A 60,948-nucleotide genomic window follows, 5' to 3' on the forward strand; every position below is an offset into this window, starting at 1 on the left:
GCATCAACAACCAAGTAAAATGCAATATCACTTTTGATATACAATAATTAGCCTATTAACTTGTCACAAGACTTGTCGACAACAAATTATATATTGTATTCACATCTCCAACTCAGCCAAAAATAAGTTAAAAAATGGGATTAAGGCAATGGCTCAGATGGAACTATTTAAAGCAGGAGATACATGTCCTTTGAATATTGATATTTGGTTGCATTGTCAATAACTATTCAATATTACTTATGTAATACAGTAAGCCTTAACTTTAGGCTCTTTCGGCCATCTTACAAACTAATGTAACATTGAAACTTAAAATGAGTATCGCATCCATGGTCTCATTTTGATGTAACTTTAACAATACATTTCTTCTTATGTAATCATAAAGCATGCATACTAAAAATATTATGCATAGGTCAATGCAGGTCTGTGGAAATGTACAATTGTTGTAATCTGTGCAGAATCTCAGCATCAATCACTTGCACCATGTATTTTTAACTGGATCGGTGCCCCGAAATCGGGACAAATGTTGCTCAATATGCGATAATGTGACTAGAATGACGGTGTAAACAGCCAACTTCCCAGGACATAGACATGTCTTATGTGGGCAGAAAGCTTAAGTTGCCTGGTTCTGCCTTGCCTGGTTCACCAACTACTTTGCAGACAGAGTTCAGTGTGTCAAATCGGAGGGCATGTTGTCCGGTCCTCTGGCAGTCTCTATGGGGATACCACAGGGTTCAATTCTCGGTCCGAATCTTTTCTCTGTATATATCAATGATGTTGCTCTTGCTGCGGGCGATTCCCTGATCCACTACGCAGACGACACCATTTTGTATACTTCTGGCCCTTCCTTGGACACTGTGCTATCTAACCTCCAAACGAGCTTCAATGCCATACAACACTCCTTCCGTGGCCTCCAACTGCTCTTAAACGCTAGTAAAAGCAAAAAGCATGATTTTCAACCGTTCTGCCTGCACCCGCATGCCCGACTAGCATCACCACCCTGGATGTTTCCGACCTAGAATATGTGGACATCTATAAGTACCTAGGTGTCTGGCTAGACTGCAAACTCTCCTTCCAGACTCATATCAAACATCTCCAATCCAAAATCAAATCTAGAGTCGGCTTTCTATTTCGCAACAAAGCCTCCTTCACTCACGCCGCCAAACTTACCCTAGTAAAACTGACTATCCTACCGATCCTCGACTTCGGCAATGTCATCTACAAAATAGCTTCCAATACTCTACTCAGAAAACTGGATGCAGTTTATCACAGTGCCATCCGTTTTGTTACTAAAGCACCTTATACCACCCACCACTGCGACCTGTATGCTCTAGTCGGCTGGCCCTCGCTACATGTTCGTCGCCAGACCCACTGGCTCCAGGTCATCTACAAGTCTATGCTAGGTAAAGCTCCACCTTATCTCAGTTCACTGGTCACGATGGCAACACCCACCCGTAGCACACGCTCCAGCAAGTGTATCTCACTGATCATCCCTAAAGCCAAAACCTCATTTGGCCGCCTTTCCTTCCAGTTCTCTGCTGCCTGCGACTGGAACGAATTGCAAAAATCTCTTAAGTTGGAGACTTTTATCTCCCTCACCAACTTTAAACATCTGCTATCTGAGCAGCTAACCGATCGCTGCAGCTGTACATAGTCCATCGGTATATAGCCCACCCAATTTACCTACCTCATCCCCATACTGTTTTTATTTTATTTACTTTTCTGCTCTTTTGCACACCATTATCTCTACCTGCACATGTTCATCTGATCATTTATCACTCCATTGTTAATCTACTAAATTGTAATTATTCACTCCTATGGCCTATTTATTGCCTGCCTCCTCACAATGTATATAGATTCTTTTTTTTCCTACTGTGTTATTGACTTGTTTATTGTTTATTGTTTACTGCATGTGTAACTCTGTGTTGTTGTATGTGTCGAACTGCTATGCTTTATCTTGGCCAGGTCGCAGTTGCAAATGAGAACTTGTTCTCAACTAGCCTACCTGGTTAAATAAAGGTTAAATATATATATATTTTTTAAGTATTGTTAACCTAACTGCCGTGTCCAATTTGCAGTAGCTATTACAAGCAAAAGAAAATACCTTGCTATTGTTGGAGGATAGTACACAACAACAAAACACTTATCACGGTAACTGGTTTGATACATTCACCTCTGAAGGTAAATAATGTACTTGCTTTCAGTAATCTTGCTCAAATTTGTCATCCTGAGGGTACCAGAGATAGAAATGTAGCATAGTTTTGTTTGATAAAATTCATTTTTATATTTAAATGTAGGAAGTGGGGTCTACAGTTTGACCCCACTGCTGTCTCTGTCTCCACACCCACCCCGCCTGGCCATCTAGATGTTTGAAGGTTAATGTCTTTTCTTTAGGGAAGGTACTGATCCAACATGTGTTACATTCCTGGGAGTGTGTAAAATGTTTTATTACCATAGCATTTTTGTATGTTCTCTATAGTTATGTACTTGAACATGTATCAATTGACCAATGATGTGATGATGTAATTCTTCAATGGATCAGTCTGAAACTTTGCATACACTGCTGCCATCTTGTGAACTAAATTACACCTAGAATCCTACTTCACTGTCTGGCCTTTCTCTTGCATTTCAAAGATGATGCAACAACAAATAAAAATGTTTTTCTTGGTTTGTATTATCTTTTACCAGATCTAATGTGTTATATTCCTCTACATTAATTTCACATTTCCACAAACTTCAAAGTGTTTCCTTTCAAATAGTATCAAGAATATGCATATCCTTGCTTCAGGTCCTGAGCTTCAGGCAGCTAGATTTGGGAGTCATTTTAGGCGGAATTTGAAAAAAAGGCGCTGATCCTTAAGAGGTTTTTAATGTAATCTCAACTGCAATCCAGGTCATTCGGTTTTGCAATAACAATGTTTCCTAACTCTGGTCCTCAAGAACTCCCAATGCCTGATTCAGCTTGTCAAAGGCTTGATGATTAGCTGACAAGTAGAATCAGGTGTGCTTGTCAGGGGCCCCAACAACAATATGTACTGTTGGGGGTACTCAAGGATGGGAGCTGGGAAGCACTGTGCTATAAAATGAAGCACAGTGATAACACATTCATCTGTATAAGTAAATAAAATATTTGAAGTGATATTCCCATTTGAATTTTGCTGTGCTTTTAAATGGTTGAAAGCGCAATGAGACATTTGGGTGACAACTAAACCAAATATCTGACATAGTTTTTCCATTTGAATTTGGTTTAGATGGTTAAAAGAATAGTTATAACACATCAGAAATTCTACTGACTTTTGGCTGTCTTTTTGAGTGGGTGAATATAGGTTATAATCTCATTGATCAACTTCTCAACCAAATATTACCCAATTATCCACGTTGAAATGACGTGGTGTGCCCAGTGGGATTGTTGTGCAACAACAACAGTAGTTGGTCCCGCTTTAGAAAATGAATCTTTGTGGAAGGATTATTCAAATCCTCTCTTCCCCTGCTCCCTCATACACATGCAGCATATAATCGTGTGGATAAGAGATTCAGTGAAACCAGGAAAATATCAAATTCCCCAAAAGGTCTAAGCTTGTAGACATAACCTTTATAAACAAAGAGACTTAGAATTACAAGATGGCCGTCTTAAAATGCTTTGGAATAATGCAAAAAATCTCTATTTTATGCAATGTGTTGTGTGCGCAATAGTCAAGGGGTACTGTGAGAGACAAAGAGCAAAGTACTCTATGCATCACAAAACATCCCTTGCACCTTACAGGAACATAGGCCTTTGCACTTTGGCGCCATGTTTGTACAAGAAAATTGGTTTGAATGTAAACAAGAGTCTATGCAAAGAGATCTAGTCATTGATAGCCCTATACACAAGCCAAACAGTTTTTTGAGGTGTGCAAGGGACTATGGGGCCATTCTTCAGAGACACTAGTGTATGACAGCCCTCATGATCATAATCATTTTTACAGATTGGAGATTGGAATGTGTCTCTATAGTGCCTGGATGCAGGTTGGGGTGTGAGATATGAGAATATCAGGTGAGGTGCATAGCTCACGCGCAGCTGCGTAATGTGTGTGGCGCCACCAAAGGACTAGGATCGTGGGATCGTGGCATATCTCAAGTCATAATTCAACTTCGGATGATATGGCTTGTATAACATTTGACAAGGACATATTGATAGAAGATTTTATTTGTGAGAAGCAAATGACTTATTGCCCTCTCACTCTCTATCTCCTCTCTCTCTATGTATATAAATCTATCTCACACGCACATGTAGATGCAGTCTCTTACACTCTTTTGTGGTTTGTCTGTCTGTCTGCTTATGGAGACTTTTGGGGAAGTAGGTTTATATTTTTCACAGGAACATAAGCATGTGATTAAATAAAGCATCTGTACAGATAGGACCTTTACTTTCTCATAATGTGAAAAGTTCAGAAGGTGAAAAGTTCAGGCAATCATAACTTCAGCAGTCATGCGTTATATATAGATCGTATGAGGAACAAGGAAGGCTTCCCTTGGGTGAAACTGAAAATGTTTCATGTGGGGGCTTATTGTACTCTTACGTATTCCAAATACATAATAATAACACTCATTTTTTACAAATCATTTAATCCAACTGATGTACAAAATATTGGAACAAACATGGAACATTCACGTGACAAATTCTGCATAAAGTGATAGATGATGACATCATTCCTTTGAGACTGCCCTGCACGTCTGGACAATACATTGACCTGCTGTACAAGTTAAAATGGTACTCAGTTACTGTAAACAGGAAAAAGGCTGCAGACGATATTGAACTGTTCATTGAATTCACTTAGAGCTCACGGTCACCGGTCATGCGTCATGGGTATAGGGCCCTGAGCTGTTCCAGATCACATAGTCAGGGAAAACTCAGGGCCTCGTGGGAAGAAGAAGGAAGAGGGAGAGTTTCAAGGAAGAAAATGCGTTACTGCATTTATTGGTTGAGTTTTGATTGTAATTCAACTTTATTGAGTTAGAAATGCACCTAAAGCTCGATCCAAAATGTTGTCAAACTTTAGCTATGGCAGCAAACATGGGAAGGGTTGACTTCCTATTTGACAGCCAATAAATATACACAATTGATGTCTATAACATGGTAATACACATTTATTTCGTTTTATGATGCATAGAGACAGTTTAGTTTTATATTTGTGTAACCAGTGTCTGCCGCTAAGTGTGTGGCCACACATCACATGATCTGCATGATGTCCCTCTGTACATTGTATCACAGTGTTAAAATTCCACTCTGTCAACAATTCACAGACATGTTCTTATGCAATCGTTTACATGTACTATACCTTCCACCCATAGACCCAACTTTTCTGGTGACCGTATATATAACACACTCTGCACACACCAGCCGGTTGCTTACTATGTGATGTGTATACATTAAAAGGAGAAATTCCACCGGAGCGTAAATGTGTAAAAAAAAAAGAGACACATGCTATGGTCACTTTGAGGTCATTTTGTTTCAGGAATTACCACGGTTATGTGAGCTATATGGATCACTCCAATATATTGGTATCACTCCGCGGCGGAGGGATACATCCGAGGTGAGGATTTACAGATTTTCTCTTGGGTACACCTGTGGTCCACCCCTATATATAGACCCCATGGCCACGACAAATGTTCCCTACATCATTTTTGAGGCGCCTCTAGCACCGTAGAGGATTGGAGTGATCCATATAGCTCACATAACCGTGGTTACACACATAACCTTCGTTATGTTTCACTATATTGGATCACTCCAATATATTGGTATACCCGTACCAGATTTAGTCGGTGCTAGAGGGACCTGGCCAGTCAGCGGCGAACGCTGGACCGAGACGCAGGGGCCGTCAATGTGGAAGGGGGGTTCCGGCACAGTCCCCGGACGGGGAGGCGATGCCCAGGACTTCTGAACCAACCGCCGAGGGGGGTCCACCTGCGCCCTCCCGAACATGTCCCACAGGTGCTGCATCACCTGGGGATGTAGGCTCCAGTCCCAAGGTGGCGGGCCCTCCCTCAAGAGCGTATCCACTGCCACATTCAGGATGCCAGATATGTGCGCTGCGCATAGAGACGCTAGACGTCCCTGAGCCCAGAGAAGGAGCTCCCGTGCCATAAGATGGAGACAGTAGGACCTCAGTCCAGACTGATGGTTGATGTAAGCCACCACTGTGGTGTTTCCATTGTCACCAGGACTTCAGATGTGGAAGGATAGACCGCAGGGCCAGCAGTACAGCTCGGAGCTCTAGTGTATTGATGTGCCTGCCGCTCCAAGGAGGTAGCCAACAGCCGCTGGCCGACCTGCCCTTGGTCACAACCCCCAGCCAATCTGGGAGGCGTCTGTGCTGACTAGCTCCCGGCAACACATCCTCAACATCTCCAGCCCACCTGAGAGAAAGGAGCGACAGCCCCACCTCAACAATGCACTGAGTCACTGTGCGGTCACCTGCAGCTGGCGGTAAAGGTGGTGCTTCGGGTGCAGCCGGTGGGAGTTGAACCACCGTTGAAGAGGCTGGAGATGCAGCAGGCCCAGGGGAATTAGCAACGAGGCCGCCGTCAGCAAGTCAGGGCCGAAAGTCGAGGCAAGATAAGATCACCTGAACCCTTCTGGTGGGCAGGCGTGCTCTGATGAGGACTGAGTCCGGTTCCATGCCAATGAAGGCCACCCTCTGGGTGGGCGTCAGAGGACTCTTCTTGTCATTTACAGTAATGCCCAGCCCGCCGATGTGGGTCAGGAGCATGTCTCCTGTCTGACAGGACCTGGGTCCTGGTTGGGGCACAAATCAGCCAATCATCCAGGTAATTGAGGATCAACAATCCTCGGTATGTGAGAGATGCCAGGACAGCATCCATGCACTTTGTGAAAGTGCGGGGTGCCAAGGAGAGGCCAAAGGGAAGAACCATGAATTCGTAAGCCCTCCCTTCGAATGCAAATCGGAGGTACTGCCAATGTACTGGGTGAACAGTAACATGGAAGCACGCCTCCCTCAGGTCCAGCGTCACAAACCACTGGTCCCTGGACACAGCCTGCAACAATCAGGCTGGGGACAGCATGTGGAACCTCAGTACCTTGAATTACCAATTGAGGTTGCAGAGGTCCAGAATCGGTCAAAAATCTATTTTTGAGACCACAAATTAAGTAGAACCCACCTAGCCGTTCTGATATCTCGATCCTGCAGATGGCACCCTTGTCTTGGAGTGAGGAGATCTCCAACCGCAGGGTTTTCTTCTCCAGAGGGTCAGCCACCGTGGTGACATGATGGCCCCTGAAGTACGGGGGCCGGTACTGGAATTGGAGTCGGTACCCCACGAGCATTGTGGACAACTCCCAGGGGACTTCACACCCTCCTCCCACTGTGTCCTTTGAGACCGGGAGAAGCGGCCGAGGCCGGGGAAGGTTGTGTCAGGGGTCCTGCCGGGGCCCGCCTCTCTTCTGATACCCTGAGCGCCTGGGTCCCCCAGGCACATACCTATGGTGGTGACAGTTGCTCCCCCGCAAGCTGTGCCCCCATCCCCGCTGTCGCCCCTCAGCACGATATCCAGTGCATTGGCTACCCGAGTGAGTAGGCTCCTCATAGCCTCTCGATTCCCTGAGGGCGATGAAGACCTGCTGCGACTTCTGAAGGGCTGTCAGCCTGGTAGCCCTGCTCACGGTGGTGAACAGTGCCAGCATCGTCCCTCAGGAACAGCCTATCACTGGCCAACAGGGAACAGCAGTCGTCGCCATCGAAGTTATCAACCTCCTGACGCAGGGCATGCGCCCTCCGTTCAAGGTGGTCCCAGCGGTCCGACACCTGGCCTCCAATCGCGCCATGCGTTCTGAGAACACCACACAAAACAGGCATCCAGTAGGGCGCTCCACCTCCCTCTCTGCGTGGCTCAAACCCAGGCAGTACACAAGTTATGCACATCCCCAGGGGGGCAGGACACCATCACACCTGTCACAAAGGGAAGCCATAAGCTCAGCCAAGCCAACAAGACCACGGAGCAGGGGTCCAACGCCCTGGGAGAGCTTATGTCGTGACCAGCTTAGAGGAATAGGAACCCAGTGAGGGATAAATTACCCAGTATCTCTGCAAAAAAATGGGGAAGACCCATGTGGGAAAAGCAGGCAGACAAAAAAACAGCAACCAGGTAATGGATTTGTTTATTTGTATTTGTTTCACGCCAACTGCAATATTACCTAGCCGGTTTAATATCCAAGCAGGAAAAACAGCACCATATGATGGAGTAACTCCATTAAGGAACTCCAAAGTTAATGTCTCAACGTAGTGGAAAGCCCACCACAATACTCTTACACTCTGCAGGGGAAAGAACAAGAAAAAACCCTGCAGGGTAATTATCAGAGAACCCGCGTCTACGGTGCAGGGAGCAGTATGTTAAAGCAATTCACAACACACACATAGACCAAGCTAGTGGGCAAGTTGGGTAAGGTAAATTACAGTTTGTGGCAGCAAGAGCCGCCATACTAATGGATGCACAAGGAGTCGTAGTGTAACGCTAATGAAATACAAGTACGACAAACCACGGGCGGAAGGTACAGATCAACCACATGCAGCAAGTGGAACACTCAAGAGGAGGGGCTGGCCATGTGGCCAGCTGCAAACAGCCAGTGAGTATACTTCCACGCAAGATATTACACTTACCAGTGACTTACCAAGCAAACTTCAGAAAGTTTGTACCTCAAACCATATGGACGTCCACAGAGAAAATGAAAGGGAACATGCGGCCATGGGGTCTATATATAGGGGTGGACCCCAGTCGTGAGACAGGTATACACGGGAGTATATCTGTAAATCCTCCCCGCGGATCTATCCCTCCGCCGTGGATTGATACCAATATATTGGAGTGATCCAATATAGTTAAACATAACACAAGTTGCGTGCAAGTAGTTATTTCTCATTAAGCCCCCTCCCAAACGAAATAGTCAGTGAGTTAGTAAACTGTGCTGTGCAGTAGGGTGGGATTGGGTTGGGTTGCCCCCATTCTCCAATCTATGTCTGACCCTTACAGCTGGCACTGTATGGCTTTAGGGATAACTGCAGTGTCTCTCTTATCTCACTCTACAACTCTGCAAAGAAATACAGCTTGGTCATTCCACGAAATGAGTGCCTTTAGCATCCCTTGGATATTTTAAGTAGAAATTGTGTGAAAATATATAGAATTTTAAAACCCTGTTATATTAAATGAAATGCCCTTTAATATAAACCCCATGGAAAATTCAATAAATCTGATTTTTAATATGAATAAAGAAGACTTGCCAAAGTGCATTTTGAATGGTCCCTTTTTGCACCCTGTCTTCTAGGAAGATTTTAACCCTAACATTTCTCCAAGTTGTAACAATCATTGTAAAACCCTATTTATTATGTTGCCTTGACAAAGTCCTTTCTGGCTAATATTATTTATTTAATATGATTAGTGATTCATTTTAAGGTAAAACCCTGTTACATGACATAACTCTCGTTTTAATATGGTGAAACTATTCCTTTAAAAATATATATTTTAAAGAAACATTGAACATCTTATAGTCAAACCCTAGTGTAAAAGCAGGTGAGCTGGTTCTACTCTTTTTGGCAATTTTCTGGTGTTTTGTAGTGGAAAACTGAGTGGGTCTAGCATAACACATAACCCCTGTTATCCATAGAAACTTGCATTCAATTGCCCCTCCCTGTTGCACACAACAAGCTTCCCTTCGCCCTGTCACAAGGGGATTTATGGCTGATTTAAGATGAAATTGTCAACCCTGTTACTTTACTTGGTACTTACTATGATCACTTTTTTATTTAACTACTTGAGATGGGAAAACATGCTTGTTATTAAGTTGACCATGTGCTCTTTATGGCAGAATGTAAAAATGAGGTGAAACAAAATGTTTTTCGTTTTTTGTACCAAATGACACTACTCAAAAGGCACCCACTTGGTGGAGTTCCCCAGTGTCATGTACTGTATGCATATGGACTCATAAATGAACACATGCAAGAGACCATTCAAAGAGAAAATTACGAGTGAACTGAGAAAACCAATGTGTATACTGTATAAAATGAAAAAAATTATAGCAATTATTTTGTCACATCGACAAAGCAAACAAGCATTATTTCAATTCCATAACTATTTATTGAATGTGCCCACTTGAAAACTGACAGGATGTTTTGTGGTGTGTACCAGACAATAAAAATCCCCAATTGTATTCTGCTCTGCTGTAACTCTCCCCTAGGCCCAGAGCTTGTGTACGGGTATTAGGCCTGACAGCTCCACAGTAATTATGACAAATGGCCAGACGTGAGAAAAACACTGGGGTTCAGGGCTTAAGCAGGAGGATGTTGCAGTGCTCGCGCGCTTGTGAGAGTGCATACAGTATGTCTTCTGCTTATCACACTTTTGCATCAATGTGAAAAGGTTAAGAGAAGGGTAAGAGAAAGATAAGAAAATATCATTCGATTTATAGCATACTATCTTTTCTCTCTTACTAAGATGTGCTTCAGAGACACTTGAGACACATTTGAGATGTTTCATAATAATAATAATAATAATAACTTGCTGGATGAGTAAGATGAACTCAACTCTGGGATCACAGCTGCAAAATAGAAAACCCCTCTAGAGAAAGAAATTGTAATATAGTATGTATCTTATTGGTGAATATGAACAAAGTTACAGACAATCCATTTTTGGGGGGATTGCTCATTAAATCCTCACTGAAATATTAATTGGATTAATACATTAAGAACACATTTATATTGGGTGTTTTGTGCTATTTTGGGGGGGATAAAAACTTTTACAAAATTGATCAGCTCTTCTAGTTTATTTTGTATTAACACCTGTTTTCCCATAATCAATCAATCAAATTTATGAAGCTATTTTTAATTCAACAGTCCATCATCAGGCATCAGAAAGCTGCTTGGATTTTCCTTTCTCTGTTATGTTGTCTGTAGAGCCAGACAGCTACTGTACTGTACAGTCTCCAAACCGCATCATAAGCAACTGACCTCAATTCCTGTTTTGACGTATGGTGATTCCGTGCAGAAAATGAGGGAAATCCGTGTAAAACATGGCATGACTTCCTCACAAACAGACCGTCAGCAGACAGTGCATAATGGTGGTGTATATAAAACATTCGATTTGCTTGTTTGAATCAGGTAGCCAACAAGTTTCCAACTTAAAAAACTTAACACACATACGGTGCAGTGAAATAGTATTTGCCCCCTTTCTAATTTTCTCTATTTTTGATACCGAACGTTATCAGATTTTCAACCAAAACCTAATATCAGATAAAGAGAACCTGAGTAAACAAATAACAATTACATACTTATTTAATTTATTTCATAAACAAAGTTATGCAACACCCAATGCCCCTGTGTGAAAAAGTAATTTCCCCCGTAAACTCAATAACTGGTTGTGCCACCTTTAGCTGCAATGACGCCAACCAAACACTTCCTATAGTTGTTGATCAGCCTATCACGTCGCTGTAGAGGAATTTTGGCCCACTCTTCCATGCAGAACTGTTTCAAATCAGCAAAATTTGTGGGTTTTCAAGCATGAACTGTCCAGCCACAACATCACAGGGATTAGGTCTGGACTTTGACTAGGCCATTCCAAAACTTCCAAAAACATTTTTTTCTGCCATTTTCATGTGTTGATTTGGGGATGCTTTGCTGCCTCAGGATCTCGACGACAGGCCTTAACAGAAGGAACCATGAATTCTGCTCTGTATCACAGAATTCACAGGAGAATGTCAGGCCATTCGTCTTTGAGCTGAAGCTGAACGCAGCTGGGTCATTCAGCAAAATAATTATCCAAAATAGACAATCATCTCTACATGAAAATGGCTAAAAAGAAACAAATTTGAAGTTTTGGAATAGTGTTGTCAAAGTCCAGACCTAATCCCAACTGAGATGTTGTGACAGGATTTGAAACAATCACTTCATGCTTGAAAACCTACAAATGTCGCTGAGTTAAAGCAGTTCTGCATGGAAGAATAGGCCAAAATTCCTCAACAGTGATGTGAGAGACTGATCAACAACTACAGGAAGCATTTGATTAGAGTCATTGCAGCTAAAGGTGGCACAACCAGTTAATCAGTGTAAGGGGGCAATTACTTTTTTACACAGGGGCATTGGGTGTTGCATAACTTTGTTTATGAAATAAATTAAACAAGTATGTAATTGTTGTGTTATTTCACTCAGGTTCTCTTCGTTTAATACTAGGCAGTTGTACAAAGTACTTAAGTAAAAATACTTTAAAGTACTACTTATTAAGTAGTTTTCTTTGCTACCTGTACTTTACTATTCATATTTTTACCAACTTATACTTTTACTTCACTACATTCCTAAAGAAAATAATGTACCTTTTACTCCATACATTTTCCCCTGACACCCAAAAGTACTCGTTACATTTGGACAGGAAAATTGTCCAATTCACACTTATCAAGAGACCATCCCTGGTCATCCTACTACCTCTGATCCGGCAGACTCACTAATCACAAATACTTTGTTTGTAAATTATGTCTAAGTGTGGCCCTGGCTATACGTAAATACATTTAAAAAACTAGAAATTGAGCCATCTGGTTTGCTTAATATAAGGAATTTGAAATGATTTATACTTTTACTTTTGATACTTAAGTATATTTTAGCAATTCCATTTACTTTTGATACTTAAGTATATTTAAAACCAAATATTTTTAGACTTTTACTCAGGTATTATTTTACTGGGTGGCTTTCACTTTTACTTGAGTCATTTTCTAGTAAGGTATCTTTACTTTTAGTCAAGTATGACAAATGAGTACTTAGGTTTTAGGATGAAGATCTGATAACTTTCAGTATAAAAAATATGAAAAAACGACAGAAAATTTGAAAGGTGGCAAACACTTTTTCACAACACTGTACATGTAAAAATGAAATCATATCTGCGAAGTTAAGGACAAAAACTAATTTGAACTGTTCATGACCTACCTCTGACCTTCCTAAGTTAGTTGCATGTCTGGACTGCTGAAACAGGCGCCAGATCGGTCCAATTCACCCTGAAAATGTGGCCAAATGTTTCCCTCTGGACACACGTACACACACGCGTACACACACACACACACACACACACACACACACACACACACACACACACACACACACACACACACACACACACACACACACAGAGAACATCTCAGAGCATATCTCAGCATTGTTGGCAAAGCAAACATAAATACCTTTTCCATATGAAGGCAAAACAGACGCTCATAATAAGCCTTTCCGATGGCCATCAGGCTTCCTCCCCAGTGAGCGGGCGGTGCATGGCAGGGCATGAGAGGCCGACAGGGGCCTCCTGAGGCCAATGTTATGTAACCAGTCAGCTTCTGATGAGCATACAGACAATAGCCTGTCTAGCCCCCATTCCCCCAGATAAGCACATGGTGCACACGAGGATGTGTGAAACATACTCCTCAGCCTGAAGTGTCCCCACTTGCGGTAACGAATAGCTAGCTTTTCACGTGGCGCTGAATGGTAAGACCCTTCAGGAGGGCCGTCACGTGTGCTAAAAATCAGAATCAGGAGGAAGTAGTACTCGCTAAGCAAGCAGCGTGATATCCTTAACAGTCCTACCGTGACCTGGATCTACAGTTGCACTCAGCACTAGCTGGAGTCGCTGTTGAGTAAGTTTGAGGGGTGAATGTAGCACATGATGATGTGTGAAACGTACTCCTCAGCCTGAAGTGTCCGCACTTGCGCCGACGAATAGCTAGCTTTTCTTGAGGTGCCGACTGGTAAGACGCTTTAGGACACGGATGATCAAATACTACAAAGTACAGATACAAAATTAAGTTTTGTAATGTATTTAATTAAAATACATTTATTTTGTATTTTAAAATACACAAAAAAAATCTAAGTAGCCGGTCTGAGCAGCAACAACATTCTGAGTAACTTTTTTCTTGCTGACTGTGATGTGTTATTGTGTATATACCTTAGTTGAGCAATTCACTCTCAGTAAGAGCGTCTGCTAAATGACAAATGTGAATGTATAACTGCAAATCACACTGGGTATTATTATTGGCCTTGTTTGTGGGTGGAGTGCATTAGAATAATACTCAGCATGCTTTGCAATTGTTCATTTTTTACATTTAGATTTTTTACATTAAGATTTTAGTAATTTAGCAGACGCTCTTATCCAGAGCGACTTACAATTAGTGCATTCATCTTAAGATACTATAGCTAGGTGAGACAACATATCACAATCATATAAAGTACATTTTCCCTCATTTAAGTATTTATCAACCTTTTTACATATTCAAGTACATTTAGTTAATTTAGCAGACACTTATCTCACCATAGTGCTATCAAACTTCAGATGCCAATACAGGGTGAAAGGGGATCACAAAATGTGAATCAATATAACAAAAGGTATATAAAAGTATTTAGTATTTTGAAAATACAAATTACAGTGTTTAGAATATACACAATACAAAATACATTGGAGTGTAGTTTACACAGTGTAATTCAAATGACAAAATAGAAGTAATTCAAATAAATATTTCAAATATGTGACAGAAAAACTGCCCCTTTCTGCTTCAGGAGTGCGGTCATGTGTGCTATTAGCAAGGCGGAGGTCCTGGGTTTGAGCCGAATTAGTAGGAAATGATACTTGCTAAGCAAGCAGCGTGACGTCCTTTACACACAAATATTTGAAGCGAGGAACTGGTTTTCCAGATAATATAGCCTTTACAAGGATAAGCATCACACATCCAAATGTCTCAAATGTACTGCTGGTTCAGTGGCCCTGAGGGCGTCCACATACATACATTTGGTTTGCTAGTCTGCGCGAAGTGATAGTGCCTTACAATACATTAGCTTGAAGAAAAAAATGGCAATATCAATGTTTGCTCCTTTTGAGACACCGTATCAACAAGATAGCCAGTACACTTCCTCAAAATAGTCAGAATTAATATTTCCTGTTGAGACACTGTATCAACAACATAGCCAGTATTAATCTATGATAATTCAAGAAATCTGTCATTAATTTAGATGTTTTTGCAGAGTAATCTTAGTTGCACAATTTTGCATCTAAGATGTTTGATGCAGTATTTCTCAAGTGAAAAAGTGTGCATGAAAACGAGTTGTCTGTCATTAAATGACAACAAACACTTAATTGAAGAAACCCTACTGTCGACCAATCACTGACGAAGGGATGTAGATTTTGGCTACCGAACTTCGACAAGCCTCAAGGAAAAATTGTGTGTGCTCAATAAGCCGAAAACCCCTTGCTAAATGCTGCTAAACACCAAAACGAACAAAAACGCCACGTGAATGCAGTAATATAGAAGCTTACTGCTCGATTGTACAGCACAGCCCTTTATTGTGCAGTATATCGTGAGAAGAGTTCAGGAGGTTTATTCATTCTCGGCCACGCGAATTAGTTGTGCATTGACAATGAATCTTACCGTCGAGTCATGCTTGTAAGCATCTGAAGTGAGAGTTGACTCGATTACATGACACACCCAAGCAGAGACAATCTGCTCTCAATCAGCTGATGATGGACTGACCTGTACATTTGACATGAAGCCTTCATTGGTAAACTACAGATTGATGCAACCTTTTGCATTTATTCACATGATCATTTAACCTTAACCTGTAAGTAGCAGTGCTTATTTTTTCAATATTAAAGAGGTCAATGACTGGTAAACATTCAAAAGTAAACAGCTGCTTAAACTGCAGTATTCCAAAATAGTTTGGGATTAAATGTCTTTCCGTCTGTTTAAAATGATATTTTGGGCACTGCGGGGGCCGTTTACTGGACATAAAGTCCCATCACACTACACATTCCAATAATACATTTGTATTCTAAAGTATCACATGAGTAGAGATGATTTAGAGATAAAAAATAAATAAAAAATATTTAACTAGGCAAGTCAGTTAAGAGCAAATTCTTATTTTCAATGACGGCCTAGGAAAAGTGGGTCACAACATCACAACATGCCTTGTTCAGTGGCAGAATGACAGATTTTGACCTTGTCAGCTCGGGGATTTGATCTTGCAACCTTGCGGTTACTAGTCCAACACTCTGACCACTAGGCAACCTGCCGCCCCAGATGTTGTTGTTGAGTAAACTGAGTCAGTCTGGGGTTTTCAGCGATTTGACGACAGCTATGCTACTGCACAGTGAATGAAGTGTTGTACAGCCAAAATAGATGGCTACTCAACTTATCTCTATGCTGAATAGACATAAATAAGGGAAAACGTGTTCTTGCAGTGTTCCAATAAAACAACCTTTTGTGGATAATATTTTAAGTCTCAACAAGAACTGAGCTGGATTATAATAGCATACTTATGTACTACCATCTCCATAAAATGATTACACAGGAACAAAGGTCTGCATTTATTGCTGTTTAAGATTGGTGTAATTGTTTTAATCCACCAGTACTTTGCACCTGAGGCTTAGTTATGCTTCAGAGACACAAACATTAGAACGAGGAAGTCGCATAAATCCCGAACAGCCAGTCTTTTTAATTGTAATTCTGAAACAATGTAAACCATTATGAGAAGTGCTGAGTTGGTAAAGGCCTCTGCCATCACATTAATGGGTCAAGGTTACAGGTCTCAGGGCCAGTCGTTAGAAAGTAGATCTCATTATCTTAAAAATAGAACACAACGCTTTAATCGTCTTAGTGAAATCCAAAAGTATTACCACACACCCAAGCATTCACTATCGCAATTCCGTGTATCTGCCTAGTCACAGACTCGTTGACATTGTTAGACAGGGTTACTAGGATTTCAGATTTCACATACTGTAAGGTGGAACCAGTGCAGACCACAGAATCTCTTGAGAATGTGTTCACCCAAGCATTGTTTCTTCCTACCCTATTGACCCCTGAACTTGACTTATACATGCACTAATTGTTCAAAGAATGTCGATACAACTTCTTCGATACCTCTCCATTTTATCCTGTGATGAAAGACCTCTGTGAAGTCTGTTGAAAAGGGGGTGCTTTCCCCTGTGTAAATATAAGGTCTAATTGCATTTCCTTATGTAGAAGTCTCCATTGCGAGGTATTTCCTGTATAAACTGTATACTGGGGGTCTACAATCCAGCGAGACCAACTTCATGCAATTAGAGTGATCATGCGAATGATAAGATAAACTGCATGCATGGCCCTCTGGAAGTCACGTCCCATAACGGAGCAAACGGTATACGAAGGTCAAACGTTCAAATAACCCCCAAGTCCACTTTGTGTTGGACAAACAAGATCCTCCAGTCTTGCCATGCTTTGATGTATGATGTTTATTGTCAAAACAGGCTTGGTCAAAACAGTGATCTAGACAAAACAAGATCTTATGGTTTCATTGCAGTGAAACACGTAGATTATCCTGAATTTCAATTTTGAGATTGGGTTCAACTCAAATTTTGGTTAAGTTTAAGGTCAGGATATTCCACACGTTTACAGCACTACTATGGTAATTGCATGTGGTCATAAATGTCCTTCTTCAATTATTCATGTTTTTTATGTTCTGATGCATTACCATATTTGATTGATGATTTCCATACCCATCTGTCATGTATTTGACATGTATTTGGCAGGGTAGCCTAGTGGTTAGAGTGTTGGACTAGTGACCGGAAGGTTGCAAGTTCAAACTCCTGAGCTGACAAGGTACAAATCTGTCGTTCTGCCCCTGAACAGGCAGTTAACCCACTGTTCCTAGGCCGTCATTGAAAATAAGAATTTGTTTTTAACTGACTTGCCTGGTTAAATAAAGGTAAATTAAAAAATATATATTTTACCTTTTTCCCCTGTAGGATAACAGGTGCTGCTAATTTCCCTAATAAATCTACAGTGAGATTCTCCCACAATCCTGCATGTTCTCAAAGCCCCATGGGTATCCCCCCTTGTCTTACTGGTCCCTGGCTCACTGGAGCTGGCTTTGGTTCTGCTTCCTCCTGAGGGGGGAGGGGAGTGGGCGGAGGGGGGACACTGTGCCAAGTATAATGTATGTGGGACGCAGATCAGGGTAAGCCATGGGCATGGAAATAACAAGGCAAAGCTACTCACTGTTTGTATGTGCCCGATCCTGACAGAATAGGAACAAGAGGAATGCCTGCAGTGACATACATAATTTCCTCCAGTTTACACCCAAATACATGGCTACTGTTTTCTAGAGCGGTTTTTATACAATAGTCGCAGCCAGGGTGCGTTTTATTAAGAAATTCGGAGTTCCGACCATCCTCCCTAGTGTTGCCAGACAATCCTCCCAAGTGTTGTTCAGGTTTGCCAACAATGCATCACAGACAAAGGCTAGAATACAAAAGGTAGTTTTTGGCTTTCGGACCACACATTCAATGGTCTCAAACTAGTCTTTTCACGATTCAATGGTGCTTTAGTTTAGAGGAGACCTTGTGCATAGATAGGAACCATGGCCAACTGTAATCTCATTCCATTCTGTGGTTCATAGGTTTTGGTAGCCATGACAACGTGTTAATCTCTTATTATGGATTGGTGTCAAAAAATAAATAAATAAGCCAACCAACCAGGATCAGTGTTGGTTCTGTAAACAGAAACGGTTGGGCTTTGAGGGTAAGGGTGGTTTTTCTGATGGCAATACATGTGATGTACGCAAACATTCAAAGAAAGTTGGCAGGAGATTCAGACTGTGGTACATTGGTATTTAATATTCTTTTTCGGCCCCCCTTTTTCTTGGGGGCCAAACTCAGTGTGTGCTCACTTCATTACAGCCAATAGAAAAACAGGAGAAAATAGACAGGGAACATTGGATATTTTCCAAAAGCCCATGTCCATCCCCTTTTAGCTGGCTGGATCAGGGGAGAGCATAGGATCAACATACTGATTTTTCATCACTTCTAGCCTAGTACATCTGTCAAATGCAATTGAGAGTGCTTCCTTGATTGTAAAAGTGGTGGCACAACATCAGTTATATTTGCTTGAAACAAGTGTAACAAGAAAACATTCTCAGCAGTGTCGTAGCATTTTCTAGTTACTCAACTGTGGGCCTTTTCTAGTTATTCAATTGTTACAAAAGTTACCCTTGGGACAAACTCACAAGGACATGAATGGAATATCAATAGTTTACGGTTGGACAGTTTTCCGCTGTGGGCCCAAATGTTCTATGGACAGCTCGAAACCTGTTGGAACGGTTTTCATTCAGATGCCAATGAAGCTTGAAATTGCAGCCTCTCTCTCCCTCAGACTCTTATTGAGAGTCTGTCTTTCTTTGACAAAGCCACTTTCACTCTGAATTTTCTGCAGTCCATTCAACTTTTGCTTGAGAATGTGGGATGAATAGTAAAAAGTTCCTGAAGTTCATCTCCAAGTGACTGTTACAAAACCATAGACGCAGGATTTGTCCAAAAGGGATGCTGAAAGTAATTTCAAGACTAGAGACATTTGTTATGTGTGTGAATAGATTCAAATCACTTTGATCTCACTGCTGGAAAACACGCAGTAGATACTGCATTGAGACGGTATCAGATAATTACATTTTGGTTTGTCGTAGTTGCTTGTGTGAAGAACCCTAATAAGCAGTGAGCCTGTTTATTACATCAGCAACAGATATTACGTTGTTGATTCTATTGACCTGTGACCTGAAAGTCAACTCCTTTTACTGTGTGTGTGTGTGTGTGTGTGTGCTTGCAATACAGTAGGCTGGAGCATCAGTTCATTTTACATTCTCTACTCGTCTGCTGTGCACAAGTTTGGAATGTGGTGCAGTGTTTTACATACCGCATAGATGTACTGTACCATTTGACCTTATCTGTATGTGGCTTTATTGGTCCCAATGCTGTGGACAACTATGGCAGAGTTCCCAGATTTATAAAGATTTTTCACCCCTGTTCAGCTCTACGGATAACCAAGGACATCAGTCTACCACTTCCTGCAGTACCAACTTTATATTGCTCAATGTTAAATGATCTTTTAGCACTTGACAAAAAATATGCTTGGTGAAAAAGGTAATAATAATGTAATCTACCAGCTATCCATTTACAAAACTTGAATATATTCAAGAGTAAACACATCAAAGTACATTTTTTTTCCATTTTTTTTTTGTAGATTCTAATCCATTATTTAATCAGACCTGAAATCTAGATTGAATACAAAATGGGATTATGTGGCTCTTTACATAATGAAATACCTAAAGGAGGGTAAAGCCAATATCAAAGCTGCACCCTGCTGTAGAACAAAAGGGCATCATCTGCCTATGTGGCCCATTTCCTGTTGAAACTCAGGAGGAGATGTGCTGTACTGTACTGTGCTGAATACCCTATACAACATTCAATGCACGCCAGAAGGGACATCTGCATACCTTCATGCTTTAAACAGCTTTCCAGAAAATGTGTACAATTCTCTATATGTCCACTAGGTTCTTTACTTGACCTCTATTTGCTGGAATATTGTAGTATTAGGGGTCATATGTAGATGAAAGGTACTGTAGCTGCGTCTATTCAAATCAACAAAATAAAAATACAACTCCTGTATCATGAGCCAGCACTGAGTAAATGTAAATCTATCAACTGATACAACCAAGGTTGGAATAATAACAAATGTTCTTACCAAATATGGTTTGATATAAGAGATGTGTGCTACAAAATCAATTTGGTGGATGAATCCATCCCACTCTGATTATGTAAAAAGGTCATGAATCAATTACTGCCAAATGTATTGTCTGTGCTCAGTTTGGGTATTTTTTGGAACCCCGTCTGTACAAAAGCCTGTCAGGCAGAGAGGAGAGCAAGCACAGAAAAGATCTGTGTGTTTTCCTATTGGAGCAGGGAAATGTCTTATTATTTACCCTCCAAATGGCTCCCTTCATTTTTTTCAGGCCACTGGTCCATGACTAACTTCCAGTGCCCCCAGTCCAAACTGGCTGTCTCTCTGTGCTCTCTGTCTGCCTTATTTGTGAATTAATGTCCTACTTTCCTCCCTGTAACTACCCATCATGTCTTCATCTAAAGCTGTTACATCATCAGTAGTCGTCAGGGAAGCCCTATGGTTGATACAGTATGTTTGAGCTCAATTACTAGGAGTAAGAAGTCAACTGATGTCATACAGTACCAGTCAAAAGTTTTAGAACACCTACTCATTCAAGGGTTTTTCTTTATTTTTACTATTTTCTACATTGTAGAATAATAGTGAAGACATCACAACTATGAAATAACACGTAACCAAAAGTGTTAAACAAATCAAAATCTATTTTAGATTTTAGATTCTTCAAAGTAGCCAGCTTTTGCCTTGATGACAGCGTTACATACTCTTGGTATTCTCTCAACCAGCTTCACCTGGAATGCATTTACAACCGTCTTAAAGGAGTCCCCACATATGCTGAGCACTTGTTGGCTGCTTTTCCTTCACTCTGCGGTCCAACTCATCCCAAACCATCTCAATTGGGTTGAGGTCGGGTGATTTTGGAGGCCAAGTCATCTGTTATCGCACTCCATCACTCTCCTTCTTGGTCAAATAGCCCTTACACAGCCTGGAGGTGTGTTGGATCATTGTCTTGTTGAAAAACAAATGATAGTCCCACTAAGCACAAACCAGATGGGATGGCATATTGCTGCAGACTGCTGTGGTAGCCATGCTGGTTAAGTGTGCCTTTTAACTCTAAAAAAAACACAGACAGTGTCACCAGCAAAGCACCGCCACACCATCACATCTCCTCCTCCATGCTTCACGGTGGGAGCCACACAAGTGGAAATCATCCGTTCACCTACTCTGCATCTCACAAAGACACGGTGGTTGGAACCAAACATCTCCAATTTGGACTCATCAGACCAAAGGACAGATTTCCACCGGTCTAATGTCTGTTGCTCGTGTTTCTTGGCCCAAGCAAGTCTCTTCTTCTTATTGGTGTCCTTTAGTAATGGTTGCTTTGTAGCAATTCGATCATGAAGGCCTGATTAACGCAGTCTCCTCTGAACAGTTGATGTTGAGATGTGTCTGTTACTTGAACTCTGTGAAGCATTTATTTGGGCTGCAATTTCAGAGGCTGGTAACTCTAATGAACTCATCTGCAGCAGAGGTAATTCTGGGTCTTCCTTTCCTGTGGAGGTCCTCATGAAACACAACTAATTGGCTCAAACGCATTAAGAAGGAAAGAAATTCCACAAATTAACTTTTAACAAGGCACACTTGTTAATTGAAATGCATTCCAGGTGACGACCTCATGAAGCTGGTTAAGAGAATACCAAGAGTGTGCAATGCTGTCATCAAGGCAAATGGTGGCTACTTTGAAGAATCTCAAATCTCAAACATATTTTGATTTGTTTAACACTTTTTTTGGTTACTACATGATTCCTTATGTGTTATTTCATAGTTTTTATGTCTTCACTATTATTCTACCATTTAGAAAATAATAAAAAAATAAACAAAAACACTTGAATTAGTAGGTGTGTCCAAACTTTTGACTTGCACTGTATATAACAGTGAATTAAGGATGACTTGCCATATGTTGTAACATGCAAAGCAGTACTATGACACTTGACACTGTCAACCATGTTCTGTTTCATGCAGGCGTTGGCCCCCTGCTGAGTGGTTTGACTGATGGTCGAACAGCCTCAGTGTTTCTCCAGCTGCCTTTAGTCTTACCAGAGCTGGATATAGTCATCAGTTCCAAGATGATCTACACCTGATCTGTCTGAGTGGGCACGCGAAGAGAGTGACCCTGTACCCGTAGCGTGTTTGGGTGGATCCATCTGAGGGGCACGGTGGATGAGATATGGTACTCTTTGTACCCAATGACAGGCGGGGTGGTGATGCAGTCCGACTTACTAGATGTAACATAGTATAGTGTGATGGATAGACCACAACCACACCCTATGTGGAGAAGCTGAGCTGAAGTTTACCACAAATAAATGTGTCAGAAAGATAGGTGTAAAGATTACCAGCATGATTTAGATCTATAAACAGGAACAATACCAGTGAAGACATCCACCTGTCTGCTCTAAATGTCATAAAAGCAAGCTATAGATCCATTTCAGCCATACCCATCAAATAAATTGTGTTGAACAATAACATCTTCGTAGAAGCTCAGTCGACTGCAGACTGCCTTAAAATTTGTCATAAAATGGCTTGACGGTGAGCAAACAAACCACTAAAATTTACAGTATAACACTTTTTATGTGAAATGTTAAACATTTGCACATTTACTTTGCTCCTACACGCACAATCACAGCTGACGCCCAACTAATGAGGCCAACAGATACAGTAGCAAAAAAAAAGCCAAACAAAATTTTACATTCACAGCTGGACATTCAAATATGACCCCATGACTCAAAAGCTCTAGCAGGCTCTAGACAGCATCCATAAAACCAGGCTGCGCTGGGCCCTGAAGGACTGCAGTTGTTAGCCACTGACCTGACCTACAATATTAGACTCTATATATAGCCCTGACTGGCAGCTTCCTGAGGCTTGTGGTGCATCAAGGCCCTGATGACTGCCTCTGCAACTTCAAAGCAGCAGAGCCTACCATCACCTCAGTGCTATCCTGAGATCCTTCTCAATCTAATTACTGTACGTCTTAATAATGGACAGAGAGGCAGATCGCAATAAATCAGCTTCAGTACAGAAACAGACCTATTTTATGCAGCCATTTCCCTGTGTGCCAATTTTCTTTATCAGAGGTGATGTTTGAATGGAGGATGTTGACTTCAAAGATAAAAATCGGTGAGATCAAAACATTTGATTAAAATTAATCTGTGTTTGGGGAGGTGGGGGTACAGCTTGTCGGTTGCGTAATGTCGCTTTGGTGGAGAACTGGGATCGTATCTGGGAATTTGACATACATCAGAGAGGGGACACAATGTGTTTGAAGTTCTAAATCCACAGTGCAGAGCACGTACATATTAAGAGAAGCTAAAAAATATTTCTGAGGGAGAGATGGTGATTACTAATTTTCTGTTACATTTTTTAAATATGTATTTCAATTCTAAGTATTCTGTCATTTTAATTACATTGGGCTGAACGACACGTTAATGTATTTTGTAAAAAGATACTTTCAAGAGCTGCAATTTGTATTTTCTAAATACAAAATACTTTGCTATACCATTTATTTGTAGGAGTTAACTTTTTTGGGCTCCCTTTCAGACTGCATTGGTATCAGAAGTCTGATGGCAATATGGTGTGAAAGGAGCATCTGCAAAATTAACAATTGCAAAGCATGCTGAGTATTATTCTGAGAGCTGCCCTGAAACAAGAACAATAATAATACCCAGTGTGCTTTGCAGTTGTTCATTTTCACATATACATTTCCATTTTGGTCATTTAGCAGACACTCTTTTCCGGAGTGACTTACAGTCAGTACATTCAACTAAAATAGATTAACAACATCACAGTCAGAGCAAATATAAAGTTTATGTAAACTGTTTCTGAGAATGTTGGTGCTGTTTGGCTGGCTACTTGCAAATGTAGTTTAAAATGCACAATACATGTATTTTAATTAAATATAAGTGTTTTGTAGTTTATTTTGATACATTGATCTTTATGGTATTTTGTCATTGTATTTTGTAATTTCTTTCCCATCCCTGCTCATTTTATGGAGAATATGCCACTTACACAATTATGTTACTGGTATATGAAGCTCACTTTCTGACCAGTAAGAGTCATTGTACACTGGAATGATTTTGATGCATTTTGCTCTGGAAGGTAAATTAATATTTGCATTCTGTGTAGATCATGTAGAAAAGGCATCAGTTATTACCCACAGTATGAGTGGGGCCTAAATGTGGGTGAACAAAATTCAATAACATTTCCTCAGATTCAATGATTCACAATTACAACACTGCACTCTCTAAGGGGTGAAACGAGTCTCAAGTTAGTCTAATATTGACATAAATGCATGACTAAGTGAAAATTTGAAGTGGAAGTTTGGATTCGCCTCTAGCAAACATTGCCTTTTTAATTTAACCTTTATTTAACTAGGCAAGTCAGTTAAGAACAAATTCTTATTTACAACGACCGCCTACACAGGCCAAACCTCGGCCAAATGGCCGCCGCCCTATGGGACTCCCAATCACAGTCAGTTGTGATACAGCCTGGATTCAAACCAGGGTGTCTGTAGTGACGCCTCCAGCACTGAGATGCAGTGCCTTAGACAACTGCACCACTCGGGAGTGCCTTTACGAGAGGGCAAGGGTTACGGCAGGGGCGCATAGTAAGAAGAGATACAGCCAACAAACAACTTGTACATTTACGCCAAACTGTACATGTGGGAGAGAAATAGTTATTACATAATGCAGACCTTTTTTCCCCACACAAAATACACTATAAAGTGTCTTCGGGAAAGTATTCAGAACGCTTGACTTTTTCCCAAAATTTGTAGGATACACTACAGCCTTATTCTAAAATTGATTAAATTGTTTTTTTCCCCCCCCTAATCAATCTACACACAATACCCATTAATGACGGAGCAAAAACAGTTTTTAATAATTTTTTGCTCATTTATATAAAAAATATTTTAAAAATACATAAATAGCCTTCATTTCGCAGAAAAAGAATAGACTGACGAGTTTCAGAAGATAAGTTATTTGTTTCTGGCCATTTTGCTGATGCTCCAGATACTCAACTAGTCTAAAGAAGGCCAGTTGTATTGCTTCTTTAATCAGCACAAAAGTTTTCAGCTGTGCTAACATAATTCCAAAAGGGTTTTCTAATGATCAATTAGCCTTTTAAAATTATAAACTTGGATTAGCTAACACAACGTGCCATTGGAACACAGGAGTGACGGTTGCTGATCACGGGCCTCTGTACACCTATGTACAGTGCCTTTCGAAAGTATTCGGCCCCCTTGAACTTTGCGACCTTTTGCCACATTTCAGGCTTCAAACATAAAGATATAAAACTGTATTTTTTTGTGAAGAATCAACAACAAGTGGGACACAATCATGAAGTGGAACGACATTTATTGGATATTTCAAACTTTTTTAACAAATCAAAAACTGAAAAATTGGGCGTGCTAAATTATTCAGCCCCCTTAAGTTAATACTTTGTAGCGCCAGCTTTTGCTGCGATTACAGCTGTAAGTCGCTTGGGGTATGTCTCTATCAGTTTTGCACATCGAGAGACTGACATTTTTTCCCATTCCTCCTTGCAAAACAGCTCGAGCTCAGTGAGGTTGGATGGAGAGCATTTGTGAACAGCAGTTTTCAGTTCTTTCCACAGATTCTCGATTGGATTCAGGTCTGGACTTTGACTTGGCCATTCTAACACCTGGATATGTTTATTTTTGAACCATTCCATTGTAGATTTTGCTTTATGTTTTGGATCATTGTCTTGTTGGAAGACAAATCTCCGTCCCAGTCTCAGGTCTTTTGCAGACTCCATCAGGTTTTCTTCCAGAATGGTCCTGTATTTGGCTCCATCCATCTTCCCATCAATTTTAACCATCTTCCCTGTCCCTGCTGAAGAAAAGCAGGCCCAAACCATGATGCTGCCACCACCATGTTTGACAGTTGGGATGGTGTCTTCAGGGTGATGAGCTGTGTTGCTTTTACGCCAAACATAACGTTTTGCATTGTTGCCAAAAAGTTCAATTTTGGTTTCATCTGACCAGAGCACCTTCTTCCACATGTTTGGTGTGTCTCCCAGGTGGCTTGTGGCAAACTTTAAACAACACTTTTTATGGATATCTTTAAGAAATGGCTTTCTTCTTGCCACTCTTCCATAAAGGCCAGATTTGTGCAATATACGACTGATTGTTGTCCTATGGACAGAGTCTCCCACCTCAGCTGTAGATCTCTGCAGTTCATCCAGAGTGATCATGGGCCTCTTGGCTGCATCTCTGATAAGTCTTCTCCTTGTATGAGCTGAAAGTTTAGAGGGACGGCCAGGTCTTGGTAGATTTGCAGTGGTCTGATACTCCTTCCATTTCAATATTATTGCTTGCACAGTGCTCCTTGGGATGTTTAAAGCTTGGGAAATGTTTTTGTATCCAAATCCGGCTTTAAACTTCTTCACAACAGTATCTCGGACCTGCCTGGTGTGTTCCTTGTTCTTCATGATGCTCTCTGCGCTTTTAACGGACCTCTGAGACTATCACAGTGCAGGTGCATTTATACGGAGACTTGATTACACACAGGTGGATTGTATTTATCATCATTAGTCATTTAGGTCAACATTGGATCCTTCAGAGATCCTCACTGAACTTCTGGAGAGAGTTTGCTGCACTGAAAGTAAAGGGGCTGAATAATTTTGCACGCCCAATTTTTCAGTTTTTGATTTGTTAAAAAAGTTAGAAATATCCAATAAATGTCGTTCCACTTCATGATTGTGTCCCACTTGTTGTTGATTCTTCACAAAAAAATACAGTTTTATATCTTTATGTTTGAAGCCTGAAATGTGGCAAAAGGTCGCAAAGTTCAAGGGGGCCGAATACTTTCGCAAGGCACTGTAGATATTCTAGAATAAATAATATGTTTTTACATTAAAAATGTCTACACTGTATTTCTGATCAATTTCATGTTATTTAATGGACAAAAAATTGCTTTTATTTAAAAAACAAGGAGATTTCTAAATGACCCAAAGCTTTTGAATGGTAGTGTAATATTCAGACCCTTTACTCAATACTTTGTTGAAGCACCTTTGGCAGCGATTACAGCCTCGAATCTTCTTGGGTATGACGCTACAAGCTCGGCACACCTGTATTTGAGGAATTTCTCCCATTCATCTATGCAGATCCTTTCAAGCTCTGTCAGGGTGGATGGGGAGCGTTGCTGCACAGCTATTTTCAGGCGTCTCCAGCAATGTTCGATCAGGTTTAAGTCCAGGCTCTGGCTGGGCCACTCAAAGACATTCAGAGACTTGTCCCGAAGCCACTCCTGCATTGTCTTGGCTGTGTGCTTAGGGTCGTTGTCCTGTTGGAAGGTGAACCTTTGCCCCAGTCTGAGGTCTTGAAAGCTCTGGAGCAGGTTTTCATCAAGGATCTTTCTGTACTTTTCTCCATTTATCTTTGCCTCGATCCTGACTAGACTCCCAGTCCCTAAAGGTGAAAAACATCCCCACAGCATGATGCTGCCACCACCATGCTTCACCGTAGGGATAGTGCCAGGTTTCCTACAGACGTGACGCTTGGCATTCAAGCCAAAGAGTTCAATAGCATTTCATCAGACCAGAGAATCTTGTTTCTCATGGTCTGAGAGTCTTTCGGTGCCTTTTAATGAGTAGTGGCTTCTGTCTGGCCACTCTACTAGGCTTGATTGGTGGAGTGCTGCAGAGATGGTTGTCCTTGTGGAAGGTTTTCCCATCTCCACAGAGGAACTCTAAAGCTCTGTCAGAGTGACCATCGGGTTCTTAGTCACCACCCTGACCAAGACCCTCCTCCCCCGATTGCTCAGTTTGTCCAGGCGGCCAGCTCTTGGAAGAGTCTTGGTGGTTCCAAACTTCTTCCATTTAAGAATGATGTAGGCCAGTGTGTTCTTGGGGACCTGCAATGCTGCAGAAATGTTTTGGTACCCTTCCCCAGATCTGTGCCTCAACCCAATCCTGTCTCGGAGCTCTACGGGCAATTCCTTCGACCTCATGGCTTGGTTTTTGCTCTGACATGGGATCTTATATAGACAGTCATGTTCAATCAATTTAATTTACCACAGGTGGACTCCAATCAAGTTGTAGAAACATCTCAAAGGATGAACTTGAACTCAATTTCGAGTCTCATAGTAAAGGGTCTACTTATGTACTTATGTACATAAGGTATTTCAGATTTTAATTTTGCAAAAATGTCAAAAAACAAGTTTTCGCTTTGTCTTTATGGGGTATTGTGTGTAGATTGCTGAGGATTTAATTTAATTTAATCAATTTTAGAATAAGGCTGTAACGTATCAAATTGTGGAATAAGTCAAGGGGTCTGTAAACTTTCTGAAGGCACTGTATATACAAAAGTATGTGGTCAGTTCGTTACATTTCTGCCCAACTTTGTGCCAACAGTTTAGAGAAGCCCCATTCCTGTTTCAGCATGACAATGCTCCCCGTGCACAAAGCGAGGTCCATACAGAAATGGTTTGTCGAGATTGGTGTGAAAGAACTTGACTGGCCTGCACAGAGCCCTGACCTCAACCCCATCGAACATCTTTGGGATTAATTGGAATGCTGACTGCGAGCCAGGCCTCATTGCCCAACATCAGTGCCCAACCTCACTAATGCTCTTGTGGCTGAATGGAAGTAAGTCCCTGCAGGAATGCTCCAACATCTATTGGAAAGCCTTCCCAGAAGAGTGGAGGTTGTAATAGCAGCTAAGGGGGGGACCAACTCCTTATTAATGCCCATGATTTTGGAATGAGATGTTCGACTAGCAGGTGTCCACATACTTTTGGTCATGTAGTGTATGTGATTCCTATATGCTTCTCTGTGACCATAGGAAGAGATATTTTTCATGCAGGCCCTTGATGATTAACTCAGGGCTGCAACAACAGAACGACAACCTCTGTACGACCTTAGTGTTTTTTGTGGCTCGGATATACATCACCGCCATGAACGCAGTGGTTGGATACCCTGCAGATGAGGCTGTGTTGACTCAGTGCTCCATCAGCTCAGTATATGTTACCGTGCAAGAAAACAAATGTCGGTGAGAAAAAAGGCCCCTCTATCTCTAACGGGGGGACGGGTATAACATAAATAAATCTTCAATCAGCAGTTCTGCACTCTGAATCAGCACTCTTGTCATCTTGTCCAAAACAGCAACCAAAAAAAAGATGGCAAAGATTGGGACCTGGTATCTGGAAAAAAGAGTGCAGCAGTTGAAAAAGCCATTAACGGTTGGAGATAAGATCGGTAAGAGGTAATGGACATAGAAACTGAATGGGAGCGTTTTATATGTTACATAATCACTTGAAATAGGGGTGAGAGAGGTTGAAAGACCAAGGGGGAGAGACATGGGAGAGAGCGTCAAAGACAAAAAGATTGAGACATAAACAATGAGAGTAAGGGACAGAATAACTAACAGAGGTGCAATGAGAAAGAGAGAAATTGGGGACAGAGAGAGAGAGAGAGAGAAAGAATAAGAGTGAGGAGAGAGAGGGGGGTGATAGGGAGAGATGTTTCACTATGAAAAGCCTCCGATATGTAGTACATGTAAATGTACTGTACAAGCCGCACTGTTCAACTGTATCATGGTGCTTCTTGTAAGGATTGGGGGAGGTGACCTTGAAACTACTGCGTCATAATGTAAACATTTAGGTTTCTGGCGCTGCCAGCTCTGCCAGTGATCAAAGTTAAAGGGCAAGACAATGTCACAATGTGTTACCGTGTAATCAAATCAGCTATTCCAACCTTCTTCAGCTTGTCTTACATCACATAACAGAAAATTACAAGAATATATTACAATAGGTCAAAATGGTGTGCAACAATGACAATACACTTTATTTAACCAGATTCAAGTTTTTGTGGGTTAAAACTAGAAGCATATCCCAGAGAAGGGAGAGTAGGAGAAATATGGGCATAACATCTCATATCATGCGAAAATCAAAGATGCCCTCAGAACGACTTGAATGAAGCCTCTGCGCTTGCCTTCAAAATTACCTTTTGGCACTGTTGCCACCTAGAGGTGAGGGATGACATGTTTGTTTAGTGGTTGCAGTAGTCTACAGGGTCATAAGGATAATTATATCATAGCTATTTCCATCCCCAGGCTGGACTATAGAGGGAGAACACAAGGTCCCTTATGTGACTCCGTCTGGACCTGAACTCTTGAAGAACAGTAGTTCTGAGATTCCCAAGTACACCTCTCCAAATTGGTCCGGCTCAACAATGCCTTCTTTTCCTTTGTTACTGAACAAATATTTTCATAATAGCTCTCCACTGTAATGTTTATATGTACAAGTTATTTGTCCTCATTTTCGGTATGGTATGTTGTAATTGTTTATTTAGAGGGACAGAACAGTACATCCTGATGCTCCTCTGTTGTCCCTCTTCTCTTCCTAGGAAGTTGTGGAGGCGCCAGTGATAGGCTAAGTAAACTGTTATGGCTGATGCTTTTAGCGACCATTGACATGTCTGCAATATTAAACACAGTGATCCAGAAAGAGGATCAAAAATAAACACAAGCATGGACAAACAAATAGATGACTGTCACCAAGGAAATACATAACAATGCATGGTTATGACATGCAATATAGCCAGTGTCTCCAATCCAGGTACATCTGAATTCTATTAGCCAGCACACGATTTGGTTCTGTGCTCTATTAGTCACCTATTTCAGAATGGCATACGGGCAGACACCCTATTGAGGTCATAATGTCAAGATACAGTATCATACAAGATAGATGTTCAGTATACATGCCCCCCCACCACCACCACCCCGCGCTTCTCTGTCTGCTTGTTGCTTGTATTAATCAGGGAAGCGGAAGTGTGTGTGGGGGGGAACAATGCTGGAGCCATGCTTTAGTCAGGATAAGAAACCCCAAACAAGGAGTTTAAATTAGAAGTATTCTCCTATGGGATACCCTGCTGGGTTTTAATTAGGGCAAATCTAATAACATCACACACACACACACACACGTGTGCACACTGCTACACATGCACGCATGCACACACACACACTCTTTTAAGTGACTTAACTTGAATAACCAGGGGAAGGAAATGTTTACTAACACACAATCAGATGATGGCCTGGCGACGTACTTCCTGGTCGCATGACCTTCCCTGCATAAAAAACCCACTCCCTAATGAAAAACAGCACAGGTTGAATGAACCATTCATTTTCTGTGTATGGATATGTAATACCTAATCATAAGTGCATATGCCCAGAAATGTCATACCACCAGAGTTAAAGGAAAGCTTAACCCAAATGTGTTAATCTGTCAGCAGATGCAGAATGTCTCTGTCTAGTAGACTGATATTGCCTCCTGCTGGAAAAAGTTTGAAACTATTTGGTACTGCAATGGGATACGCATCACACACGTGGTGAGAACTAGGTATATTACTTTTTCACCGATACCAACATATATCCTTGTAACACATCCTTGTCTTTCTCTCCCTCCCACCCTCCCTCCCTCACACACACACACACACACACACACACACACACACACACACACACGCACACACACACCCCTAGTTGAGTCACAGCAGTGACCAACATCATGTGACTGCTCTCAGTGGCCAGTCATTCTCCACTATCCCCTTCCTTCCATAGTTAACCGAGAACCGTGCAGACATAAGCAAGATTTTTGGATTACTACCTGCTGGTCAAGGGCACAAGAAATAACAACCAGTCTGCAGTGACCACACACAGCTCAACCCAATCTTCCCCAGTGAACAAACATGCTTTTTTATTTTACTAAGAGCTACTGGGCTAAAAGGCTACACTTAAAACATTTTTAGGTACACCAAATACCAAAATAGCTTATTTTGAGTATAGATTGAGCCAAATTAGAGACCAGAGAAAGACATAAAACATAATTGTGTGGCCATGCTTGGGCTTTAAAAGTAGTACACTGATGACCCCTTGTGTCAGTCTGAGGTACCTAGTCATCAGAGATAGAGAGGGCAATGGGCATAGAGTGAGGTACAGAATAGACTTGTTTCCTACATATAAAAGAAAACAAATATGGTTAAAAAATATATACATTCGGGTCCTTTACCAGGGGTTAACTTTTTTCTCCGATAATATGCAGATAAATTCTACGTTACCACCTTCATGATCAAATTCAACTTGAATACATTCATTATCATTTCCTAATATTGAGTTGCACCCCCCTTTTGCCCTGAGAACAGCTTCAATTTATCCGGGCATGGACTCTACAAGGTGTCGAAAGCATTCCACAGGGATGCTGGCCCATGTTGGCTCCAATGCTTTCCACAGTTGTGTCAACTTGGCTGGATGTCCTTTGGGCGGTGGACCATTCTTGATACACACAGGACACACTCAAACTGGTGCACCTACTACCATACCCCCGTTCAAAGGCTCTGTCTTGCCCATTCACCCTCTGAATGGCACACATACACAATCCATGTCTCAATTGTCTCAAGGCTTAACAATCCTTCTTAAACCTGTCCCCTCATCTACACTGATTGAAGTGAATTTAACAAGTGACATCCATAAGGGATCATAGCTTTCACCTGGATTCACCTGGTCAGTCAATGTCATGGAAAGAGCAGGTGTCCTTAACGTTTTGTACACTCAGTGTACAGTGATTTGATATGTGTAAGTGAAACATTTTTGTCAACTGAAATTAAATGTAATTTGTACTTGTTATTGTTTTTTTTTATCTCATTCATTTTCGTCATGAAAAATAGGATGTTGACAAATATTTTTAGTCATAGTTATTGTTGACTAAATTAACACTGGGCGACACGATGGCTCGTTTGGAGCATGAGCTGTCTGGCAAGACCATCATAACAGCATTTCATTCTAACCTTGCCAAGGCAAACTCACAATGCCATATGGTGGCTTGCTCTCCCACAGTTTGGCCAAGGTCTTCCTGGCGCCACCCCACAGGTTATTAGAGTAGGTGTCCTGCAGTTTGTTCTTATGCTTGTAGACGTGCAGGAAGAGGATGGAGAGGTAGAGAAAGAACACAATGAAGAAGGGCACGATGAAGACAATGACAAGTGGAGGGAGGACCCAGCCCCAGTAGTCTATATAGCTGAGGTAGTCCTGAAGGTCTCCCAGTCTTCCTACAGCTGGAACAGGCAGGAAACTGCTGGGCGTCAGTGCAGGAGTGATTTTCACAGGTCATCCTGGCTGTCTCTGCACAGCCCCCAGAGATGGCCGAGGCATCAATGCTTTACGACTGCCTTGGTCCACACCTACATCATACTAAAACCAGGAAGTAGAGAAACAACACATTAGCTTGCCTGCAAACAAATAGCCCATTGCAGGGATCATCAACTAGATTCAGCCGCGGGCCAATTCTTTCTTGAGCGGATGGTCGGTGCCGAAACATAATTCAAAATACATTGTAGACTGCAAATTGACAGCAAGAAGCCCAAACCGATACAATATTTGACTAAAACAGAATAATTTCCAACCTTGTTACATTTGTATATGATCACGTTTCTCTATTATGTGTGGGAATACTTGGGAACAGACTTCCAAAATTAAAATAACTTTGCATAACTATTCCACTTAGGGGATGGCAAGGTTTCTATCAGTCACATAAACAAATATAAAGCTGGCTGTGTGTGTTATCATATAACAACAGCAAATATTGATATAAACATTTGTATCAACAAACCTAAATTAGTGCGAACACCCCAGGATGCCACATCTGGGGTGTATTCATTACGTCAATTATGTTGCAAACTGTTTCGTCTATTGCTAAACGTTTTGCAGCGTGAAACCGTTTACTCCAAACGGAAACCGTTTTGCAAAGAAAACGAGAGTTTCTATTGGACAAATGCAGGTAGGTCCTGCTCCGTTTCGTTCAGTTTGCTTTCATATAAGAAGATTTTAGCAACAGAATCGGAGTAATTAATGAAGCTGATACTGTGGTTTGGTTTACATCAGGGGCATCTTCCACTGCCCGTGTCTATTGAATTATCCGTGGCAAATAAGCTCGTCTCTTTAGCTCTGATCTAAATAGTTTTCCGTTTTCATGTTTAGCTAAATCGGACGTGGAAGAGAAAGCGCTGTTGCTGACACTTGTTGCTGGTTAACATTGATCTGTCTTTCAAAAACATCGACCATGTGACACAAGAAGGGTTGTCATCCCAGCATGCAATGCGAGGCACGAATTCTAAAAGACGTGAGTGAACTCGAGCTAGCTAGGTACCAAATTGATTAGCTAGCTAGGTAAGTTGGGAAATTAGTACATTTTTACACATTTAAACACATAATATATTTACAGTTGGCTATAGAGTCATGCCATACTTTATTTTTTATCTGCCTGTCTAATGTAACGATGAAATTGACTGTGTTTAGCTAGGCTAGGTAGTTAGCTAACTAGTGTTGGCAAGCTGGCTGTCTTTACCAACTTGACTTTGCTTGCTATATATAGGCTAAAATAAATTCTAGGATTGTTAGGGAATAATGTATGAGTTAACTAAAGAGCTCTAACTAGGAAAATATCATAGCTAGCTATAGCCAGCAACATTTTTCCATTCAAAGAAAACCCTCTTCACCTCTCACCCTTGCCAGGATATCCCGACCCTATTGTTACGCTTGTTTACACTTAGCTGCACTGGGGTCAGAACGCAATCAAGGTTACATTAAGACACATTGGAGGGAGAGGGAAATATGGTTAGGAAAACTTAGGGATGGTATATGCCACTGTACACCAAATTTTACCAGAACAATATTGTGTGTAATTGCGGACTATTCTTAGGGTGCTTAAATCAGTAGTTTTTGATTATATAAAATGACGTTAAGTCGGAGCTCCAGTCCGTCCACACTAGTCGCTGGTCAACTGCATCAAATCGTGGAGTTGAGTTTAATCGGCTACCCTCACCCCAACCTCCCACAACAGAAAATAATAGCCCCCCTCCCTCTTACCTAGCCGCGCATGTGCCAATGCTAGATTTATATTGGTACAATTACAAGGGGCATAGCTATATCATTTTAGCAATTTAGCAGATGTTCTTATGCAGTATGACTTACACTTAGTATAGCCTAGTATTTTACAGTATAGCGACTTACAGTATATCCTGCAGCAGCATAACCAATATTCATCTGTGCTGTGATCAATAATCTCTAGTGGTTTGCAGAGTGAGAAATACTGTTATTACCAATGGTCTTTGGTGTGTGTCAGTCTATTTACTGTAGGTGGTGCTGATGGCTAATAGTGGTAGGCTGCTAGGCACCCAAGACTGAGAAGCTGGCCATTACGAGGTAGTCCTAGGTCAAATACTCTTCTTTCAAATACTTCAGCTGGACATTTATTTAGCATGGTACAATGGAGCTAATGGAATAGACCCAAAAGTGCAAACTTCAAGCTAATTCGTGTGCATCAGACTTTTGACCCAGGCCTGTCATGCAGCTCACAATCTGATTGCATGTCACCAGCATCTTTAATTTGACATAGGCCTAGTTCAGAGGAGGCATCAACGCAGCACTGCTTTATATATTTATGAAAGCGTTTATTGCAGTGCCCCCACGTAGTCCTGCTGGAATGCATCTGGCTGGCACAGGCTTGTCTTGCAGGATGTCTGGGACATCACATACAACACCACCCCTTTCGTGCCCTTGCTTGTCAGAGAACAAAATCCCCACTGACACAACAGTGTCTTTTGTTTTCTTTCTTCTTCCATGTTAGTTATTTTAAGAGCTACTTTTAATGAGTTAGCCTAATGTGTGATTTTGTTTTAATCTGCAGACAACCAAAGGTACTGGTGATATCGATATATTGCTTTCAATGGTTAATAAAAATGTATTATCCAAATTAACCTGTGAAACTAAAATATCCATGAAATTGGGCATTTTCCTAAAATTGAATCTTTTTTTGTTTACTGCTGTGGGTTCAATCTTTCAGAGTGGGACTGAAATGTCATCTGAAATTACCCCGCTGCATTGGAGTTTATCGTCATTCATTGGCCCTGGATAGTTGTGAGTTGACAGTTAGGGCCTAACAATTAGCCTATACTAGTACACCCTAGACATTAGGCCTAGTTTAATAATTTAGGAAGGATAGCACAGGCTGGAAGGATAACACAGGCTGCTTCACATTAAGCTATTTTGGACAGTAGAGACCAGACTGGTATATACGCCTCGGCTTCTGGGTATTGCATGGGAGTGGAGTTAACGATCTTAATAGCTGCAGGCTACAACATTTGCCCTGTCTCTGCAAAGGCAGGGAGGAGTGTCTGTGCAGCTGCCATTTGTGTTTGTTAATGTATGTGCCTTTTTTTGTGTGTTTGTGCGTGTGATTGTGTGTATGGGTTGTGTACGTGCATGTGTGCTCCTGTCTGTCTCCAACTGTGTGTGTGTACAGGTAGAGGGAGAGTGTGTTGCTATTCTTCTGAGCCAGCTGCTACACATCCCAAGCTCTCCCCCCTCCCTTTTCCTTTTTGAGCCGACTGGCAAGACCAGTTTGTGTTTGATCGGGAAAACCGGCTCTTCCAGTTGTCCATGCCAACAAATTCTGGTATGATCCCAGCCAGGTCCCTGGGAATGCTCAAAACGCCCGGCCAATCCCATGAAAGGCATATTGGGTTATCACTGGTGGTAGTTTAGTTGGTATAGCAGTTGTTCCCTGGTTTCCTCCTCTCTATGAAGTTTGGATCTGTTGAGTGGCTTTTGTGTGCATTGAGTATACTTTGACTGACAGTTCATTCTAGTGGGGTGAGTGAACAAGGCTCTTTTATTCAGTTTGATATAGGAGGACATTTTGCCTGGTGAATGTCAGTGATGACTGTTAGCAGATTTAGTAGGTAGGATTAGGCTACAAAGTGAAATAGGCTAGTTTATCATGTCTATGCTCAATAATGGGGGGAAATATATTATTTGGCCTTAGTTATTGGATGATTTAATGATTATTATAAACCGGGTGGTTCGAGCCCTGAATGCTGATTGGACGAGAGCCGTGAAATGTCGGACCGTATACCACGGGTATGACCAGCATTTTTTTTTTTACTATTCTAATTACGTTGGTAACCAGTTAATAATAGCAATAAGTAATCTCTGGGTTTTGTGGCATATGGCAAATATACCACGGCTAAAGGGCTGTATCCAGGCATTCTGCGTTGCGTCGTGCGTAAGAACAGCCCTAAGCGGTGGTATATTGGCCATATACCATACCCCCTGTGCCTTATTGCTTATTTCTCCAATGGTGATTAAGCCAAACCTACTGTACCAGCTTGGGAAGGGAGAGGAAAGAGAAGTCCAGGCAAGCTTGAACTGTGTGTGTGTGTGTGTGTGTGTGTGCGCGCACTGGCCTGCACTAATGTGTTTGTGCATTATGTGCTCTGGCTCCATTGCCTTCAAAACCCGATTTACAAATTTGACTGCCCTTTAGGATCAGATATGGTCATGTGAATGAAAGAGAGGACTATATGAGCATGCCCTGGATTGCAGTCACTTCTCAGTGTCTACATAAGCAAAATTGTAGTGACCTGTCAGTGCAGCCATTTCCTCTAGGGGCGCTCGTGAGTAAAATAGGGTCCTCTCTTGACTCATCTTACCCTCTGTTTTCTTTGTCTTTTTTGCTTTCCCTTCCTCTCGCAGATTTCCGGTTTGGTGCTAGATGGAGTTGTGTATTGGCTGAGTGAAGCTACCAACCAGTGAGTGATTGGATGATGAGCAGTCCTCTGCTAAGTGGGAGCAGCCCCGGCTCCAGTGGGGCCTCGGAATCCACTGACCTCTTCAGGGACCTATGCGGTCGACTCAAAGACTGTCACGATAGTGCACTGCAAGGTAGGCCTACTGTCTACATGCCAGGGAACCTCCACCAAAACAACTAAGGCCAGTGGGACATGTTTAATACAACTATCAGTGTTAAGAGTACTTGTCAAAATAAATCATTCAACAATCCCCTTTTCAAGCTCTTTTTTTTATCCTGTGTTTAGGTTTGCAAACCAAAGTGAACAAGCTGAAGAAGGAGCGATGTTTGTAAGTACAGTCATTTTAGTTGAACGTTGTGTTGATGATCAATGAATAGAATCTGAAACTTCATATTTTCTGACATTCTACTTGCCATTTCAAAGCGCGTGATTATTGTTTTACGGCCGCACTTAAGATGAGACCGTTTTCCGTTGACTCCCCGTCAGTGTGTAAGGTTTCAAATGTCACTGAGAAAGTCAGCCTGACAAAGGCCTCTTTCACACTCTTACTTCAGTAGGACAGCATTCTGAGCCCTACTCATTTACCAGGGCTCTGTGATGGGAATCCCAAAATATAATTCCTGTTGTACCCCAAGAATGAACATTCAAATACATTACTTATATACTCAAACACTCCCATGTTTATTAATTCAAAGGATTTAAACCAATGTGTTCCTTCCTTTTGTCCCCCCTCTCACCCCGTAGAGATGCCCAAAGACTGGAGGAGTTCTACAGCAGACACCAGCAGTTGAGGGAGCAGCACAAAACCCTGCGGGACACTGTCACAGTTCTGGAGGACAGGTTGGTACCCCATCAACCTGTCTGTCTGTCCCTATTTGTCTGTCTCCCTCCGACTTTTTCTCTATCTACCTATATTTCTCTTGATCTCTCCTTTTGTTAGTCCTTTGGTTCATCTTTTCTCCTCTGTCTTTCTTCTTTCCCGTCTGTGTCTCTCCCTCTGCCCAGGCTGCGAGCAGGGCTGTGTGATCGCTGTTCTGTCACAGAGGAGCACATGAGGAAGAAGCAGGTGGAGTTTGAGAAAGGCCGTAAGCAGAACATGCGCCTCATCGCAGAGATCAGTGAGTTGTACATCATTCGCTTCTCACTTGCACATACCCTACATTCTGTATCTGAGATTAATTTACCTCCACACTGGTCCCTATTTTACACAGGCCATACAGCTCCTAAGCTTTTGGCTAAAATAGGATATGATTATGACAAAGGATGGGGGCGGTCATGAGTCATTCACAAGGGAACTCTCTCACTACCACCCCCATCTCTCTTTGTCCACTGCACTCCTTTTTTTTCTCTGTAATAGGTTCCCTCATAGATCTACACGTCACACAATATAGCCTTTCTCTTTTTCGCTAAGTCTGGGGGTAGCGGGGGGGGGGGGGGGAGACGGACACACAAGTAGTCTCTTTTTACATTGATGGAAAAGGCAAACCTGAATGATCTCTTTGTTTCCTATGTTATCTCCCAAATGTAACATTCCTCCGTGCTCACAAAAGGGATGCAGTTCTTCCTCTATACCACTAGTGCTCTGCAAATAAATTGACTAAGCCCAATCATCGCTGTAGTAGGGCGATTCCATTGGGAGGAAGGATGTTTGACAAGCTTTTTACATTTGTATCATAAATCATGTTTAAGCAAAATCATGATGAAAGTGGCCATTTTAGGCCTATACTTGCCTCCTGTAAGACCCTTATGATCTGTGCATCTTGGTGTCGTTATACTTACAACATGATACAGACAACATCTTGGTGCCATTATACTCCTTATAGTGTGTTCTCAAATATGGATTATGTCTACATTCTGAAATACACTTTTTCACATTAATGTATTCAATATAAAAAATATTCATTTGAATATTTCAAAAGTACCCTTTTTAATTCTGTGTGTTTTAAGACATTGTTTGGAAAATTATACTCTTCAAACATGTCAGGTGTCCAGATTGGGCTCTCTGTACTTTTGAAGATCTAACCCATTTCATACATTTACATTATAGGTCATTAACCAATCAAAGCCCTACTTCAGGATTGTTTGCACATTCAGCAAATCACCAGCAGAGGGAGTTCCCTTTGAATCCATTTTACCATTCACTGTGTTGCTTGTGCTCATAAAATGTATCATAACTTCAAAATTTGCACAGAGCCCACTATGGAAATTTGATGTACTTGTTGAGTATATTGTTCCAAACAATGTCTTAAAATCTAAAAGGGTACTTTTGCCATATTCATATTTTTCATGTTGAATAATTTAATAGTTTTATTTCAGAATCTTGACTTACTCCATTTGTTAGAGCACACTATAATGAGTATAATGACATCAAGATGTTCACAGATGATACGGTTTTACAGGAGGCATGTATAGTTCTAAAAATGGCCACTTTCATCATGATTTTCTTAAAAATCTCCCAAATTAAGTTTGTGAAAATTGCAAGAACAATCTGAGATAGCTAAAATGTAATTTGCATAAGTATTCCCACCCCTTTGCTATGACACTCCAAACTGTGCTCAAGTGTATCCAATTTCCTTTAATCATCCACCTGTGGCCGATGAAGTTGTTTGGACATGATTTATGATTTAGAACGAAATGCATCTGTCTATATGTACACTACCGGTCAGAAGTTTTAGAACACCTAATCATTCAAGGGTTTTTATACATTTTTACTATTTTCTACATTGTAGAATAATAGTGATGACATCAAAACTATGAAATAACACATACGGAATCATGTAGTAACCAAATCAATTGTTATATCAAAATATATTTTATGTTTGAGATTCTTCAAAGTAGCCACCCTTTGGCTTGATGACAGCTTTGCACACTCTTGGCATTTTCACAACCAGCTTCACATGGAATGCTTTTCCAACAGTCTTGAATGAGTTCCCACATATGCTGAGCACTTGTTGGCTGCTTTTCCTTCACTCTGTGGTCCGACCCATCCCAAACCATCTCAATTTGGTTGAGGTCGGGGGATTGTGGAGGCCAGGTCATCTGATGCAGCACTCCATCACTCTCCTTCTTGGCAAAGTAGCTCTTACACAGCCTGAAGGTGTGTTGGGTCATTGTCCTGGTGAAAAGGAAATGATAGTCCCACTAAGCACAAGCCAGATGGGATGGTGTATCGCTGCAGAATGCTGTGATAGCCATGCTGGTTAAGTGTGCCTTGAATTCTAAATAAATCACAGACATTGTCACCAGCAAAGCACCCCCACAACACCACCATCTCCTCTATGCTTTACGGTGGAAAATGCACATGCGGAGATCATTTGTTAACCCACACTGCGTCTCACAAAGACACGGCGGTTGGAATGAAAAGTCTCCAATTTGGACTCCAGACCAAAGGACAAATTTCCACCAGTCTAATGTCCATTGCTCGTGTTTCTTGGCCTAAGCAAGTTTCTTCTTCTTATCGGTGTCCTTTAGTAGTGGTTTCTTTGCAGCAATTCAAGGCCTGATTCACACAGTCTCCTCTGAACAGCTGGTGTTGAGATGTGTCTGTTACTTAATCTTTGAAGCATTTATTTGGGCTGCAATCTGAGGTGTAGTTAACTCTAATGAACTTTATCCTCTGCAGCAGAGGTAACTCAGGGTCTTCCATTCCTGTGGCGGTCCTCATGAGAGGCAGTTTCATCATAGCACTTGATGGTTTTTGCTACTGCACTTGAAGAAAAGTTTTTAAAATGTTCCATATTGACTGGCCTTCATGTCTTAAAGTAATGATGGACTGTCATTTCTCTTTGCCTATTTGAGCTGTTCTTGCTGTAATATGGACTTGGTCTTTTACCAAATAGGGCTGTCTTCTGAATATCACCCCTACCTAGTCACAACACAACTGATTGGCTCAAACGCATTAAGAAATAAATTCCACCAATTCACTTTTAAGGCACACCTATTCATTGAAATGCATTCCATGTGACTACCTCATGAAGCTGGTTGAGAGAATGCCAGAGTGTGCAACCTGTCAAGGCTGCTATTTGAAGAAACTCACATAAAATATATTTAGATTTGTTTAACACTTTTTTTGGTTACTAAATGATTCCATATGTGTTATTTTATAGTTTTGATGTCTTTACTATTATTCTACAATGTAGAAAATTGTAAAAAATAAAATAAAATAAAGAAAAACCCTTGAATGAGTAGGTGTTCTAAAACTTTTGACCGGTTGTGTATTTCAGAGCAGAAACTATACCATGAAGTCCAAGGAACTGGCCATAGATCTCCAAGATAGAATTGTGATGAGGCATATATCTGGGGAAGGGTATGAAACATTTTCTAGAGTGTTAAAAGTTTACAAGAGCTCCATCATTGGGAAATGTTAAAAAATATATGGAACTACCCAGACTCTGCCTAGAGCTGGCTGTCTGCCCAAACTGAGAAACCGGGCAAGAAGGAGCTTGGTAAGGGAGGTGACCAATGACCACTCTGACAGAACTACTGAGTTCCTTAGCGGAGATGGCAGAACCTGCCAAAAGGACAACAGTCTCTTCCGCACTTCACCAAGTGCCACTCTCCCATAACGCCCAAATTGGTGAAGTGCTGTAGAGGCTGTTGTCCTTTTGGCAGGTTCTCCTGTCTCAGTGATGGCACTTCTGGAGTTTGCAAAAAGACATGCGAAAGATGGCGCATAAGTCAAAAGTTTGTGTGATCTGATGAGACAAAAATAGAACTCTTTGGCCTGAATGCACATTGAACCTTTTTGCCTGGAGATAACCAGGCACAGTTCATCACCCATCTAACACCATCCCTACCGTGAAGCATGGTAGTGGCAGCAGCATGATATCGGGATGCTTTTCATCGGCAGGAACTGGGAGACTGAGAGGGAACAATTAATGGAGCCTAATGCCGGCAAATTCTTGATGAGAACCTGCTTCAGAGTGCAAATGACCTTAGACTGGGGTGAAGATTTGCGTTCCAACAGAACATTGACTGCAAGCATACAGCCAAAGCAATGCTGGACAGGCTTCAGAGCAAGAATGTGAAGGTCCCTGAGTGTCCCAGCCAAATCCCATTAAAAATCTGTGGAAAGACTTTCTGTGGAAAGGCTGTTCACTGCTACTTCCTATCTAACTTGAGAAAATATGCAGGGAAAAATTTTAAAAAATGCCCAAATCCAGATGTGCAAAGCTGCTTCAGACATACCCAAGACGACTCAAAGCTGTAATCGCCGCCAAAGGTCCTTCTACAAAGTTTTGACTCGGGTGTGAATACTTATGTAAATGAGATTTCTGTATTTCCTTTTCAATACATTTACAAAGATGTCTAAAAACACGTTTTTACTACGTCATTATGGGGTATTATTGTGTGTGTATATGGGTGAGAAAAATACTTATTTAATCAATTGAGTGGAATAAGTCAAGGGGTATGAATATTTTCTGAAGGCACGGTATATGTGGTTTGATGTGACTTCCAGTGACAGAGAGGAACAGCCTGCAGGATGAGAACAGAAAGCTGAGTCTTGAGTTGGATAGACTGAATGGAGCTCTGTGAGTTAAAACCATCCCCATCCGGCACTACAGTACTTTTGTAACCAGGATTGTTGATTCCAAAACAATATTCCTATTGCACATCGAGAAAGCATGGTTGAATTAGTTCTCACTTTGAGCTTAATACGGTATATTATTATTTCTGTGTATTATTAATACTTTTTATTATTAATATGGTATGTTACGCCGTTGTATTTCTGTGGTGCGTCTATGTTTGGTTTCCAGCTCAGTGTCTCCTGAGCCAGAGGAGACGGTGATTCCAGACTCTCCGCTGCAGAAGATCTCGCTGCCTGTGGTCAGCAAGATGAGGAGGAGGAAGGAGACCCACCATGTCCGCTACGCCGAGAAGTCCCTGTCTCAGTCTCAGAGCTCGGCGCTCAACGGTCAGTCTGATTTATACAAAGAAATGCATACACAGGTACAGCATTCAAGGGTCACCCTCAGAATCAAACAGACATGCAGGTGCGTGCACACTCAGTCACACTCGCACACAAACACACTCAATATTAGTTTTTTACGATATCAGTTTCATAGACTTCTTTGAAGTTCATTTTTTTTGTTTTCATAATGGTAGAACCAAGGAAAGGATTGCCCTCCCGAACCGCGCAGAGCCAAGGAAACGGCATACTGGTGCCTGAAACGTGTTACATGGACGCCACCCAGACCCAACGTAAGGCCTTCATTTACTAACTGATGACTGATAACATGCGTTTGTAATTATGTTATTGCCTCTAAATGTCTGAGTGTCTTGAAAAGCACTGTAAAAAAAATAATGTAGTATTCTTCTTGTTGATTCAGAGGGCAGCAGCCAGGGCCATGAAGGTGCTGTAGTGGCAGAGACGTGTCGCCTGGATCTCCCTGATGATCCACTGCCTATCCCCCAGAGAAAGGGTCCCCTCCTGGGCTGTCCCGGCACCACCACCACTGAGGACGGCCCCCTGTCCCTCCTCCCCCGCCTGAAGCTCATCCCCGCCAACGCCCAACGGCGCCACCTGGAGGGGATAGCCCGCATCGCACCTCTTAGAGCCACTTCCACCCCATGTGGCGCCTCTCACCAAGAGCTGGAGAGAGGAAAGAGGAGGAAAAGTAGCGAGAAGGAGGAAGATGAGGAAGTGGTTGACAAGCCTCTGGACCTTTCCGACTCCCCACAGAAGGCCCTCGTGCCTCCGCTCAATGCCCAGAGAGGTAGCAGCGTCCCTGCATCAGAGAACCAAGACAGAGGCCAAAAGCGGCACATCCTATTTAAACATCCCTCTACCTCTCCAAGTGATGAGCGATCCAAAAATGTGTTGCTTAGTCAGCAGGTAGAGCCATGATTTTTCATGTAATTTTCTTAACAAATTACACAAGATGTTATACAGGTACATTAGTCACATTTGAGCCTTGTTACATATAGATGGGTTCATCTGGAAACCCAGAACAAAAATCCTGATAAATCCAAATAACCAGTGACATAAAACCAAAGTACCAGAATTCTTGGGGGGTTTGTTTGATAATTTAAAACTAGGTACACATTACACAGAAAAGTACACAACTTATTTCCATTGTGATCCTCATGAAGGCATATGTGGCAGGATTTTAAAAAACAGATGCTAAAATGGCAGGCCAACTTGGTTATGTTCCTCGTTAGTTGTCGCATCCCACAGTCTTTTGACAGACGATACCATTTGTTACGTTGTCTGTCTGAGATATTATAGATGGGTATATCAAGAGCTGTTTTTCTTGGACACGTTCACCCGTCTCATGCATCAACATACTACTGTACCCGAGTAGCCCCAGCTTTCCTATTTGTCCATTTAGACCCACGATGTCCACAACGAGCCAATCAGAAAGCGGAGTCGGGAGGATACTGAAAAACTGAAGCAGACCTCTGTCCTGCAGGCCAACCCATGTGCTCGTGTGAAGAGGAGCCCTCCACAGGACAACAATGGTACTGCATCAACAACACTGCCCTCCAATGTCCCTGAAACTCCACTGGGAAAAGGTATTGTGTTGCGACTCTGCATAATAGTCAATCATTGATACTGAAAATATTTTTCCCACGATTGACTGGCCCTTAAGCATAGTCTAAGCAAGCAATTTGAATAGAAATGTCATGTTTCATTTCCTACCTTTTGTTTAGCCAAGCTGATGCCAGCAGAGCAGATGTGGAGCCTTGACCCAGAGGCAGCCCTCTCCCAGTATGATGTAGACACCCCAACTTCAGCAGAGGTATGACATTCACCAAATTCATCTGCTACTTTCCTATACCCTCTGTGTATACTTGCAGTTCTTCACGTGTGTGTGTGTGTGTGTGTGTGTGTGTGTAGCCCCCCTGTGAAGGTGAGTCTGTCGATATGGACTGCACCTTCGTCAGCCCCAGCCTGCTCCACCGAGGAGCTCCAAGAACCAGCTCTGTTACCGGTACAGCTTACTACATTTTCGCACAAAATCTTTGATACATTCCCAATCATCTGATTTTAATTTAATCAAATACAGTAAAGAGGAGAGAGCAATGAAATCCTTACTTTTATCTTTCAAGTTGCTTTAGATCACTTCAGTGATGGGAGGAAGGACGGTTACATTCGAGCAGGACCCATATAAACAAACCAACCAACCATGTAACCAAACTCAAAACCCTTCTTTTAGGGATTGGTCAGAGGGCCAACGACAGCTTGGCTGAGATATTTGACCGAACAGGCTACGGGGAGTACGAGTCGTGTCCTCAGCATAACGGCTCATATTTGGACAAAGAGGAACCCCATCATGGGGAGGAAGAGTTTGATGATAAGGAGGAGGAAGAGCATAAGGATGGTAAGGACTTTACACTGTATTTTCTCTATAATCTTGAATACTTGTTTCTTTTATTTGACCAGGCAAATTGGTTGAGAATGACCTGGTCAAGTAGTACAACACTTGAGATGAATTTGTGCATTCATTGTTAAATATTTATATCAATATTTTAAACTTTTATTGTCCTCTCATTAAAAGCACACATGCCTCAAAGTGGAACACCCAATGGAGAACACAAAGACAGGTGAGATCATAATCGTCAGACTAACGTAGAACACTTTCATGCTAGGTTTCTAAAAGGTTTCTTTGCCTCGTTGTCCTGTAGTAAAAACCTATCGTTTGCACACGTGGAGGTGGTCCGCAAGAAAGCTGAGAGGAGGAAACTCAAGGGGCACACGTGTAAAGAGTGTGAAATCGTGAGTTGACTCGACTGTGTTTTGATGTGTGGAGCTGAAAGTGCCTGTCCACGGTCATGTTCATTACATTTACATTTGAGTAATTTAGCAGACGTTCTTATCCAGAGCGACTTACAGTAAGTAGTGAGTGCATACATTTTCGTACTGGTCCTCCGTGGGAATCAAACCCACAACCCTGGCGTTGTAAGCACGATGCTCTGCCAACTGGACCTCACGGCACCAAACTGAATAAATGTGGTGTTTTCCGTTTCAGAACTTTTTGCCAGATCGAACACAACCCATGATTTGTGACATATCTATTCCATCTCCCTCAGTACTACGCCGACCTTTCAGAGGCAGAGAGGGTGAAGAAGTTGTCAGCCTGTTCTCGGCACCGCTTCCGTTATCTTCCTCCATCAACCCCAGACCACTTTTGGGAAGTCGGCTTCCCTTCAACACAAACCTGTGTGGACAGAGGTATGCTACCCTATTCAATTGGATCCATTCAACAGAACGCAATGGTCATCAAATCCATAGTATTTAATACTGTAGTCTTTTCTACACAGAAGATCATACACAATTGCCTGATGATCTTTCCTGAACTTTCCAAAATCTCCCTGGTGTATTTCAGTCACGTCAAACCATTCTTCCTTCAGATTGAAATGTAATAGATGGCCCCATGTAAACACTGGCTGATGATTATATCATTTGTCACACGGTTGGGTTGAGAATTTTCTGATATCAAAATGGGGTTGTGGGCCACAAAGGTTTACAAAGCTCTGGTATTAATTGTGACTGATTTCTTCTGAGGAGTGCATTGCTGTTTTCCCCCTTGCATTCAATGTCAACCTCCACTTAATGAGTTTAACAACATTGTGCTTCTTGTTTCTCGTACCAGGTTATGTAAAAGAAGATAATGATCCAGAACAGCGCTTAAGGAGGAGAAGACCTTACAATGCTCTCCCCCAAAGGCAAAGAGCAGAAGACAATACCCAATCAAACATAATGTAAAACTGTATTTAATTTTCACTGCAACAATCTGCCAGTATCATAATCCTAGTGCCTCAAAGGTATACGTGTGCCTTTAGTGGTATATACACCCAGACATATTTCAGATTCTTATAATTGTTCAAAACAATTGAATGGACCATCAGGTCTCCCAATTTCCTCAAAAAATTTATACAGAATATGCAGCAAGAACCTCTGCTCAGTTAATTATTCTTTGAAACTAATATGCACCGTTGACCACTACTCTTCGGCTGTCCCCATAGGGGAGAAGTACTTTACACCACTGCCTATGGGGACAGCAAAGGAACCCTTTTTTCAGTCTGTTTTATTTTGGTGTATTTGTAGATAAAACCCCCTTAATGTCATTTTTTTAATGTTACTCACCTTCAAGTATATCACATCCTAGGAAATTGTATTTAAGTTCAAATAAGCAAATGTTTTAATGGAAATATATAGAATTTTATTTCTGCTTTACAGCAAGTTGTAGAAAAGGCATAGTAAATGAAAAATAATCTCAATTGAAGCATACATTCTTGTGATATTTGTTCCAAAAGCAAAAAAATATCACTGGGAAATTGAGTGCAAGTAAACTCATTGAAACATTTAGTGAGGTAGAAGTAGTTTCTTTCGCAAAGGTCTCATCGCACTTGGGAAGTACTTTCAGAGTACACCAGCAGGGCTTCTCCAACATGGCTGAAGAAAACACTAAGGAGCAAGCCAACACAAAATCACTGAAGTAAATAGTATACCTAAAAATGTGTAACTTCAACAAACACCATGATCACCAAACTTGATATAGGCTTTAAAGTAGCAGACTACAAAATGACTGAGTCTCCAGGGAATATCATCAGCTGCTATTTGTCTTGAATGTAAAATTGGTGACTGGATAGACATTATTTACACAGAGAACTCACCAGCAGAAAGATGGCGTGTTAACTTCAATGTTAAAAACAAGTGGGGATAGGCATGTGGCAAACACCTAGACAGGGTAGAGCAAGACATGGATATGTAACTGGCACATCCACTGTCCTTGAAGGAAATCTAAAACAGAATGAATTTACTATTTAACTGTCGGTTTTATGACAATCGTTTACTTAGGTTATTACGGCAGGTTTTCTGCCAATTACTAATACCTTTTTCTGTAGAGGGGAGATGGTAACAAATAAAGAAAATAATCTTGTGGGAAATAAAGATATGTTTACCATTGATCATTAAGTTGAGTTATGACTTTCATTACCTTGGACAAAAAGAGCCAGACCCCGCAGTGCTCAAGGGGTAAACCACTCTTTAGTTTGACTGATGCCAACAGCAAGAAAAAACCCAACAAGGCACTGTGGAAGATAAGTGTTTAAGTTACTACAGTGTACAATGCCAAAAGTGTATATTTTAAAGATTTGGAAACCCTATTAGCAAGTTGATTTTATGAGATTGCTTTTAACATGCGCAACTAGACATCTGAGTTCAATGTTTTTACCTGGCACAACAGCCACCATGAAATCTTGGGGACAGGAGGAAAGGGAATTCCAAGGCACCAAATAGGTCACCTAGATGGAATAAACAAACAGATAAACCCAGCCATCAAAACAGATTACGTTCTCTCCTCCAAACAGGAAAGGGGGGGGGGGGGGGGGGGTTGAGAGATGTAAAATCAGCACTTGACCAAGATTTAAATCAGTGTAACATTGGGATAACTGTCCCAATACACAGTTACATAATTGCAAAAGACCAAGAAAGAAGGCATTGAAATAGCAAACAGCTGTTCATATACAGTCAATTCTGAAATTATTTAGACCCCTTCCCTTTTTCCACGTAACAGCCTTATTCTAAAATTGATTACATTTATTTTTTACTCATTAATCTACACACAATACCCCATAATGACAAAGCAAAAACAGGTTGACATTTTTGCACATAAAAACATATCTTATTTACATAAATATTCAGACCCTTTGCTATGAGAATCGAAATTAAGCTCAGGTGCATCCTGTTTCTATTGATCATCCTTGATGTTTCAACAACTTTATTGGAGTCCACCTGTGGTAAATAAACATGGACATGATTTGGAAAGGCGCACACCTGTCTATATAAGGTCCCACAGTTGACAGTCCATGTCAGAGCAAAAACCAAGCCACGAGGTCGAAGGAATTGTCTGTAGGCCTCCGAGACAGGATTGTGTCAAAGCATAGATCTGGGGAAGGGTACCAAAACATTTCTGCAGCATTGAAGGTCCCCAAGAACGGTAACCTCCATTATTGTTAATTGGAAGAAGTTTAGAACCACTAAGACTCTTCCAAGAGCTGACCGCACAGCCAAATTGATCAATCGGGGAGAAGTGCCTTGGTCAGGGAGGTGGAAATGGGAGAACCTTCCAGAAGGACAACCATGTCTGTAGCACTCCACCAATCAGGCCTTTATGGTAGAGTGGCCAAACGTAAGCCACTCCTCAGTAAAAGGCACATGACTGCCCGCTTGGAGTTTGTCAAAAGGCACCTAAAGGACTCGCAGACCATGAGAAACACGATTCTGTGGCTTGATGAAACCACGATTGAACTCTTTGGCCTGAATGTCAAGTGTCACGTCTGGGGGAAACCTGGCACCATCCCTACGGTGAAGCATGGTAGTGGCAAAAGCATGGTAGTGGCAGAATCATGCTGTGGGGATGTTTTTCAGAGGCAGGGACTGGGAGACTTCAGGATCGAGGGAAAGATGAACGGCGCAAAGTACAGAGAGATCCTTGATGAAAACCTGCTCAGGACCTCAGACTGGGGCAAAGGTTCACCTTTCAACACGACAATGACCCTAAGCAGACATCCAAGACAATGCAGGATTGGCTTTGGGACATATCTCTGAATGTCCTTGATTGGCCCAGCCTGAGCCCGGACATTAACCTCTCTAGAGAGACCTGAAAATAGCTGTGCAGCAACACTCCCCATTCAACCTGGCAGCTTGAGAGGATCTGCAGAGAAGAATGAGAGAAACTCCTCAAATACAGGTGTGCCAAGCCTGTAGCGTCAAGTCTTCCTGGGTATGAGGTTGTAGTCGCTGCCAAAACAAAGTACTGAGTAAAGGGTATGAATACTTATGTAAATGTGATCATTTTATTTTCTAAAAAACACATTTTACTTTGTCATTATGGGGTAGTGTGTGTAGATTTAGGAACATTTTCAATTTAATCCATTTTAGAATAAGGCTGTGACATAACAAAATGTGGAAAAAGTCAAGGGGTCTGAATATTTTCCAAATGCACTGTAGCTACAGAACTATTTGATCGATTGGTGGGTAAGAAACAGTCCAAAGGTCTTACCAGTAGGGTGTGCAGCAAAGGCCAACAGCAACACACTAGTTTCAGGATTAATGACAATTAGAGCTTACATTAATTAATGACAAAACAGATTGAAGAGTGCACTGCACATACACAAAAAGACAGACATCTCAAAGTGACATATGAAAGGACAGGAAAACTCTGCAAAGCCCCCAAAAGTTATTCCCCCTCAAACTTACTCTGTGACAGAAATTAGTGACAATAACTTGATTGCCCCTGATAGTCTACTGAAGCTATAGATTGTAACATTTTAACTTTTTACAGTCAATTAAAAAATGCTTTGGACAATAAAGCAGTGCTTAGGCCATTAACAGTTTTTTGGAACAAAGTATTTCCCTCTTACCTGAACAAATAGTTGATGTATTGTTGTTCAAGGTCACTGTAATATAGATCATGAAAACAAACATGTTTCATAGTATTCACAACAGGAAACCAGTTTTTCAATCCTTTTTCTTACATAAGGGATGCACAAATTATAGCTTACCTCAAATGACTGGACTTGAAGTGTGTCTGGAACACTCTATAGGCACCTGAAATTGATGTATTTCTGTATTAATATTGTGTTGCTAAGTGTATTCAGCGATTTATATTTATATGCTATACGCTTTAAACATATGACAATCCCACAGCTGGTTTTATTCCAGCTAGACTTGCCAACACAGAAGAGATGTGCCAGGGCCCACATGTAACCACCAGGGTCAAACTGAGGGTCATAGAGGGGGAGGTTGATGGCCGACATCAACAGCAGACTCACACTAGAAAGAAAGCCAATAGCTTACAATTCCATAGTCTTCAAGGCCCATCAGGCTAGCTTCCAACAGCAGTTGTATGGGGTATAATATAGTATTTCAAGGGGAAGTTAACCTAATATCCAAAATGTCCCAAGTGATTCCTTACATTGAAACTAGTTAAGTGGAGTTTGCCTTCTTTCCCTGCAGTCTAGAACTGGAAAGCTGCAAAAACGGGTCAGACTGGTGACGTGCCTTTGTGCATTGCTAGCTCTGCTCTGTTGTCAGTCAGTGATTGAGAAATCCGGAAATTGTGGACAAATTGTTTTATTGAAAGTGTAAAAGTACTATCGGTTTTGAATCAGAAAATGTGAACTTCTCCACCTAAAACTATTGAGATTATTTTATGTGGCTGACAGCAACAGTGGAAATGAAGATGGGTAACAACTGCGCACTTGTGTGGCCAACTGACGTATATGCACTTATTTGGAGCTTTTAGTCACAGATGTAAGTTTTCAGAAGAGAAAGCGAGCGTTCGGAGGTATGTAGTCTAATTGCAGTTGAGTTGATCTTATTGTGTTGTAGCCTAGGCGCTTTACCAGTTAGCATATGTTGAGGAGATAATAGACCGTAGTTGTGTCATCTTACATTGCAGAATAGACAGAATAGAAATGAAAGCTGTTACATTTTAATTACTTAGGATCGATCGGGTGTATTCACTTTTTTTCTTCTCCATAATCTCTGATGTCTGTGTTGGCCAGCAATGGTTCATTTGCATCACATCATTTCACAGAGGCGCAACTTTGGTTTTAGAAGTGAGGGGGACATAATTATATATTTTTTTTATCCAGTCAGATAAACACTCCAAACAGCCTACCCTACCGCTCGGAGGTGTCAGCATGGTCCTAAAGCACACCATTGCCTTGTTTTGTATCACATTCCAATGATAAAACTGGGGGGGACAAAAATACAATTTCACAATGTGGGGCATGTCCCACCCATCCCCAGTGAAAGTTGCACTCCTGACATTTTATGCTTTTAACAACTGTGTAGATTTGTGTGAAATACATGGCCCCAGGAACCACCTGGGGTAGGCCTATTTGGTTGCATGTTGTCTGGTCTATTGTGTATTCATAACCCCCACCTTCCCCTATCAATAGTGGCCATGAGTATCATACCAATATAATTACTTTTAGCCACGTGGCCATAAATGTATTACAGATAAAAAATATGCACCCCTCCAAGAAGTTTCTAAATCACTCGTGTGAGTATTTCATTGTCAGACCTGTCTGTCTGTATAACTAATCTGAAACATTGTATGTCGTTGTGAATAAGGGCCTTAATCTATGCCATTTAGAAGACACTTTTATCCAAAGCGACTTCGACATGCGTGCATACGGGTGGCCTGAGAATTTAACCCACTATCATGGTGTTGCAAGTGCCATGCTCTACCAACAGAGCTACAGAGGAGTTTTTACGTTAAGGGATTCCCCCACGAGAGCTCAGTTGTTACCCATCTCCGATGTTGCAGTCAGCCACATAAAATATTGATAAAATCATTGTTTTAGGTGGAAAAGTACCCATTTCCTGTCTCAGAACCGATAGTACTTTTGGTAAAAATGGCTAATTCGTTCATAAACTTTCAATAAAAACATAATATGTGGATTTTTCAATCACTCTTTGACTGACAACAGAGCAGATTTTGCAGTGCACAAAGACACGTAACCAGCCATGTGATCGGTTTTTGCAGATTTCCAGTTCTAGGCTGCAGGGAAAGAGAGGCAAACTCCACCTAACTAGTTTCAATGTATTGAATCGTTTAGGGAATTTTTTTATTTGAGGTATACTTCCCCTTTAAAGTCAATAAAACCAAAACAAATCCAGTTTTGAAAACTTACTAGCTACTTTTTATGTTAGACACTACTGAATATCCAAACTTTTATTATATTAACGATAAGACTTGGAACAAACCTTAATAGCTTCATCCATGGAATTCGCTGTTAAAAAAAATATATATATGTAATTACGTGTGTTTAATCGACCTTGCCCAAAGTTCAGTGTGGGTAAAAGCTTACACTTACCTCCATCTGGGTTAACTTCAGGATCAGGCAATTCACCACTTCAGAAGCATTGTGAAGAGTGAAGAAGAAAGGGATAGGCTGGAATATGACAAGCGGACATCTTAGATCAGTGTCTGTCATGATAGTAGGTATACAAAATCAAGACCTAGAGCAACGTGGAGACCTTATCCCATGGTGAGAGATGCCCCCATCATTTGGGGTCATTTGATGAGTGAAATCCTAGTGTTGTTTGTAACAGAAAAGGCTTGCATGATTAGGAGTGAATGACTCACCAAGCGTGAAAGAGCTCTGGACCCTGCATAAATATTCCCTACAAACAGGAGGGATCCCGGAAGCCAGGAAAGTGCTGCTGACCTGTAGGATAATGGGGAATAATACACAAGGTCATCATCCAGGGATTAAAGTTCTCTGTCACTGCCATGGATTTTCATCATGGATTTATTTAATTTTTTTACATGAAGGGGGGGGTTAACTTGGCCCTGCAACCAATCAATCTCAGATCAATTTAAATTTCAGTCTTGGGATTTTGTTTTGCTTTAATTCCTGTCATCAACCACTAGAGGGTGGTCACAGTCAGACAGTGCCACCTTGGATAACCCCCTTGCATTCCCTAATGCTGGGAATACACAGGACAAATGCAGAGGTTACCTGGGAAAGCCACTTATATCCACCAATCCAAGCTTCCCAGAGAGCAGAAGCAGCAGGCCCCCAATAAAAGTCTGCCATCTGTACAGAATATAGGAAGATGTTTGGAGCATTATTAATTTGCGAGAATCATCCGTAGGCTAATGTTCTAATTACGCAAAAGTTTTTTAATCGGAATATTGCACAATGTTATTTAACACTAACTAGTGTAGACAAATGTTACTTACCCCTGAAATAGTGTTGGATATGTAAATTTCAAGACAGACAGGACATACTGTAAAACAAACGACAAAATGTATCTATATGGAATTAAGAATTACAACCTCAACTGTACAGCGCTGAAACCCGGAAGAGGCTGAGGTCTTGTTACAATGTTAGAATACAGCCACACATAGTTGCTTTCTTTATCTTTGATACAGCGACATACTTGCATGCCAACCAGCTAAAATCAATAATTTATCACTGATAAATCAAGCAACCGTTGTTGAGAGCGTTGATGTTGGTAGGTCTGTTTGCCTGACTAGCCTGTATCTGTGGGAAAGCCAGCGAAAACTCACCTTATTCGTGAAATACGATACTACATAAAAGAAACAAAATATTAGACCAGTAACATGTCTTTTGAAATGCATTTGTCTTTCTGTCTCTCGTAGTTAATGATGGATAATTTTACATCATCAAGCTTTTGGTTCACCCTCAGAATGGCCGGGCATCTTTGAACGGGGTTCGAAGTCTGACACGTCATCACACAACCAAGAAATTAACCCTTACCTTAACCATTCAGAACCAGTTTAACCCTATTCCAAACTTTTACCCTTATGGAGAGAACGCTATTTATAATATGGGTTACATGGATAAATTAAAATGGCTGACCCTCCCTTCAGCAAAATAGATTTGACCTAAACCCTCCCTGAACGCTTGAGAGAGAAAAAAAAACAAGTGACCCTCCCCTATACCCAAAGTAATAATTAAAACATGTGAACATGTCTACCTTTTACCCTCACTTCTTGGACAGACCAGAGCTGTACATGCAGTTTCAGAAACTGTTCAAGCTGTATGCGTTACATGGCAACGAAGGAAATTTGATGTTGCGCAGGGCTGCGGGCCAGAAGGCTGATGGTTCGCAGACCGCCATGGACAAGAGTAAGAGCTTTATAGTAAAATCATTGCATGACTATCATCGTATTTGCAGGTCCGAGAAGAGAAAAAAAATCGCCTTTTGTATATATTTCATGCAATTCTATGTGATTTTACATACTAGCTAAGTATTTTTTCATACCACACAAATTACTCAAATTACAGGCTAAGAATGGACAAGTAGATAGGCCTGTGTTCATCTTATCATATATTTCCAATGCCAAATCAGTGTGTCTTGTTTGCAATAATTAAATCTGAGACATTAGGAATCTGAGCATGGTACTTTCAAGGGTTAGGCCTGTGCATTTTCTTTCATAGAACGTAGACCTCATACCCCCTCGAATTCGAATCTTCGTTTTAACAGCCCTTCACTGACACGGAGGTAGGCTATTTAAAGAGTGCAAGGTGGGTGGAGGAATTGACCAACAAATCTATGGGTATAGCAGCCTATAACCTAATTTAATGTGTCAAACAGGTAGGCCTACCTCTTAATTCTTACATAGGAAGAAATAGCCATCAACACACAGCCCTCTTGTTAGTAAAAGTCTAATTAAAATTAAGACGTTTTAAATGAGTTATGCCTACTTTCAGCACCATGAGCTGTCCATTTCCAATTGATTGTGCTGCAGCTGCTGCTTCAAGTTTCAGCACCAAAATATAAATTACTTTAATCTGGCTTATTGTGAGTTCAATAACTCTAATTAAAATGAGACACTGAACAGAGTCTGCTGTTCCTCAGTACTGGCTTGTCAGCTTCAAGGGCCTTGATCTCCTCTGTGAAACTATCCCTCTGGGCATCTTTAAGCAGGAAAGTCTCCATGTCTTGCCTTGAGGGCTTGGGATCCCCAACAGTTGAAATCATAGTTTGGTACACGGACTCACAGAGCTCCTTCCAACTGTGAGGTGCTCCAGTCTACCTTTACAGGATCAGGAGTAAGGTTGACCTGACCACAGAAAGTAGATTTGTGAGAATTCAGCGGTGTCCTCTTCTCTAGCTGTTCTGGGCATCACAGGCCAGGTGTCAGGTGACTGTTGTAGGACGGGTAGACCTTGAGTCCAGTGGTTCACTCAGGTTAGCTCAGCCAGAGTTTCCCCCCTCGTGATGTCATCTGCTGGGTTGTTAGCAGTGTCGACATATCTCCACTGACCAACAAATCTATGGGTATAGCAGCCTATAACCTAATTTAATGTGTCAAACAGGTAGGCCTACCTCTTAATTCTTACATAGGAAGAAATAGCCATCAACACACAGCCCTCTTGTTAGTAAAAGTCTAATTAAAATTAAGACGTTTTAAATGAGTTATGCCTACTTTCAGCACCATGAGCTGTCCATTTCCAATTGATTGTGCTGCAGCTGCTGCTTCAAGTTTCAGCACCAAAATATAAATTACTTTAATCTGGCTTATTGTGAGTTCAATAACTCTAATTAAAATGAGACACTGAACAGAGTCTGCTGTTCCTCAGTACTGGCTTGTCAGCTTCAAGGGCCTTGATCTCCTCTGTGAAACTATCCCTCTGGGCATCTTTAAGCAGGAAAGTCTCCATGTCTTGCCTTGAGGGCTTGGGATCCCCAACAGTTGAAATCATAGTTTGGTACACGGACTCACAGAGCTCCTTCCAACTGTGAGGTGCTCCAGTCTACCTTTACAGGATCAGGAGTAAGGTTGACCTGACCACAGAAAGTAGATTTGTGAGAATTCAGCGGTGTCCTCTTCTCTAGCTGTTCTGGGCATCACAGGCCAGGTGTCAGGTGACTGTTGTAGGACGGGTAGACCTTGAGTCCAGTGGTTCACTCAGGTTAGCTCAGCCAGAGTTTCCCCCCTCATGATGTCATCTGCTGGGTTGTTAGCAGTGTCGACATATCTCCACTCCCTAACGTGAGATATTGTATCTCAGCGACTCTGGTACCGACTAACACTTTGCAACGTCACAACTTTGATTGCAGCCAGTGTAAGTCGGTTATTGAATCTGACCACAGGGTAGTCTTGCGGATCTCCAAAGTAAGCTCAGTTTGCAGAAGACGAGCTAGTTGTGTTCCAGTCAGGGCAGCACTGAGCTCCAGGCGGGGTATTGTGAGTTGGTGCTTAGGTGCCACACGAGATCTTGCCACGAGGAATGAGACATGTACTTGTCCTTGGTCGTCCTCGGTGCGGAGATGGCTTACGCTCCCACTCTTTCCACGGGTCTAATAGGGGTGCCTGTAAGATGGTGTCTTGCCATCCTTCTTCCAGAGCTCCTGTACCAGGATCTTTGCTCTCGTCGTGTAGGGGATGATATATCCCAGGGGCTTGTACTGGCTGGCAAGAGTACGGTAGATGGTCCTCATGTACCCCAATGTATCTGTAGGGCAGTGCCAGCGGAGTCCTAATGTGGGCTCTTCAGGGTTCACACAGTCTTGGAAGAGCCACAGTTCTGTGCTCACAGATCTAGCTTCTTTAGGGAGATGCTCAACAATGGCCGGGACATTACTCGTCCATTGACAGATCTCGAATCCTCCCGTGGCAGGCAGAGTCTTTGTCGTGTTCACCAGCTGGCGTGCTTCCTGGGATGCAGGGAGGCTATGCAGGCAATTGTCGATGTAGAAGGCATGTTCCACCATCTGTAGCACATCCTCATTATCATCCTTGTGATCGCACATGTTGCTGCAAGGTGATTGTGGCGCAGCAGGGGCTGTAGGTCATGCCAAAAGGAAGAACCTGCCATTCGTAGACGTCTGGTCATTGGTCACTCTTCAGATCCCTCCGCGGGAATCGGAGAAGGCCTCGGTCTTAGGGTAGCAGGCGCACTTGATGAAACATGGCCTTGATGTCTCCACATATGTCTCCATTGTGTGCTGCCTGAATTTCAGGAGGATGCCAAGCAGGTAAAGGACGCAAGGTGGGTCCTGATAGGAGGAGTTTGCTAAGAACTTGGCCCTTGTACGCTAAGGAACAGTTGAACACTGTTCTTTTCATTGTGGTGCAGGATGTACCAGGACTCCTCTTCCATGTCAACCTCTTCTTGGGGGAACTTGATCACATAGCCTGCCGTTTCTAGCTTCTGAAGTTCTTGGCAGTAGATCTTTGCCTGCTCTGGGTTCTTGGGTAAACACCACCCAGGGCTCCTCAGATGAGCCAAGACTGCCTCCTTTGGTACTTTCAAGTGTGGAGAGTCCTTAATTCAGAGTAGAGGAGTGGCATTCAACATCTCCTGCAGTCACATGTACGGTGTCAGTATCAAGGGTGCGGATAGCTTCATGATCTTGCTTGGAACGGGTCACCATCTTGTTGTGGTAAGGCATGGTATCAATCTGACACAGCTTATCCTCATGGCAGAAAGGGGCCATCTGAACAGGAGATGGTGGAAGTGAACAGGCACTGATGTTCCTTGCCGGAATTGTACGGGGAGTTGGAAGGCCCTTGGAGTGGTTAACCAAGTGTTCTGTTGACTGAAACAGGTCCACCTTGAGGGCCCATGTGCACCGGTTCCATTGGTGTCAGCGAGTGGGGGTGATCTGAACCGATCAGGGGACTGGCCTTGGTGAAGGTCTTGAGGGGAAGACCTCGGAGGTGTTGGTAATGCTTCTGCAAAGCCTCGACTGGGTAGGAGTACTCTGTGAGGTCTAGGTCATCAGCAGTGAAGGCTTTGGTTATACTGAACTGCTTGGACGGGTTGCACACTGGTGAAAACTTAAGTGACTGAGTGGCCTTTTAACTGCACCACCTCTTGATGTACGGTCCTAAGCATCAGGGACGCCAGCTGCTGAACAGCAGAGGGAAGGACAATGGTACGCTCTGAGCTGTCATCTAGGACTGCATAAGTTTCGAGGTGTCTGTTCCCATTGTGGAGCCGGACTTTGACCACCTTTAGCATCACACGGCCAAGTGATTTGGTCGGTCCAGGTAGACTGTAGTCGGAGGTGTCTTTGCTGATGTTGCACGGCTTCTTTAGGGTGCAGGTGTCCTCGCCCACACTGCCAGCACCGGTCTTTATCCTTGAACCACTGAGCTATTTGGTGTTTGGAGAGCTTCTTAAACTTCTCACAAGAACTGAGGTAGTGCTCTTGGTTCTTGCAGTAAGGGCAGTATGGTTTAGGCTTCCCTTTGCCCTTGGATGACTTCCTTTCCTGCGGAGCTGAGGACTCTGAATGCTCAGTAGTCTAGTCTGTGTTGTAGAGGGCGGTGGCAGACTTGTTCTTGTGGGGAGGCGGGCACTGTTGTTTAGTGCTCTTTTCCTCTTTCTGGTACAACTTGAAGGCTCGACTGGCATTCTGCTTGGCCCAAGACTTGACATGTAACCATGCAGTCAGGTATACATGTGGTCTGTGTCCAGAGGGAAACAGGATCAAATAAATAGAAAATTGATACAATGTAAATCCAATAAACACTATTACATTAAACAGTAATTTCAGTCATCTCTATGCACAATTTACAATAAGAGAAAATTAACACCATAATTCCTCTCAAGAATTAACATTAGTTACTCCAACTGGTAGGTGATAAGGGAGTTATATGCTTAAAGGTAATGATTAGAATATTCCACCCTGAAACCATATAATTGTATGAAATTTATTAGAATCATAAAACTATAATCTGATGATGTGTGTAGTTTTAGTCAGAATTAGAACAAGGACCTTTTTAGTAGCTAAGCAGGGTGCAAGTGCGAAACAAATGATAAGAGGAGCTATCAACAGACAAGCTGGACTACTGTGTTCCTTACAGGACATTCTGTCTCCACCCGTGGAGGGGAGAAACTGTTAGGCTTGCAGACAATTATGAAACATGTTGCAGATTAAACAATGCATCTGTATAAGTGGAAAAACACAGACTGTCTGAGCAAGGCGTAGTTTAAGATTTGAACTTGTATGTATGTGCGTAGGATATCTACTGTTTGTGTGGAAGTATGTGCGCAGCTATAAAATGTATGTCTTTGTATAATGGACTTCAGAACGTTCTTGTGAATAAACGGAACTATCTTTTTGCATAAGCTGAGTCTTTGACTAATTATCATTAAACCCATGGTCTTACAGATCTCGGGGATTGGTCAGAGTTATTGATTGTCATTTATTATCATTGGGATTGAAAATTCTCGTGATAGTAGGCTAATTACATAATTGTGCAAAATGGTATGAGAACTGGTGAAGAAAGTTACCTCTCTACATACACATTCCTTGTATTTACATATAACAATAGGAATACTATAAAAGCATTTGTTCTGAC

The 60,948-nt window shown here is 41.8% G+C and overlaps 2 protein-coding genes across 4 annotated transcripts; one reads left to right on the forward strand and one right to left on the reverse strand.

Moving 5' to 3' along the window:
• Positions 1–34,421: 34,421 nt before the first annotated feature.
• Positions 34,422–49,055, forward strand: rbbp8 (retinoblastoma binding protein 8). The gene is given in 18 exon segments (XM_020494646.2): positions 34,422–34,712; positions 38,079–38,267; positions 38,420–38,462; positions 38,879–38,974; positions 39,140–39,252; positions 43,593–43,665; positions 43,891–44,048; positions 44,240–44,335; positions 44,464–44,969; positions 45,466–45,649; positions 45,788–45,876; positions 45,975–46,068; positions 46,294–46,458; positions 46,636–46,681; positions 46,763–46,853; positions 47,168–47,309; positions 47,731–47,793; positions 47,796–49,055. Coding segments are annotated over 17 exon segments (2,205 nt in total). The 5' UTR covers positions 34,422–34,712; positions 38,079–38,146; the 3' UTR covers positions 47,921–49,055.
• tmem241 (transmembrane protein 241) lies at positions 48,278–55,442 on the reverse strand. 3 transcript variants are annotated; one of them, XM_031836090.1, is made up of 14 exons: positions 55,174–55,437; positions 54,844–54,890; positions 54,620–54,697; positions 54,244–54,325; positions 53,972–54,049; positions 53,862–53,887; positions 51,817–51,917; positions 51,647–51,692; positions 51,506–51,541; positions 51,145–51,179; positions 49,315–49,384; positions 49,078–49,171; positions 48,755–48,881; positions 48,278–48,545 (listed from the first exon to the last, which is right to left on the reverse strand). In XM_031836090.1, the coding sequence occupies exons 1-14, from the start codon at positions 55,243–55,245 to the stop codon at positions 48,355–48,357; spliced, it is 1,083 nt and encodes a 360-aa protein (XP_031691950.1). In that variant the 5' UTR covers positions 55,246–55,437; the 3' UTR covers positions 48,278–48,354. The 3 variants fall into 3 exon arrangements, with proteins under 3 accessions (XP_031691950.1, XP_020350236.1, XP_031691951.1); XM_020494647.2 differs by having other exon boundaries at positions 48,755–48,819; positions 55,174–55,421; XM_031836091.1 differs by having other exon boundaries at positions 48,528–48,881; positions 55,174–55,442.
• Positions 55,443–60,948: the final 5,506 nt, after the last annotated feature.

Source organism: Oncorhynchus kisutch, linkage group LG11 (assembly GCF_002021735.2).
Source record: "Oncorhynchus kisutch isolate 150728-3 linkage group LG11, Okis_V2, whole genome shotgun sequence".
Taxonomy (NCBI): Eukaryota; Metazoa; Chordata; class Actinopteri; order Salmoniformes; family Salmonidae; genus Oncorhynchus; species Oncorhynchus kisutch.

Coding starts and splice junctions, on each gene's coding strand:
- tmem241 (XM_031836090.1), bottom strand. CDS start 55,245: ATGCATTTCAAAAGACATGTTACTGGTCTAATATTTTGTTTCTTTTAT. Junction 51,918..53,861: donor CCATGGATGAAGCTATTAAG/GTTTGTTCCAAG, acceptor CTTTCTTTCTAG/TGTGAGTCTGCTGTTGATGT. Junction 51,542..51,646: donor TTCAAGTCCAGTCATTTGAG/GTAAGCTATAAT, acceptor TCTATATTACAG/TGACCTTGAACAACAATACA.